Source organism: Myotis daubentonii, chromosome 15, assembly GCF_963259705.1.
Source record: "Myotis daubentonii chromosome 15, mMyoDau2.1, whole genome shotgun sequence".
Classification (NCBI taxonomy): domain Eukaryota; kingdom Metazoa; phylum Chordata; class Mammalia; order Chiroptera; family Vespertilionidae; genus Myotis; species Myotis daubentonii.
The window spans coordinates 32,024,092-32,095,273 of record NC_081854.1 but is presented as its reverse complement, the minus strand read 5'-3'; the positions used below and the strand labels follow the sequence as shown (position 1 = coordinate 32,095,273).

Below are 71,182 nucleotides of genomic sequence, written 5' to 3'. Positions count from 1 at the left end.
CAAATGCCGTGTGTGAAACCTGTATGGATCCCAATTTGGACAAAACAAATAGTTGTGAGATAATAGTGGAAAATTGAACACAGTCTGGGTACTAAATAATATAAAAATTTTTACTAATTTTAATAGATGTGATAGTGGTATCACCATGTCTTTAAAGCCCTTAGTGATACATATGGAAAAGTATTTATTATTAAATTAGTATGAAGTTTAGGTATGCTTTAGCCAAACCGGTTTGGCTCAGTGGATAGAGCGTCGGCCTGTGGACTGAAAGGTCCCAGGTTCGATTCCGGTCAAGGGCATGTACCTTGGTTGTGGGCACATCCCCAATAGGAGGTGTGCAGGAGGCAGCTGGTCGATGTTTCTCTCTCATCGATGTTTCTAACTCTCTATCCCTCTCCCTTCCTCTCTGTAAAAAATCAATAAAATATATTTTAAAAAAAAAGATTAGGTATGCTTTAAATGACTCCAGGAAAATAAAAAGGTGGCAAAATGAGGGTGGAGAGAGACGAAACAATAATGAAAAAATGTTGATAACTGTTGAAGTTAGGGGATGGGTACATGGAGGCTTATTATACTATATTTGTATATGTGTTTGAAATTTTCTGAAATATAAAGGGTTTTGTTTAAGAGAGAGAGAGAGAGAGAGAGAGAGAGAGAGAGAGAGAGAGAGAGAGCCCAGCCGGTGTGGTTCAGTGGTTGATCACTGGTTGAACATCAATATAAACCAGGAGGTCACGGTTCAATTCCTGGTCAGGGCACATGCCCAGGTTGATGTTTCTATCTCTTTCTCCCACTCCCTTCTTCTCTGAAATCAATAAAAATATATTTAAGAGAGAGAGAGCCCACTTGGACACTGTGTTCCTGGAAGCCAGGTGAGGTGCCCCATCCCCTGAGGAACTTGGCCTTGGTTTTTGGGTGAGGGTAGTGGGAAGTTGATGGTTGGGACCCCCTGAGTTCTGGGAGGAGAGTCAAGCTCAGGGGCCTCATCTTGCACCACCCACCTGGAAGCAGCTGCAACAACTGAAGAGGAGGGGGGCAGCCTTGAACCCACAGACCCAGGAAACTAAGCCAAGGCAGTAGCCCCACATCTGCCTGTGGTCACAACACCTGGAGCTTTGGGAAAAGGCAGGTGCTGGAGGTGGGGATCTGGAGAGAGAGAGAAGGAGAAGAAGGAGAAGGAGAAGGAGAAGAGGAAGAAGAAGAAGAAGAAGTAGTTAGGCACCTGAAACCTGTCCCCCAAAGCCCTCCCTTCTCAGCTCAAGACCCCTTGGTCTGCAGAGGAAGTAGAAGCCAAGTGATTAGCGCAATTCCACCCCTCCTCTCCACTCAGGGATGAACGGTTTGGAGAGCAACTTCCTGTGCATGATTCAACAAGAGTTCCAGTGTTGACTGGCTGCCTACCATGTGCCAGGGACGGTTCTAGGCACTGAGAATACAGCAACTGAATGAGCCATTAAAACCCCTTGCCCTGCATGGACATCAGGATCTGCATACAGAGGAGGAAAAATAACAGAGTAGGAGGCTATGGGGAGTGGGAGCTAAAACTGTAGACTAGGGAGACAAGGAGAGTTTCTTTGAGAATTGGCCTTGGAGGACACCCCTGAGGGGAGTGGGAAAATGTGGCTGTTAGAAGGAAGTGCTTGCTATGGGGGTTCTGGGTTCAGGGTGCAGCCCAAGGAGGGCACCAAAGGATTAGAGTTGTAGGCCAGCTCCCCCTACTGAAATGTCCTTCCTTCCCCCCACTTTTGCCCAGTTAACTCTTTCATAGCTCTGAGCAGTGTCTCTGCCAGTCTGGAACCCCACCCAGTGCACTGCAGACTGTTGTGGGTTCATCCATGTATCCATGTGATTGCTGCAGGGCTGTTTCTCCACTAGTGGGTGAGCCCTGCAAGACAGGGACTGGGTCTGCACTGCTGGCCATTATCCCCTCGTGGGCGGCCCGGAGCTCTGCGCAGGGCAGGAACGCCATGCTTCCTTGCAGAACGAATGGGGTTTGAATGTGCGAACAAAGAACTGACAAGTGCTCAGAAGGTTTCCGGGAAACAGGGGACCCGACACATTCCAAGTAGAGGAGCAGGTGCTACAGCCCATTCCCAAAGGAAGCCATCTGCCAAAATGCCAAACCAGAGGAGTTGCCCCGGGGAGCTGTAGGAGAGAGCGTCTCTGTGAGGCTGCTGTGCCCAGAAACGGGAGAGGCTGGTGTGCCTATGTGGCCTCACTCACTTATGCCCCTTCTCAGTTGCCAAAAAGTGGCAGCATAGATGATGAGAGGGCTGGTGGCTCTACTGGGGCCACAGAGGAGAGGGGACAAGAGGAAGAAAGGGCGGGTCCGGGCTGAGACAACACTGGCCAGCAGGTGTGGCTGCCCCCAGACACTCTAAGAGCCTGGAAGGACATGAGCGCAGGCCTGAGGCTCCGTGGGACCCACGTGCTGACTGAAGAGCATCCTGGCTCAGGATGGCCTTGAACAGAGCGCTTGGGAGCCCCAGCCATGGCAGTGTGGGGGGAGAGTAAGGGTCCCAGCACACTGGCCTCCTGACAGACCCTGTGTGGACCTTTCTGTGTGGCTCTGGAAGCACAAACCAATCACATGCGGCTTTGGAGGTATTTGGGCCCAGAGGGGCCGCACAAGGTGCCACAGAGGGACAGGGTTAAGAGGGACAAGATCTCTCCACTCACAACTCCCCAAACCCCACCAGCAGGTAATTCTCTATTGGAGGCAAGTCTCTGAAATTCAGTTCCATATTCAACAATCATTTATTGAGCAGAGTGGTAGGTTAAAGACGGCTGCAAATTCTTCATGCCTCACCCCATTGGCAGGCAAGGCCCATTTCCCCATCCTTGAACCTGTGGCCCTGTGACTTTATAACCAACAAAATACAACAGAGAAAACTACGCCTTAAGCCCTGCTGCTCTGCTTCCTCCATCCTAGAACACTTGCTCTCAGGAAGGCTCCCTCTTGGAATCTAACCACCATGCTGAGAGGTGCCCCGGCCAGGAAGAGAGCCCCCACTGAAAGTTCCCAGCCAGCACCCAGCCCCACCTGCCTGCCTTGTGTGTGAGTCAGGTGGGACATCCATCCCAGGCAAGTCCCCATCAGGTGACAGCAGCCCCAGCCAGTGTCATGAGTTACCCAAGAACCACTTGGCCAAGCCCAGGAAAACCACAGAATTGGGAGAAAATAGAAAATGGTTGTTGTTTTAAGCCACTCCAGTTTGGGATGTTTTGTTACACAGCAAGGTATAACTGAGACAAGTGCCTACTAAATGCCAAGCATAGACATGTTCTGAGTTATTGCTTTCTTTAATCTTTGTTTTAATTTAGAGTTGCAATTAGAATTATGAACTAATCCTAATGCCCCCAAAAGGCACAGAGCAGGAGAAAAGCTACTTACATATTCACCAACCACCTACCTATAACAATTTGCTATATTTGTTTGATTTTTTTCTCTTAAGTGATTTGTTGTTATAGATTTTCCAATGTCTGTGTGTACCCCTCCCCAGTCCCATTCTCTTCCCTCCCTCCCCATCCTGATGTGGGGGTTGATACTCCTGTTGTGTTTTTTGTGTGTGTTTTGCTGTATGCCTGTGCGTGCGCGCACACACACACACACACATACACACACACAGTCTGTAGCCTTGGTTAGTCACCATAGCCAGCTTGCCAGCAGTAGGCATTGGTGTCCCATTTTATAGACAAGGAAACTGAGTCTCAGAGAGGTGAAATGGCTTGGACCCAGGACTCGTGGCTAAAAAAGGGCAAACTGGCCTCTTTCACCAGGACCCATCAGTACAGTACCGATGGGGTGGAAGGTGGATTTTTTCTTTCTGGGGTAACTTTTGTGCACATGTGTATGCTCACACTTGTACAGGATTTTGGAAATGGGGGCCACAGGAATGGAATGATGTGACTCCTGGAATTTATTCAGTGGATGGGAGGATAGAGGAGAATGGCCCTATAGTGGTCCCTACTGGAGCTGGGTGATGGGTACATGAGGATTGGTTGTACCCTTCTCTCTTTACATATATGCTTGAAAATGCCCTAAGTAGCCCTAACCGGTTTGGCTCAGTGGATAGAGCGTCGGCCTGCGGACTCAAGTGTTCCGGGTTCGATTCCAGTCAAGGGCATGTACCTTGGTTGTGGGCACATCCCCAGTGGGGAGTGTACAGGAGGCAGCTGATTGATGTTTCTCTCTCATCGATGTTTCTACCTCCCTATCCCTCTCCCTTCCTCTCTGTAAAAAATCAATAAAATATATTTTTTTTATAAAAGAAAGAAAATGCCCTAAGTAAAAGTTAAAGAAATATAGCCCCCCCGCCCCATCCACACACAAAAAAACACAGTCCCTGGGGAGACAGGCCCCAGGAACAGAGGGGATTGGGGGGGTGTGGAGGGATAGGCTGGCTCCACAGGCAATCACTGTGGGCGTGTCTGCCTAAGAGAGTCACCTGAGAGCCACACACTCACCTTGCACCCTGGGGGAGGCTGAGAAGCCCCCTGAGGCTGATTCTGGCCCCCTGCTCAGTGCTCCCCAAAACCCAGAGCTCCTAGCCTTGCATAGAACATACTGCATTGTAGCAGCTCTGTTTTCCCTGGGGGCAAAGTGCTCAGCTTGGGGCAGCAATGATGAGCCTCTCACCTCTGGTCCCCTGTCCCAGCCTTGTCTGACACAAGTTGGTTTAATGAGCAGTGTTAACATGGGCTCTGGGGGCCGGGGACAGCATGTACCTGTGCTTGCTGGGTCATTGAATGTATCTCTGCCTCTGGGGAGCAGCCATTGGCCTGGAGTCCCCCCAACCTGGGTTGACACCTCAGCAAGCCACACAGGGGTTGTGAGACCTTAAGCAAGTCACTCAGGCTTTCTGAGTCTCAGCATTGCATCCCTAGAATGGGGTGCGGAGCACCAGCTCAGAGGTTGCAGTAAGGATCCAAAGTGAGAGCGATGCAAGTTCAGTGTAACTTTGAAAAAGCCGGACAAATCATAGCTAATGTTTGTTCTGAGCTAATTAGGCACCAGGCTCTGTTTTAGGTACTAACTTTGCATGGCTTTTGAGGTGGGTACATTATACCTCGCATTACAGATGAGGTGACTGAGGCCCCGGCTGGACTAGTGGGTGATAGAGCCTGGGTTTCCCCACGATGCTGCCCCTTCACTGTTGATGAGAGTCAGTGTGAGAACCGGGCCATCTCCCCCTACCTGCCCCCCTCCCCCCACCCCCCCACCCCCCCCCCCCCCCCCGGCCACACACACACAGTCAAAATCAGGGACGTCCATGTGTGAAAGACACAGGAAAAAATAGCCCGAGAAAGCGCAGGCCTTTGCACCCAGCAGAAAAAGCAGCATCTGCCAACAGATGGAAAGTCACAAGAATCGAAGGCTACTTCATCAAAATTAAAAACTTCAGAAGACACCATTAAGAGAATGAAAAGCCAAGCCACAGACGGAGAATGCATTCGCAAACCATGTATCTGACAAGGGACTGGATGCATAAAGAACTTAAAATTCAGTAATAATAACCCAATTACAAATTTAAATTTAAATAAAAAATTAAAGAAGATTAGCATAGACATTTTACCAAAGAAGATACACGAATGGTCAAGAAACACATGGAAAGAAGCTCACATCCTTGGTCCTTAGGGAAATGCTAATGAAAACCACAGGAAATGCCACTTCACATGCACACGAATGGCTGGAATCAAAAAAGGGAAAAAACCGAATTTCGGTGTGGCTGTGGAGAAATGCTTATGTGACTGCTGGGAGTGTAAAGCGACGCAGCCGCTTTGAAAAACAGTTCGTCCGATTCTTAAAAAGTTAATCGTTTATTTACCATATGTCCTAGCAATTCAACGTCTAGGTACCTACCCAAGAGAAATGAAAATATATCTGCATACAAAGACTTGAACATGAATGTTCCTAGCAGCTTTATTCACAGTCCTCAAAAGGTGGAAATGACTCAAATGCCCATCAGCTGATGAGTGGAGAAACAAATTGAGGTCCAACCATACTATGGGCTATCACTCAGCCATAAGAAGGAAGGATGCACCTCAAAACCGTATGCTCAGTGCAAGAAGCCAGACACAAAAGGACACAAAGGGCATGAGTCCATTTGTATGCAATGTCCAGGACAGGCAAATGGATAGAGACTGGAAGCAGATTGGTGGTTGCCAAGGGCTGGGGCTAGGAATGCGGAGGGATCTGTAAATTTACTAAAGATTATTGAATTGTGCACTTAGAACAGGTGAATTTTATGGTATGTAAGTTACATTTCATTAAAGCTGTAAAATAACAACAATAACAATGGCTGCCCTGGAAACACTTCCCAAGAGTGAGAGGCCACAAGAGTAAAGGGAGGAAGAGGCCCCTCCCCCAGGGACATGGGGGGCACTAGAATGACCAGGTGACCAGAAAATGCTGGAATAACCCCTGTAGCCAGGGCGGAGGCTCTTTGGGCTCCAGGGCATTTGAAAAGAAGGAGGGTGGATGACCCCAGCAGCGTGTGGGCTGGGTCTGCAGCAGAAAGAAAAGCCTGGAAACTTGGGGTGGGGAGGTGGGAGGACAAACCACCAGCAGAGAGTAGGCCTGAGGGCAAAGGTCCTAAAGAAGACCGGGCTGGAAGGGGGCAGAGACAAGAAGGAAGACAAAGAGTGGAAGCAACTTGAGAAGGAAGGAGATGGAAGTGGAGAAACCTGGGGAAAAGGAGCCATGCCCCAGCTGTCTGGGAACTCCCTCTGCCCCTCCCATGACGCAGATGAGGAGAGTCAAATTAACAGGCAGACTGGATGGCCCAGGGCCCTGAGAATTAGGGTCATGTGTGGGATCAGGAGTGAGGTCACATGATTCCCATCCCACACTTGTGACGGTGAAGAGCCATTCATTCATTCCTACTGAACATTTGCATAGTCAGATGCTGGCAGTTTGGGGAACTGACCAGCAAGACCCTGCTTCATGGAGTCTGCAGGCCCGCAGGGCAGAGAGCCTAGCATATATGATGGTAAGCATAATGGGGGTTGTAGAAGCAAAGGTCATGTGGGAGAGGCAGATGGCTGGGTTCAGGGACAAGGTGGCTCTGAAGGAAGGTGCAGGATGAGAGTGACAGCAGGGCAGTCCTGCCTGGAAAGTTTGAAGGAGGCCTGGGGAGGTGCTGAGAAGGTGAGGGCTCCAGGGTGTGGGCCAGGGCCGGAGGTCACAGGCAGCCAGACCAGTGGGCTTCTAGGATCCTGTTCAGGAATTTGGACTCTGTGACAATGGCTGGAGCTGGTCATTGAGGCGTTTTCAGCAGGGAGTGGCCAGACCAGAGAAAGGCATGCTGGAAAGCTGGCTCCACTGCCTCAGGACCTTGGCCTGGAGGGGGAGGGTGCTGCACCCGGAGGTGGCTGTGCCTGGCTCTGTGGGCTCTCCCAGGGCCTATCAGATTGTTCCAGAGAACAAAAACAGAAAAGGTTGCTCTGCAATAAGAATAATAGCTCTTTATGCCCTAATAAAGATGTTCAATATTTTCATTAAAAAGGGAGAAGAGCCCAGCCCATGTGGCTCAATGGTTGAGCATCGACCTATGAACCAGGAGGTCACGGTTCAATTCCTGGTCAGGGCACATGCCCAGGCTGCGGGCTCGATCCCCAGTGTGGGGAGTGTAGGAGGCAGCCAATCAATGATTCACTCTCATCATTGATGTTTCTATCTCTCCCTCTCCCTTCTTCTCTGAAATCAATAAGAATATATTAAAAATAATAATAAAGGAGAAGAACATGGCTGTGCCTTTGCTTATGATTCTACATAAAGTGTGTGGAGGGCTCCACCAGACACAGTGCTGCCAGCTGCCTGTAGGGGAGGCAGGGAGGGCTGGGACAGGCCCTGGGCGACTTTATCCCCTTGTCCCTTTTGAAACTGGAATCAGGAGAATGGATTACCCAGTCTAAAAGTTAAATTAAAAAAGAAGTCCATGGGTCCCCAAATATAGAGAAAGCTGCAAAACAGAAGCTAATAGAAGTTTACTTAAGACATTGAAATGTTATTTGTCGTTAAAGTCAGCCTTCACAATGTTTCCGTACCTTTGAAAACACATTGAGGTCTAGCTTCCTTCCCAAGCACTCCTCTGCCTATGCATGACCTGAGCACTCAAAACCGACGTTAAATTTAATAAGTTACTTACCAGCCAAATAATTTCAAATGAAAAATTATAAGAATTATTGTTTTAAGTGTTTCTAAACCATTGGTGCTTACTGGTGGGTTTGGGTGGGATTTTCATGTGTGCAGGGCTCTGGGGCGGGACCTCTGGAGGCAGGAAATTCAGAAGCCCCATCTGAGCTGGGGTTGAGGTGGGGGGTATGGAGAGATGGGGAGGAAGCAGTGGGATGTGTGGGGCAGGAGCAGTAAGAATGGCTCCCCGTCTGGGCCTCCTGAAGGCCGTGGGTAAGTTTACTTTGCTGAATTAATTTAGATTGTGCCAAATTCAGGGAAATAGCAGATCTTGGAACCATCTTGAAGACAAAAAGATTGGTCCTTTGTGAGCTGTACGGAAGTTGTTGCTTTTTTAAAAAAAAAAAAATACATTTTTATTGATTTCAGAGAGGAAGGGAGAGAGAGAAAAACATCAATGATGACAGAGAATCACGGATCGGCTGCCTCCTGCACCCACTACTGGGGATCTAGCCCACAACCCAGGCATGTGGCCTTGACCAGAACCGAACCTGGGAACCTTCAGTCCATAGGCTGATGTTCTATCCACTGAGCCAAACCAGCTAGGGCAAGTTGTTGCTTTTGATAGGCATTCTTGTTCACATACCGATGTGTTCTTATAAGGGCAGCACTGCCATTTATTAAAGAGCATGTTTGGGGCCCAGCCAGTGTCTCAGTGGTTGAGCATCGACCCACGAATCAAGAGGTTCTTGCTTTGATTCCTGTCAGGGCACATGCCCGGGTTTCAGGCGAGCAGGAGGCAGCTGATCCATGATTCTCCCTCATCAACGTTTCTATCTCTCTATCCCTCTCCCTTTCTCTCTCTAAATCAATAAAAAACATTTTTTTTTAAGAGAGCATATTTGGCGACCTCACCTGTCCACATCCCAAAGCCCTGTGCTAAAGACCACCCAGGGCTCAGAGGCAAGACCTAGTCCAAACCTCTGCATTTATTTTACATCTACTTGAATAAACCTGCCCCCCCCCCCCCAGCTTAGTAGAGTAATTTCAAAGGGGATCTGGATGGGCCTCCGGAACAGGAGGTCAGGAGAGATGGGGGCGGGGGGCAACTGCTCAGAGGTAGCTGGAAGCACTGGCTAATGAGGATACTGGTACTAGAGCAGAAGAAGGAAGACCTGTGAAAAGCAAACCCAGAACCCAGAAAGTGTGGCCACTGGGGACAGTGGTGGAGGGACAGTCCTCCATGCTTAATAGTACCTGAGGGCATTGCCATTCAATGGTCCAGCCTCATACCTAATGGCCCCCATTTGCCATAGAGAAAAATATATGCTGTTGTTAAATATTTTCCATATGAAACCATTAAAATATGTTTAATCATTGTGCCTAAAGGGGTAAATTCAGTTATCAGAAACCTTAAGTGAAATATATTTCTTCCCAAAGATTACAAATGGGTAAGTTTCTGCACATCTTTGGAAAGAGAGGGGAATTCCCAGACAATTCAGACCATCTACTCCGCAGGAGGCTGTGGATGAGAGGAGGCCTTGAGAGCTCTTTTTTTCAAGCCTTGCCTGGTTCAGCTGCCTGACTGGCAGCTTCAAAGTTAACCTTTTGCAAGGCATCAAAGCGGGTGCTGTGGGGTGCAGGGCCTGGGCACTGTGCCCGGGGACCAAGCACCCTTGGCATTCTTCTCAGAGCAGCTGGCTCACATCCCTCGACAATGTGGCCCTGGCCTCCCGTGGGCTTTGAATGAACGTACAGGGACAGCGCCAGCAGGGTTGAGCTGGGAGAGGGCTGAGGGTGCTCTCTAGACCCCCAAAGGACATCTTTTCCCTGGGGCTTTCTGTGAGGCCCTGCTCAGGGGGAGGCTGGCCTGGCAGACAACCATCTTCCCTCCATGGGCAGCCCACTCCCTCTGGGGCAGAAGAAGGGAGGAGGGGGAGGGTGTCAGGGTTGTTATGCAAGGGACCAGCCTCTCTGAACAGCCTGAGAATGACAGGAATGGAGCCAGAGGGACTCAGACACACTGTGGTTCTCCTGTTCTCAAGCATCATTCACTCAACTTTCCCTGGGCACCTGCCACAAGGCATCGACTGACCTGGCAAAGTCTAGGGTTGCACCATCCAACTAAAATCTAATCTGAGTCACAGGTGCCATTTATGATTTCCTAGGAGCCTTATTACAAAAGTAAAAAGAAACAGGCAAAATTCATTTAAATAAGTTTAAGTAATTCAAAAGTCATTCCAATATGTAATCAATGTAAAAATTGTGAATAAGATCGCTTACATTCTTTGTTTTTTATACTCAGTGTTCCAAAGCTGGTGTGCATTTTATACTTAGGGCACATCTTGAATCAGACCAGCCACATTTCAAGTCCCCAGGAGCCACATGTGGCTGTCAGCTGCCATATCAGACAGCATTGATCTAGAGATACAAAACCCAGTAACACCCATTCCCCTTACCGGAGGGGATCACTGCCTAGTATGGGGGTGGGCAAACATGTAAGCAGCCAATTATGTGCAAGTACATTGGAGCTAAGTAAGCACGACAGGGTTCCAGAGTGAGGTGGACTGTCTAGAGTTTCCCATATGGGCTCTGGAGACTGGGCTCCTGGGCCCTGCTTTGTCACTTGGTACCCCTGCATGGCGCCTGGTGAGCTGCAGATGCTGGCAAGCATTTAATGAATTGACCACAGGGAGATGCCTATCAGACTGGAAATTTGTAAGTGCTGGTCCTGGCCAGAGAGCTGAGAACTCTCTCCATGCTCATGGAGTGGAAGTGAAACTCCTGGGGGCAACCTGGCAACATCCGGGGAAGCTTGTGCTCTGCCACCCACTGATGGAGGCATCTCTAGCATCTTGGGTAAAAGTTCGAAGTTGGAAACGCTGTCTGTCAGAGAATGAATAGACAATCTGTGGCGTGTTATCATGACCTACTCATTCAATGGAAAACCACACAGCAGCCAATATAAAAGAACTAGATCTACGTGTATCCACCTGGGAAAACTCAAAAGCGTATTGAGTGGCAGAAAAGCAAAATTACATGGCATGACAGCGACCTGAACATTTGAAAAAAGACAAAGCAGTTTATAAATGTGCATAAACACTGTAGAACTCTGAGAGGGCTTCAGAGGAGTGGATGATTCTGGGAGAGGCGGAGAAAGGAAGTATGATCTCAACATTTTATCTCTTCGAAACTTCCGCAAATATGGCAAAAGGCTAATTTATGTTAAGTACATATTATGAGTGCATGTTAAGGTATTTTCTGTACTTTTCTACATTTGAGCTATTTCATAATGAAAACATCAAAACTCCTCTGAATTAAAAATAGGAATTAATAAACGGCCTTGAGAGTCACCTATCCTTTCTGTGCTGCAGTTTCCACATCTGAAATATGGGCTAATAATACCTATGTCATTGAGTTGACGTGGGGCAAAAATGTGGCTATTTTTTCATGACAAGTATCTGATAATAGAAGCCCTTAATCAATAATCGTCGTGAATATTTATTGAGTGCTTACTATGCGCTGGACATAAATGAACTGACTTAATGACAAGTACAAAAGGAAGGCATCCTTATCCCCATTTTACAGATGAAGAAACTGAGGCAGAGAGGGTAAGTTGCCCAGCAGTACCAGTTAGTAAATGGAGGACCCGGGATTTGAGCTCAGCCAGCCAGCCAGGTTCACAACTGGCATTTTGACCCCCTTCCGTATACTGCCTGGAATCAGTGCTATATCTCTTTCCTTTCCTGGAGACTGAAAATCATTTTTCAAGTCTGCAGTTGCAAACTACTCCCCAGCGCTCAGGGCCCAGTTTAGTCCTGGGAGAGGCAGGTGGTGCCTCCTCTGGCTGCAGACAACTTGCCATGGACAAGCCCATCGGGGAGACCAAAGTGCTACCAACTGACTTTAGGGGGGCCCCCCCATGCACCGAGTTCAATCAGCTTATTAAATGCTGCAGAGGCCTTGGCTACGAGCAGTCTCATCTTTACATCTCCCAGCTATAAAAATATCTAAGAGGGGGTTGGGGGGAGGCAGAGAAGGGGGAGTTCTGATTCTTAGATCTGCCTTCAGGTTGTCCTGGGACTGAGAGAGAACATCTCACCTCCCAGGAAGGCCTGGCAGCCTCAGCAGGGGACCAAAGGGGGTCACGGCTCCCTTGCAGCCTAAGACAAAACCGAATGCTCGGAAATTCCTTGGCAGCAGGCTCCACTGTCTGAGCAAATGAATTGTGCCACAGATGAATACCATGTTCCCCCGGGCACTGGCAGTCAACGGTGAGAAGAAAATGAACTTTCTTTTCTACATGCCATTTAATTTCAATATCTCATTTAATTTAAATTGGAGTGACTACACTGAACTGTGGGTTGCTGAGGGTGGGGGTCGGGTGGAAGGAAGCAGCTCTGCCACTTCTTTCTTTAGTATAAACTCTGTAATCTTGACTCATTAAAAAAAACCCAGGAGTGTTTACGACTTTTGCTATAAGAAAATAACGATACAGTTTTTAAAGTTCAGGAAAAGAGGTATAGAAAAGTGCTTGCCACACTGCTGGGCACACAGGTGATGTTAAATACCGATGAGAAGTCAAGTGGCAAGTACAAAAAGAGAGGGCCCTCCCCACGCCTCTGGAGGCAGCAGGGACCGGGCTGCTCTCCCTCCGAGTCCTGCGAGGGAGCCCCTGCAAGGCTCCCGGCAGCCCCCCTCTTACCTCTAGAAGAGATCAGTGGCCGCCTGGCATCTCAGCCCCTGGAGAGTCGCTCGCTCGCTCGTCTGGGGTGGCCATCTGGGCTGTGGCTGCTCCCTGTCCCCTGCTGGCCTGACTCTCTCCTGACTCTGCCCATTTGGACTAAATGCCTGCCCTTTGCAGAGAAGGGAAATTATCTTTAAGCTCAAGCCTTCCAATGGCCCCCGTGGCTTTCGAAGCTTACTCTGTGCCATTAATCCCTGGCTCATTCCCCCAGTTCTGGCCTTGAGGATAGAGGAACGGACCAACTGGAGCCCATGCAGAGGACGGAAACCACGTGGTAAAGGGAATCAAACCATGACAGGGGAGGAAGGAGGAAGGATGTGACCATTTCCAAAGGCTCTCCTGGGACTCCTGTGGGGCCGTAGTGGGGGAGTTTCAGGAAATGGTTTATATATAGCAGAGGGGGAAGTTTCTGGCAGTCAGAACTGGGGTGAGCTGCCTCAGGACCCTTGAGTTCTCTGAGTGGGGGTGTGTCAGGCATATGCCACCACACCTGGTTTATGGGGAGGGTTGACCTGGTGACTCTGAGAGCCTGGGAGGACTGTTTCCAGGCTCCAGGGTCATTTTGCACAGAGTCCCCTGGTGAGCAGGTGGCCTGTGGCCTGGGGAGGAAAAGCAGACCACTGTTCCCTGCAGTAGGACTGGTGCCCTCGTAATGGTGGTGGGACTGGGTATTGTGCTCAAATGCAGTCCACGCGAGATGGAAGGCAAGCAGCCCAGAGCAAGAGAGCAACCCTGATCCAGGCCTGGGGACTTCAAACCGCAACAGGCCAGACAGGCAGCCGCAAGTGAGCGCGTGGATAGTTTGGGTAGAGAGCTACGAGGTCTTCCCACAGGGCCCAGCACTGTGGTGGGAGGTGAGACCAGCCGGGCAGAGACTGGGATTTCCAGCAAGCGGACAAGAACCAAGTCAGCCATGGCAAGGGCGTCTGCTCAGACCTGTGAAGAGCACCGAATCTACTCATTCACAGCAGTTCTGGAAGGGGAGACGAGGCTCACCAAGGCAGGGGGTATACAGCCTCCTTTCCCAGCCCGTTCCCCCGGCTGCCACTTAGCTCCGGAGCCTTTTGGGGTTCAAATGAAAGCATCACGAAAAGGCTCAACTCTGACCCCCTCACAAGTAAAGAATGTGGTTGGAATTAAAGCCGGCAGTGGGCCCTGGAAGGCACAGGAAGTGGTGTTGGGCACAGGAGGTTGTGGGCTGGCCGAGTCCTACCCCCGCCCCATGCCTAGACACATCTCCGAGTGGGAGAAGCAGAGGCCTTTGGCTTCTGCAGCCTGGGTAGGATCAGACTAGAGAGGAGCGAACTTGGGGTGCTCCCCGCCAAGAGCCTGTGTGAGGACCGTCTTCACCCCAGTGCCCTCTGCCACTGTTGTGGGACAACCTTAGTGACTTTTTCTTCCTAGAGTGTCTTTAGGCTGCCAATGGCCGACCTTGGCCTCTACCCATTGACCACCACCGAGCCACAGCGGATATCCACCCGTTCTGTTAAAACAGCTGTTGTAGATGACAGGAGCTGGAGGCAGATTGGAACCAGGGCTCCTGCAGTAATTGAGGGAGTCCCAAGGCGCAGCTGGAAGCCAGGAGGGGAATGGTCGTGGTGGCATTTTCCCAGACTTGTCCTGACTTCTAGAATTGTCACCACATGCATCAAAGTACCCAGGACAGTCCCAGTGCCAGCCCAGCTCAGCTGCTCATCTCATCCTCTGCTTAGGGTGGAAAGGGTGCAGGTGAAGGCAGCCTGTCACATGGACAGGTACGCCTGACAGGACCATCTGACTCTAACCTCAGCCTCTTCCATCCTCAGCTGGGAGTCTAAGTCCGTCCCAGGAGCCCTGCCCCAGCAGCTTGGGGCTGAGTATTGAATATCACTGTAGGCCCGGTCAACCCCAGCTCAGCTTGTGATTGTGTGTACTTCCCGGCACCCTGAAGGGTTTTGCATCCTGCCCTCTGGGTTGGTAGGTGGCCAGGTCTGTCCCAGGAAAAGGCCCCATGGCGTCACCTTTTCTTTAGTTGACTGGGTAGGCTTTCCCTGCCTTGGCGCAATGGCAGGTCCTGGCTGAGGAAGGCTCAGTATGCCACCACAAAACCATGGTTCTCCTGGCCCTGCGAGCGGTGGGGCGGTTGATGTCAAGTCTTATCTCTCTGAGGGGTGGAGAGGCGAGCTGTGACGCAGTGGGATCCAACCAGTTGTCAGCCTGAGGTGCTCCTTCCCCAGTGACTCAGCAAACTGGCTACTCACAGCTGAACTGTCTGGGGTGCTGGGGAGGTCTTGCCCCAGCTGACAGCTCCCTGTGGAGAGGGGACAGTAAATGACAAGATTTATTCAGCTCCAGGCTTAGCTAGTGACCCTCAATCTCCTATCTAAATCAACCCAAAGACAATGAGGCAGACAGCCAGGCTCTGCTAGAAGGACATTTCCAAGTCCTTTCCCTGTGGTCTGTGGTCTCCTCTGGAGGATCTGGGGTGGGGCTGGGGTTCTGTTTGTGACAGGTGCCCCTGAGGTGGTTCAATAAGCGGGACCTAGCAAAGGCAGTTTCACAGGAGATACTAGGCAAGGTGGGAAGTGGGTGGGCGAGAGAGGGAGGGTAAGCTCTTAACCCTTTGCGGTCGTATGTCTGCTCTCAGCCACCACAGCAAGGAACCGTACGAATCTTAACTCCATTCATGTATCAGTTCATAATTTCTCTGACAGCTCTTAAGTGTCTAAGCGACCTTGTCACGAACCAAAACATTGCCCGGACAAATCGGAGATATCGAAACTCAATATAAACAAACGCGGTCGTTCCACACTCGCCATGCAAAACACCATGGCGAGTCAGTCGCCTTTTTTTTTTTTTTCAGTCGCCTTTTGAGAGTGAAGAAATCGACAAGCTTCGGAGATACTTGGCAGATTTTCAAATAAAGCTTTACAAATTACGTTTAACTGTAATTAGGCATTCTCGCTTGTTAAGATATTTCAAAATAATACTCCAAAATGGCAAAAAGAAAGTTACCGAAAGAAGTGTACTGCGAATCTGAAAGTAACAATGAAGAGTTTTATTTTGGCACCTTGAATACTGACTCTGATGTAGAAAGTGATAACGTTTGTAGTGATTCTACTAGTCACTACTAGTAGAATTAATAAAAAAGAATTAATAAATCTTGTTTATCCTTCATAATCTTGCATGTTATGTATCACTGCTCTTTCAATGGAAATTAATTCCGACCAGTACGACACCCATGTCCAAATTTAATACGACCGCAAAGGGTTAAATCCCCAGTGTTCTCTTATTACAGGGAGCCTCTTGGTCATCAGCAGAGATGAGGGACATCTATGCATAGGACCACCGTCCTTTTCCTGACTCACTGTAAAAATTTTGTCCCTTCCTAAATGCCCCTTCCTCTGCTCCATGGAGCCTGTGCAGGTAGCACTCACACATTCTTCCTCCATGCCAGACATGGGACACCCAGCCTGGTGTGTCCATCTCTGTGCCTCTACTGCCCCAAACACAGGGCTAAGTAATGGAAGGGCGGTGAGTCAGCTGGGTTAGAGGTTGCAGAGATGAGTGTGGGGAACCAGTTCTCAGCACCCAACTCCCAATCTTCCTGCAGGCTCAGGAAGGAATGGGGTCCACAGAAGAATGACCTAGGCCGTGCCCTGATGGGGCTTATCTCAATGGTGGGTATCTTGGAAAGCACATTAAGGAAGGGAGCCAAGGGACCCCTTGCTGAAAGCAGAAAAATACCGAGCTGGATCTTAACGTCCTTGGGGCCCTGGGCTTCTCCCCACCTATTTGCTCCACTAGTCCCCCAACCAAAACACACTCTCCTCCTTTCCGCTGCTGGCCTGCCTCAGTTTCCCTCTGCCCAGATGTGAATGGTAGCTTGGTGTGTGGCTGCATCTGGGGGTGCATGAGCTCACACTGATAACCACTCTCATACCATCCCTCCAGGATAATCCCATAATGCTTGGATGCACAGCACCTTCCTCCCCAGGGCTCCAGCTGTGAAGAGCCTGCTATAAAGGCACCCTGGGTCTCTGTGGAGTTTGAGGACTGCCTCTTAGCCCAGAAGTAATTTGGCAGAGAGCTTACCTGACCTCTGGGCAGCCATTTTATCAGCAGGATCTACAAATGGTTTTTGAGCTCCTCAGAAGGCGGTCAGTGAGTAAATCCCAGGAATTATAGGTGATTAGCAGAACAATTCCACTCCAGAAGGTCTAGCTCTGAACTGCAGGGCAGGACCAGGTAGAGGCCTGATGGTAGAGGCCGCAGGCCACATTGATAGTAATATTCCTGAAAGAGTGCAGGGGGAATCGTCCTAAGTAGGCTAAGAGAAACCCACAGCTAAGATCCTCAAAGCCAAAATTGTTACTATTTGCCTAGCTAGATATGAAAGCTGTTTGAAAAATGCCCTACCCAGCCATAGTCGGTTTGGCTCAGTGCATAGAGCATTGGCCTGTGGACTGAAGAGTCCTGGGTTTGATTCCAGTCAAGGGCACATGACTGGGTTGTGGGCTTAATCCAGTAGGGGGCGTGCAGGAGGCAGCTGATCAATGATTCTCTCATCATTGAAGTTTCTCTTTTCCCTATCCAGTATTCTTAGTTATGGAGGCTGCTCTTTCTTTGGATGTATTCTGACAATGTGTGAGTCAAGTGTGTGACATTGTCCCCGGGTATCCAGGACGCTTGGAATGTGCACATGCAGGGAATTCTGCTTCTTGACATTTTCTTCCCATTGAAAAACGGACTCTCACACAGCCAGTGTGGCTCGGTGGTTGAGCATTGACCCATGAACCAGGAGGTCACGATTCCATTCAGTAAGGGCACATACTGAAGTTTCTGAGCTTGATCCCCAGTAGAGGGCATGCAGGAGGCAGCTGATCAGTGATTCTCTCTCACCATTGATGTTTCTCTCTCTCTCTGAATTCAGTAAAGACATTAAAATAAACAAAAACTGAACTCTCAGGTTTTCAATTTGCTTCTTTTTTATGACATTAGTTGAGCACATTTTCATATGCTTATTGGCCATTTGGGTGTCTTCTTTTGGGAGGTGCCTGATCAATTTATTTTTAAATTGACCTGTAATTTTAAATATATTTTGATAGATTTTTTTTTTTTTAGGTATTGTGACTTTAATGTAGTACAATTTGTGTCTTGTTTTAAAATCTTTGCCAAGCCCTGGTTGGTTTGGCTCAGTGGATAGAGCATCAGCCCGTGGACTGAAAGGTCCCATGTTCGATTATGGTCAAGGGCACATGCCCATGTTACGGGATCAATCCCCAGTGCGGGGATGATTCTCTATCATCATTGATGTTTCTATTTTTCTCTCCCTTCCTCTCTGAAATCAATAAAAAAAAAATTTGCCAAGCCCAATGTCATGAATACATTCTCCTGTTATTTTCTGGAAGCTCTATCATTTTACTCTTCATATTTAGGCCAATAACCCATAAGATACCATTAATCATTATCAAAATGTCTAAAATTAAAAATACTAATAACAAAGTATTGGGTGAAGATATGGAGAAATTGGAGCTCTCACACTGTGGGGTAGGGTTTCCAACTGACAATATATTCTAAAAAATTGAACAAACACTCCTCAACAGGTTCATCTACACCAATAAAAGAGAAAAATGGTAATTGGCGCACGACGATACCCTTTTCATTGGCTAATCAGGGCTATATGCAAATTAACTGCCAACTATGATTGGCAGTTAACTGCCAACTAAGATTGGCAGTTAACTGCCAACAAGAGGGCGGTTAATTTGCATATGTAGGCACAATGCAGGGAGGCGAAAGGGAAAGCAGGAAGAAGCCCCCTGCCACTGACAGTGATCGGAAACCCAGGGGGGAGCTAAGAGCTGGGGGGCAGGGCAAAGGCGGCCCTGGGGCCGCCTTTTCCCTGCCCCCCAGCCATGATCGGAGAATCAGGCGCCTTTGCCGCCTTGGCCAGTGATAGCAGGAAGTAGGGGTGGAGCCAGCGATGGGAGCTGGACACGGTTGAAGCTGGCAGTCCCGGGAGCTAGGGGTCCCTTGCCTGGGCCTAAAGCGGAGCCCACGATCGCGGGGCCGCTGCAGCTGAGGGTCCCCGCTGCCCGAGCCGGACGCCTCAGCCAGAGGCGTTAGGCCTGGGCAGGGGCGGAGCCTGCAACCGCGGGGAGCTGGGGGTCCCCTGCCCAGGCCTGACACCTCTGCTGGAGGCCTCAGGCCTGGTCAAGGGGCCGATCCGGTGATTGGTGATCGGAGAGTGATGAGGGTCAACTCCTCTGGCCGAGGCATCAGGCCTGGGCCAGGGGTAGAGCCAGCAATCGGAGGGGTCTCGGGGTCCCCTGCCCAGGCCTGATGCCTGGGCCAGAGGCATCAGGCCTGGGCTGGGGGCAGAACCAGTGATGGGGGGAAATGAGGGTCCCCTGCCCAGGCCTGACACCTCTGTCAGAGGCGTCAGGCCTGGGCAAGGGGCCGATCCTGAGACTGGAGGGTGATGGGGGTCAACGCCTGAGGGCTCCCAGTATGTGAGAGGGGGCAGGCTGGGCTGAGGGACACTCTCCCCCCCCCCCAAACACACACACACCCAGTGCACGAATTTCGTGCACCGGGCCCCTAGTATATACATAAAACCCTAAAAGAACTGTCTATCTATGTGCATGAAAAAGCACATGCAAGAATGTTAACTATAGCAATATTGGTATCAGCCTTCCCAACTGAGCACAAAAGTCAGGAGACTTTGGCTAGAAATAAATGGTTTTATTCAAGTTCTTAGGGTTTGTAAATAATAAACACAAGTAGGTAATATCCAGAGTGTTCTGAAGAAAAACTGAGAGTTCTTATAGTAAAAAGTATGCTCTTAAGAATTTTTACTGATTTCAGAGAGGAAGGGAGAGAGAAACATCATTGATGAGAAAGAATCATTAATCAGCTGCCTCCTACTGGGAATCAAGCCCACAACTTGGGCATGTGCCCTGACCGGGAATCGAACTGTGACCTCCTGGTTCATGATCAACTACTGAGCCACACCAGCAGGGCCAGTCCTGCAAGCCCTTGGATTGGTCCAAGATGGTGATCCTCTAGATGACTGGTGTTCTGGACCTGTGACCATTCTTTCCTAAGTCCCTCAGGGGTAATCAGGGTTACCGATAGGACCTATTTATCTGAGGTTCAAAAGTTTAAATTCCAGGCTAGTTAAAGCAAGAGATGGTTCCTCTGCCTCAGTTACTTGATTTTAGTAATTCAGCAGCTTGACTATAGTGACTCCTCTTTATTTCTTACACTCATTATTCAACATCACAGGTTGGGAAGGCAATACAAACAAAAGCAAGAAATTTTTTCATTTACTCACTTATTCATTCAATAGATGTTCACTGAATGTTTACTATGAATAAGCACTTGTCTGGCCAATAGTATGTTCCAGAATTGTTAAAACATCGGCAGTTAAGAACTTTTGTCAGTGCAGGCCCAATACATTCTATTAAGTGAAGACCTTGTGGCCTTTTTGACATCACTGCAAGTAGGTGTTATCACCCTCATTTTTCAGACAAGACACGGGAGGTAATGCCCACAACCACAAAACTAGAAAGTGGCCAAGCTGGGCTTCACACCTGGCGCTCCGACTAATCACTACCGAACCTCCTCCTATTAGCCGCTACTGGGCACCACTGCAGCATCTGGAATTATCAAGCAAGAAATGAAGTACTGCTGGGGGCAACAGGAAGATTCTTTTTTGAGAACATCCAATCCTGAGAAATTACCGACTCTTCTTTAGTACTGAGGTAGGGAACCTGAGGACACTAAATCCGGCCCATCTTAGGTTTTCACTTCATCCTCAGTGCTTGGGGAGCATCAAGGGCCCTTGGCAAACTCAGCGAGTCTCCTACCTTGGGGCAGACACCCCATGAAGCCTGGCCCATAGAACTTGAACAGTATTTTGAAACTCAATTATTTACAGATTTACTGATGGTATCTGGAATGTTTCAGACAGCACTAAATATAGGATCGCTATTCTGCTTTACAAGACGGCACAAGTTCAAGCCAAAGGTTTCCTCCAGTCAAATCCCAGTGGATGCTCGGCCGACACTTGCGATATTCTAAAAGCAAAGACCAGTGAACACAATTCTTGCAGTTCTGGACTAGGTCTCACATTCTAAAGAGAAATCTCCAGATCACTGCAAGGAAATGTCCACCCCAAGAATTAATCCTGAAGGAAGACAAGGCTCCTTAGAATGACCATTTATTTCTAAGAAATACTAAACTTGATCAGATTTTGCATCCCCTTTCAGAATATCTTCAGCATTTTAAGGGGTGACAGTCAACATTATGAGAACAAACATATTTATCCTCTGGATTCTGAGGTATATGAAAATGAAGTTAAATGAACATATCACTTACCGGAGAGCTGGCAGGGGGAACACAAACTAACATTTGTGCCAGGCTATTGAACCGAAAAAAAATCCAATGCTTAAGAGACAGTGGGTTGATGGAAAGCTTTAACAAATGTCAATTAGTGAGCGGAAGTCTATTTTTAAATTCAGCTCTCTTCACTAAAATTGCTAAAAATGTCCACAGGGTATGGAGATTAATGCCCATGGCTATTTTCCACTTACCATGATGTCATAAAGTAGCTACTGTGTTAAGACAGATATTAATACTAAAAAAGGGCAGTTTTAGAAGCAAATATTTTTCTTTTGAAGGCAAAACAAAAAAGATAGGCGAGGAAAGGTGAGAATTACTATATGTGGGACAGATTTTCCAAGTACATCAATCAGAAAAATAAGTTATTAAATCAAACCTAAATTATACAGAACTTTTTACACTGATGAGACTTAACAAAATACCAGATCCCAGGGAAATTAACCTGATAATTCAAATTACTCAAGATTTCTAAGTAACCTAATTTTATTAGAACTAGCAAAACCAATTCCTTAGCAAGCACATTGCTTTTTTGTTATTTATGATGTAACTGCTTACTTTTCCATGTTTAGTATCCTGTTCTTAAATGCAACCATGATTAGAAACGGAAAATGACAATTTTTATATAATTAATTAATTAGTCCTACTCACCTCTTAATGAATGGATGTTATACAAGAGATAAAATTTTTCACCAGAATGATTTTAAGCATATGATGGCTCTAAGGGATGTCTCCATACACATACCCTCTCCTCTCTAAGCCCTACAGATTTAAGAAAAAATTACTTAAGAACATTTTGATGGACAAAGATGTCTCCAATGTACAAATATACTTTATGTTGCTCCTTTAAATCTTTTCTATACAAAGGCACAGTATGAATACATTTCATACTCAGATATAGGAACAGGTATTGTATCTTGGAAACGTTTTTGCTTTTTCACAAATAGGTCTGTTCCTTCTGAATACTTATATGCTTTCTTCTGAAAATCTATATCTGACTCAGCCATAGAAAGGATCTGGTTCCAGGTTAAAATCCGAACTAGAGGATAACACATGCTCCTGGGAAGCTGTTGGGAATTCCACAGAGGGAAAAATGAGGGAAAACAACCATGCTTAAAGACTATCTTTAAAATGCCCCCCAAACTAGTCTTAGGCACACCTTGATTCCAAGTAGCTCTGACCTTTAACTACAGATAGCACATACATTTAAATCGCAGGAACAGACAGGCTTTTCTGTGGTAAATGCTGGAGGTGACTCTTCTTCTTTTTTGAAAAAAACAAAAAAAACCAAACCCAAACCCATTTGGAACAAGACTGCCCATGGTGCTGGGCTCTAACGTGAGGACAGTGAGGAAGATAAAGTGCACTGATCCATCACCCTTTCATTTGTGTTTCCCACACAAAATAATGTCAGCTTCAAAAATTAAGGGTAAGAGGTATTTGAAGGAAGGGGAAGAGGGAATTTGGTGGATCAAAGCACATCTACTATAAGCAATGTCTGAAAATTTTTTCCTGTTTGTCAAGAGATAATAATGCTGTGTCCCCAAACCCTTTCCATAGACCATGCCAATTGTTACAAATTTCCTTCATGTAGTCAAAGAAAAAGACAGTAGGAAAGATAGGATTCTCTGAACTCTGCACAATCTATATATATAAAAGCCTAAGCAACCGAAAGATCGGTCGCTATGACAAGCATTGACCACCAGGAGGCAGATGCTCAATGGAGGAGCTGACCTCTGGTGGTCAGCACACTCCCACAGTGGGAGCGCCACTCACTCAGCTGACTGACGGGCGGCGGTGGCGGCAGGCGCAATAGGAGTGTCAGGGTGCTTGGCCCAGGCTCAGGCTCCTTCCCAGCCACCACTTTGCACCCTACTACATCCCTCGGGGGATGTCAGACTGCAAGTTTTGGCCCGATTCCCACAGGCCAGGCCTGGATGGGTGGGGATCGGGCCAAAACCAGCAGTAAAACATCCCCTGAGGAGTACCGGATTGCGAGAGGGTGCAGGCCAGGCTGAGGGACCCCATTGGTGCACAAATCCGTGCACTGGGCCTCTGGCAGTTCATATAAAAAAATGCAACAGTACTGTCAAATTTCCCCATCAACTTCCTATGATTGGAAGTTTAACTACAATAACTTCTATGTATGCACATTACAGACAAGCTCTGTAAAACTTGGGGAATCTAAGTTTTGTTTTGCTCCTGTTACTTTGAATACAAAAGAAATAATTATTTTTAAGACATAAATTAGAATCACTTAGAAAATCATGCAAGTTAGAGTTAGGACTGATTCTTGCCTTTTAAAAATAATCTTAGTACTGTTCCATTTTCCCTTTTTTGATTCCACAGGTTACAGGCTTTCTGGTTGATTGAGAGGCATTACACTGCGCTCCTATTGCCAACATGTTTGTTTTTACCCTCAGTGACGAAGGTTTCTCAGGCAACAGTGGCTTTATTCCCACTGTGTAGAGTTGCAGCTACATTAGCTCCACATCATGTGGGGCAGTGCTGTTCACAGCTGTAGCCTCCCAACACAGAACACCAACACATAGGTTCTCAGGCACCGGCTGGGCACCCGCCCAGTCCCAGGACTGGATGACATTGACTCAAACTGGACAAAAACTCACCAACACTCCCATACAGGTATAAGATATGGGTTTTTTTTTTTTTTTTTAAAAGCAGTCCATAGTCTTAAAAAGTATCCTCTCCAGATTATAAAAGGTTAAAACTGTTTAATAGGAACAATCTTGGACAAGCAGAAACAGCTTGATTGGGAGGATTATGGCAACGTATAACTGGGAAGAACTCCACAGGGATGGTCAGATTGGACAGTCCGTACCTCTTCTAGAGATTCTACATTAAAAAGACGACTGATGAAACATTCTGCCCTCTTTCAAGGCACACGCCACTTCTGAAAACTGTCAGCTTTCCACACAGGCAATGAGATATTTTATTTACATTTAAAAATAGCTTTTTTTCTTCAGCCTAGTGGAAATACCTAGAGACTAGTCATTGAAATCCCTCCCTAACATAGGTGCAGAACAGCTTTATTGATCTCTGGATTTGTCCAGTCATTCCGAATGTCGTCCAAGTGGTTGTCGAAATCGACGAGCGTTTCATAGGACCGGCTATCCAGGAGTGACGCTGAGATCCTCTGGGCCTCTGGCCAATCTTCACAGTAATCACTACGAGGTGAAACAGAAGAAATCAATCTCTTAATGAAAAAAAAAAAAAAATCTGGCTTTTCAATAGAGTAAACAAAAAACCATACACAGAGTGGTATAAAGAAGACAATAATGAGTACTAGCAAACATGTAACTGTACATAGCAACAATATAAAACGTGGTTAAAATGAGACACCCTCCAAATGACATGCTGACAAAGCTGGTGGTGGATGACTGATGCTTTCTGAGTGATTACCAGTAAACCAAACCACACGTCTGCAAAGAGGGTTTGGTTTATGGAGAGGTGTCCTGAGGTTTGGGGTGGGAAGACCCTGAGTAACACTCAGATTCTCTCTACTTCTCTGAAGCCCTATTGGCCTCAGTCCTCCAGGAGCCGAGGAACACACACGATTTCTGTATGAGGGCTGGGCGCTCCTCTGGAGAATAAGCTAACTGAAAAAAACACGGAGGTTGGGACCCGCTTTTCGGTGGATCTGGGTAGCTGGAACAGGCCCCAGCATACTCTGCACACAGTTCACCCTGAGGACACAGCACTCACTAGTGTGGGTCTCTGCACCGCCATTTGTTTTCATGGTGTTCGTACACATGGATCGTAGGTACCACGCAGTCCATCGTAAACTTAGTGTTGTCTACCTGCACACAAGACAAAGGACAGTTGTAACAGAGCTAACAAAAAGTCAAGGGCCAGCACCTTTCTGGAAGTCCTTAGCACCTCCTCGTGGCCCACAATCAGAAACCCTGCCTTACAGTGTGCAAACACTGCAAATGTGATGTGTGGAACCACACCATAGTGTGGCCTAAGGTAAACTGTGTGCTATTCAGGATAAATACCATTTCATTGTTTTCTCACAAAAGTAGAGCTTTTAAACATTTATTCTTCCCTCCCTGTTAGAATTATCTAAATTGAGATTATTTAAAAAGGCTCTGTTAGCTACCTATCTGACTCCGTCCTTCCTTCTTCTTTCCCTATAGGCTACGCTGGGTATTCTAACTGAATGGTTCTCACACTTGAGGGTGCATCAGAATCAACTGGAAGCATAGTAAAACACAGCTGCTGGGCCCCACCAATCTGCATTTCTAACAAGTTCCCAGCTGGTGCTGATACTGCCATCATGGGGGTCCCCCTTTGAGAAATGACTCCCCACTTCTGGAGACTTGTGTGCTGTGACTGCAAAAAAGGTGGCAATGGTCTGAAGTATCTGCAGAAAGACTGCTTATCCAGCAAAGCTCTAGGTTAGCAAGGAAATGCTCAGTAGCCATCCTGTAAATAGAAAACACAACAGGTAATGAAGTGACTTACCATGATGAGAGCTGTATCGCTGAAGCCCTCGGCAATTCTGGAGGCCACCTTCTCTGCAACCTGGTTTGGACTGCAAACGAAGAACCAGTGAGTTTACCACATTCTAGTTAATGCAACTCAACACTGTATACCTACAGCATAGTTCACAAGCAATGATAAAAGACCAGTGGTCCAGCTGCAATGACTTGTGCCGAGGACAGGGAATGCTGTGAGGGCAATGGGAGCCCAGAGCAAAGCAGGTTCTGTCTCGTCCCAACAGGAAGCCCTTGTGAAGGGGATCCTGAAAAGGCATCTTCTAAACAGAAAGTCTCCCTGGAACCCAGGGGAGAGCGCTACCCAAGGCACTTAGATGAACTGCTGCTCAACGCTCCAGGCTAGTGTCAAGCTCCAGGCTGGAAGCTTCCTGGGTCCACCTTTTCCATCTGCAAGCTCCCAAAGTGACTCTGTCCACCTCTTAGCTGCTGGCAATTGAGTTGCTTGCCTTTTCTTTTAAAGAAAATCTCTAAAATTCCCAAGCCATTCCAAGTCTTCACCATGCTCGTCACCTTTGAATTGCTGGCTATGGCCCTGCCCCATCCCGACCTTGATAAATGACAACTTTCTACCTTCAGTCAATAAAACGAATTACAGAGTGGCTCCACATCATCCTTGGCTTCCCCCATACACAAAGTTATTTTTCTATCCTATTTTAGGAAGAGGCCTCTTCCCACCCATGGTCCTATCCATTCTGACCTCCGCCTCCGGGTCTTATTTATATTCTCTCTGTTGCCCAGCCAGGGTGGCTCAGTGGTTGAGCATCTCAACCCATAAGCTAAGAGGTCACCGGTTCAATTCCCGGTCAATTGTGGGTACTATCTCTGGTAGGGGGCGTGTAGGGGGGAGCTGATCGATGTTTCTCTCATGGATGTTTCTATTTCTCTATCCCTCTCCTTTCCCCGCTCTCTAATATCAATAAAAACATATTTAAAAAATTTACATATATGTTCTCTTTGTTAAATCTGACAGGTCTGCTGTCAAATCTGAATAAGTCTTTTCCTATTTAGGATAAAAAAATATTTAACTGGTTCCCTCTAGCCACTGTCTAAACTCTCTCCTCCCTTTCAACCACATTTCTATTTTTAAAATTTTTTGTTAATTCTCACCAGAAGATATTTTTTCCCATTGATTTTTAGAGAGAGTGGAAGGGCGGAAGGATTTTTCGAGAGAGAGAGAGAAACATGGATGTGACGCCTGAGGATCAAACCTGCAACCCAGGTACGTGCCCTTGATTGGGAATGGAACCTGTGACCCTTCAGTGCATGGGCGAACACCCCAATCACTGAGCACACCACCCAGGGCTCGACCATATTTCTTAAGCTTCTTTGATAAGTTGATGATCTTGTCCCTCTTGCTCCATTTTCTCATACAAGTGTGCATTGTGGTTCTACTTCTTTACTTCTGCGGGCCAGCACCCTTGAAACCTACCAAACAATTGCCACACTTCCAAAGCCTCCTAGCGGAGCTTGACTTTTTCTAATTTCTTTGATTGAGGTTACCTTTCCCACTTTTCTTCACTCACTCAACAGGCACTATAGATTTTTTCCTTGCCTCTGTCTCCTTCATTCTCCATCATCCATTTTGTTCAGGGTATCTAGCCATGTTTTTGTTTTTTTAAAAAAATATTTTTATTGATTTCAGAGAGGAAAGGGAGAGAAACATTGATGAGAGAGAATTATTGATCGGCTGCCTCCTGCACGCCCCCTACTGGGGATCGAGCCCGAACCCCGGGCATGTGCCCTTGACTGGAATCGAACTCGGGACCCTTCAGTCCGCAGGCCGATGCTCTATCCAATGAGCCAAGCCGGCCAGAGCTAGCTATGAGTTTTTAAAATTGTTTCCTAACTGGTCTAAATTTCTAGGTTCTTCTTATCTGATACATTCTGAAAACGCTCTTTAGATCAATTTTCCTAAAATGAAACTTCCATGCTCCCCACCTCTGCTTGTAAGATAAAAGCCTACCTTTTTCAGCCTGGCAAATCCAGGCCTTTCTCACCATGGACCTAGCTACCGTTCCTACCCAAGGAACAAAGCTCTGTGAGTCTTTAATTTCAGGAAATGACTCATTTATTTACATATTCAGCAAAACTGTCTATGTATCACCTCCCTCACCCACACTGGTCCATTTGGAATGTCCTCTGATACCAATTTTGCTTGTTGAATTCTTTCCCATCTTTAATGCCTAGAAAATGCCATCCTTGCTGGGAGGTCTTGCCAAGTTGCCCCGTATGAGATCTATTTGTCCCGTCTCTAAACACTGTTTACTTCTAAAGGCTTTGACACGTAATTCTTGGTGTGCAGTTGTCTTTTTTTGCATCTTGTTTTCTCCACACAATAAGAATCTCAGCTTTTTGAACAGATACTGAGCTATATACAGAGTGTTCTCTAAAATGTATATACATTTAACAGTGATAGCTCAATTGATGTCCCTTTCTTTTATGATTTAACCCATTGGAATTAATAATTATTAAAAGTGTATATATATTTTTGGGACAGCCTGAATTTTAATGACCATAAAAATACATTGATTATTTTTAATTTATTTAAAAAAACACACTATATGCCCTGGCCGTTGTTGCTCAATGGTTGGAGGAACTCCCACACCCGAAGGGTCTTGGGTTTGATTCCTGGTTAAGGACAGGTACCTGGGTTTCAGGTTCAATCCCCAGCCCTGGTCGGGGTGCGTGCTGGAGACATCCAATCGATGTGTCTCTCTCACATTGATGTTTTTTTTCTCTCTCTCTGTCTCTGTCTCTTTCTCTCTCCCTCCCCCCCTTCCTCCCTTCCACTCTCTAAAAATCAATGAAAAAAAAAATCCTCTGGTGAGGATTAAAAAAAAAAACAATACACACTATACAATTACAATCCTTGCCTTGTGATTAAACTGAAAAAAGCAGAATCGTGTTTTATATCTTAACCTATTTTCACTTTCAAAACTGGGAATTTATAGTGATATGCTGATTATAAGTTTGCATTATGTTAAGAAAAATGAAAATCAAAAAACACACAAAAAATCAAAAAACAACATTGAGAAAGGAGCCTAGAGATTCTTGTCTCCCAGGGCAGCACAGAAAGCTCCCAAAGTAAAGGCAGTGCCTCACTGTACACAAGGGCCAAGTTCCCACAGCTCAGATGGGAAAAGAGATGCCCTGACTGCTCTGCATCGTTACCGGTCCCGACTCACACCTCACGTGCAAAGGGAAAAGAAGTTGGCATGTGCTAAGTCAGGGGTGGGCAAACTTTTTGACTCGAGGGCCACAATGGGTTCTTAAATTGGACCTGAGGGCTGGAACAAAAGCATGGATGGAGTGTTTGTGTGAACTAATATAAATTCAAAGTAAACATCATTACATAAAAGGGTACGGTCTTTTTTTTTTTTTTAGTTTTATTCATTTCAAATGGGCCGGATCCGGCCCGCGGGCCGTAGTTTGCCCATGGCTGTGCTAAGTGCATGATCCTCTAGGCAGTGGTCGGCAAACTCATTAGTCAACAGAGCCAAATATCAACAATACTTCTTCAAAATAGACTCGCCCAGGCCGAAAACCGACTTCTATGCATGGGCCACGAAGTTTCAATCGCACTGTACGCGCGCCCGCACGTGGTATTTGGTGAAAGAGCCACACTCAAGGGGCCAAAAAGCCGCATGTGGCTCGCGAGCCGCAGTTTGCCGACCATGGCTCTAGGGACTTGTAAGCATGTGCCATGAAGAAACTAATAAAACTATTATCCTAACATTTATGATTATCGTGTAGTTGGTGATTTTTATTGGGAACAAGAATCAAGAAACAGTCATTAAAAATAAGAACTACCATTTTAGATGCCCAAGAACTCAAATTTAAAATTTATTCTTTTGAAAGAAGTTTTAACCAGGTCATATCAACTACTGTTCCTGTGAAGAATCAGCTGCCACATCAAACTGCAGGGATCCTGGAGACTGGGACCACTTTTAAGCCCCTTCCCAACTAGCACAGAGCTAGGCATTTACTCCTAACTGAAATCTTACATTTTATATCTAAAAGCTTTTTACTGAGTATCTACCTTAGGCCAGGGCACAGTGCCTGGTACTGAAATTTATACATGAAATGCTGATTTTGAAACAAAACACCAGTAATTATGACATGATATGATGAGACGATGGAAAAACCTCAAGTTTAGGAAACGACTAAACAGTTACAAACATCTTACATTTCCTTTTTTAAATAATAAAACATTGAATGATCCTTTTTTGATAAAAGTAATCATAGGGCTAATAATAGTGCCAGCTCCTACTTTGAACCAAGCACGAAACTAAAATGCTGCTTGTTCCTTCACTATCCTTACAACCACTCACTGAGGTACAAGCTTTTAGCTCCATTTACAGATAGGACCACCAAGGTCAAGGAGGTGAATCAGTAAGTCACCTAGCATTTGAATCTAAGTCCCCTGGCTCCAAAGCTTATTCTGAGAGACAGTTAATCAGCTGACATTTCTAAAAGAAGAGCACATTTTTAGCTAGGTCTAGCTGAAGAGAGAAGGAAAGATTTTCAGGTAGATGCAAATAGTGCTGAAGAAGGAAGGTGGTATATCTCAGCTCCTAAGCTTCCAAGCATGTGGCCTTTGTGCGGGGACCGTCTCTGGCTGGAGCTTCTTCACCTGAGCATCCTTGTGAGGGTTACATAGGACAGTGCCAGTAAAGCCTCAGGTTGGGTACAGAGTTTGGGACTCCAGGTTAACTCCTAACACAATACCAGCATGTGGGAGGGATGGATGAAATCCTGAAGCAGAGCAGACTCACCAGAAAGAACTAAAGAGTTATTGGGTACACTTCTGCACTCCCTCCCCCTGCTAATGTTTAATCTTCTCTATGGATCTGAGAAATGGCTGGTTAGTAGGTACTTAAATATCAACACCAATGGGGGAATGCAAAACCTCCTGAGCACAGAGCAGGTGAAGGAACCAGGTATAAAACAGCATGAAAATGGTGCCTAAGATATTACTGGGTTGGGCTAAAAAAATAAGGTCTGAGGTCTGAATAGAGGCAGGAAGATGGAGAGGCCATGAGCCAAAGGAGGCATGTGGATGAGACCCTGTGCAGGTACACTAGGGATGATCACATAAGGCATGGATTTGGGGGTAGGCGTGGGGAATAAAGGCAGGGGAGGCATCTACAATCACCTGACAAGCCAAGTGCCCTTACCTCTTGCCTAGTCTCCTCTCCTTTCTTCAAGAATAGCTGTGGGTTGCCCTAGCCAGTTAGGCTCTGTGGATAGAGCGCCGGCCTGTGGACTGAAGGGTCCCAAGTTCGATTCCGGTCAAGGGCACATGTGGTTGTGGGCTCAATCCCCAGTGGGAGGCATGCAGGAGGCAGCCAATTAATGGCTCTCTCTCATCATTGGTGTTTCTCTCTCTCCCTTCCTCTCTGAAATCAATAATATATATATATATATATATATATATATATATGAATAGCTGTGGGAAAGAACTGCTTGGTTCAGGAAAACCCTCCTTCCAAGGACAGCTCTCTATTCCTTATACAATAAAGTTCAAAATATCTTAAAGATCTGAGTATGGCTTCACCCTACCTTTCCAGACTTCCTTGCTACCATTTCCTGTGTGTGTGCACCCCATGTCCCTGCCCCCTTTTCCAGCTGGTGTCTTCATCATGTTGTCCCCTCTTGGAATGCTGTCCCCTCATGGTCCCTACTTGACAAGATGCTGTCCACTCTTGAACGCCTAGTTCAAATGACTCCCTTTCCCGTGGGCTTCTCTGGTCATATCAACAGATGCAACTTCTCCTTGCTCCGGCTGTTACAACTCTCTGCACCACCCTCATGGCAACCGGCCTATTGTTTCGTGTTAGTCCTGTGTTGGCAATATCTTTCATATTCAACCCAGCAACCTGCAGGCAAGGGCAGAGTCTTTAGCTTTGCTCATCAGAGCTTGGCTGCTCAGGGCAGGCACTCTGTGCCAAGTCAAAGACCAAGCCTGACATGGCCCCATGAATAGGCTTTAGATCAGAGATGGGAATGCACTGAGTCATCAATACATGGAAGGGGGATAGAATAAAATGGAGAAGAGGCCCTAGAAGGAGGGAAGTTAGTAAGAGATGCAACTGAGGAGAATGAGTGGTGCTCTTGGGCTCAGAGAGTGCCTATGTGCTGTCATCCCAGGGGAGGCTTCAATAGTTGTTTTGAGCCTAGAGTTTCCCTTGTTACTCTGACTCCCTCAGAATCCCTACTGGACTCAGTCCTCCAAGGATAAGAGGGTTTAACTCTCTGAAGTGCATTTGTATCTCATCAGTGATAGCAATATTTGGTCACCAGCTTATTTTATTATTTCAAAAAATGCTATTGAGTCCAACCTCTTGCCTGTCCTGGTCAAGTGGACATAATTCCAGGAGTTTAGGTTTAAGGTCCTTCATTGCATCTCCCAACTGCCTGGACATTGGAGTCAGCCACTGTGAGAACAGTGAGTCAGTGCCTCCCATTATGTACTGTGCTCCTGGCTTCCCCTGTGGCCAGGCTCCTGGCTGGAGGAACTCAGGGGGGTGGTGTGTGTGTGTCAAGGCATGACTCCTTTGGGCTTCTTCTGGTGAGGACACCTCAGGTCGGCTGCTGGCCATGTCCTTCAACCAAAGGGCATTGCTCTTCTTGAGGATGACTACTCTTATCTTCCTTCTTCCCCCCTCTTTTTAAAAAAATATATTTTACTGATTTTTTACAGAGAGGAAGAGAGAGGGATAGAGAGCTAGGAACACTGATCAGCTGCTTCCTGCACACCTCCTACTGGGGATGTGCCCACAACCAAGGTACATGCCCTTCACCTGAATCGAACCTGGGACCTTTCAGTCCGCAGGCTGACGCTCTATCCACCGAGCCAAACCAGTTAGGGCCTTCCTTCCTTTTTTTTTTAAAAAATATATGTGATTTATTAATTTTAGAGAGAGCGGAAGGGAGGATATATTAGAAACATTGATCGGCTGCCTCCTGTAACCCACTATGGAGGATTAAGCCCACGACCCAGGCATGTGCCCTGACTGGGAATTGAATTTTTTTGTTAATCCTCAGTAAGGATATTTTTCCATTGATTTTTAGTGAGTGGAGGAAGGGAGCAAGTAAGTGGGGGGGGGGGGGGGGGGGGAGGGGGGGGATGGAGAGGGAGGGGGAAAGAGAGAGAAAGACACACATTGATGTGAGACACATTGATTTGTTGTCTTCCAACCAGGGCTAGGGGTGGAACCTGCAACCCAGATACGTGCCCTTGATTGGGAAAGAACCTGAGACCCTTTGGTGTGCAGGCTGATGCTCTAACCACTGGGAAACACCGGCCAGGCAGACTTCTTTTTTCTTAAATTATTTTTTCTATTACCACCTCTATATATAAAAGCCTAAGTGAACGAACGACTGAATGACCAGTTATGACATGCACTGACCATCAGGGAACAGACGCTCAATGCACAGGATTGGGCTGCCTCCTGTCTGGATTGGGCCAAAACTGGCTCTCCGACATCCCGAGGGGTCCCGGATTGCAAGAGGGTGCAGGCCAGGCCAAGCGACCTCACCGGTGAACAAATTTGTGCACTGGGCCTCTAGTTGACATATAATATTATATTGGATTCAGGTGTACAACATTGTGATTGGGCATTTATATAACTTATGAAGTGATCAACCAAGTACTCAGCTGACACCACACATCTTCTATACTAATAAAAGCATACTATTCTAATTAGACTGGACATCTTCCGGACATCCTTCCAGATGTCCTTCTGGACAAAGCACAGTAGCGGGGGCTGAGGCAGAGGCAGTTAGGGGTGATCAGGCTGGCAGGGGACAGCGGTTAGGGGCGACCAGGCCAGCAGGGGGGGGCGATCAGGCAGGCAGGCAGGTGAGCGGTTAGGTCCCGGATTGCGAGAGGGATCCTGGATTGGAACGGGTGCAGGCTGAGCTGAGGGACCCCCCCACCTCTGTGCATGAATTTTGTGCACTGGGCCTCTAGTCTATATATATAGAAGCCTAAGCAACTGAACGACTGGTCGTCATGACACATACTGACCACTAGGGGGCAGACGCTCAACATAGGAGCTGCGCCCTGGTGGTCAGTGTGCTCCCACAACCAAGCTCCCACAGCCAGCCAACCACCCATGGTCCCTCCCCCTGGACGGCTCCAATCACCAAGCCTAGGACCCCACCCATGCACAATTTGTGCGCTGGGCTTCTAGTACTTATTCTAATAGTGTGGACTTATATCCCCTATGCTGTACTTTACATCCCTGTGACTGTTTTTATAACTAGAAATTTGTACATCTTAATCCCTTCCCGAAGTGGACTTCTGTACTCAACTTTCCTCCCTGTCCTATCAGGCCCAGGAATGGTATTGGCTTTTGTCACCAGCTTTCAGTTACTGCACTATTCTCTTGTGAGGTTTCTTACATAACTCCCACACCTTTGGAAATAATCTGCTTATTAAATCAACCTTAAATTATCCTAATTTTAGTGTGTCATCTGTTTCTCTGTTGTGACTGATACCGAGGCAAAAATAAAGCAGAGTTCTCCATTTTGTTCCTAGGAGCTGAAACGAAGGAAGCAGCACACACTATATTTTCATCATAGTATCAGACCTTTAGAGCACCAAATTTAAAAGTTGTTTTATTCATCCCAAAAGAGAGCGGTATTCTTTCCTAATGCTCTGTCCTACATCATTCCTAGTTTGGGAATGGGAAGCAAGGCAGAGCTGAGTGGGGACAGCAATTGGAGGTCCATGACCATTGCTTTCATTGCATGAATTTTCTTCAAGCAAAATAAAGAAGATACAAAACAGAAACCCAAAGTTAATATAAATGTTTAGACTTTCTGTTGTTTAGAATTATCCACTCCACAGTTCCCCTCAAACACTAGAAACAAGCACAGAGGGCAGGGAGGGGTTTTGTTCTCACAGATTTCACATCTCGAGCCTATAGAAGAAGACCAAAAAGCACACCAGAGATGTCTTTGTCTGTCACATGATCATTCTTTCAGACCACAGAGAATTTTTGCATGAACATACCTGGCATCCTTTACTCGTTCATTAGCTTGATAATAACCAGCAATCACATAGCTATTATCTTTGCACCATGAATCAATCTGAAAGAGGAACAAAAATTGGGATGATAAATAATTTTCCCTTAAGTATCAAGTCTTAATAAACACAGGAGACCTCGCCTTTCCAAATGCTGAGACAAGACATCATATAAACCTGTATCCTTCTCCCCAGAAGGGCTACAATAAATGAAATGGGTGTTCATAGGAAAAAAGGTCATTCCAACCTGCTTTCCACAGGCCAGAGAGAGCATAGAAGAGCATGGGCCCCTCACTCTCATTGAGGTGGTATGTCTTCCCTGTAATGGCCAGAAGGGGTGGGGCTAGACATGAGGAATGACCTTCCCACCAAGTCCCTTCAGAAGGCCCCAATGTTGAGACATATTAAACAGGCGCAGTGCTGTGGGGAGGAGGGGTAGAGGAGACCATCTTTACCCACCTGTTCTTACAATATAAAGAACTGAGGCATTCTGGGCGTGAAAAATACTTAAGATCATTTAAATCAATCATTCACGGATAAGCAATCTAAAGCTCAGAGGTTCTAAGTTTGCATAACCTGGTAGGGCATCTAAGTCTCTTTTGAAAGCAAGCCTTTTTGTACTATACTTCAGTATTCCTAGCAACATACCATGAAAAACCCTTCATACTGGAATGTGGGGTAAACAGGTACACATGCACAGGTGGGCAGATGCAGGCAGGAATGCCCCTGTGCGGATGTGCACACACACTCAATTGCATATGGCATGCTTTTAAATGGGAGCATGGTGGCTGACTTTGAAAGTTATTTTGTCCGTTTTTAATGCCACTCTTCTCTCATCAGATTTAGCTTCCTGCAGGTCTAATGCTATTATTAAAAACAAAAGGTCATCCTGTTTTGCCATAATGGAATTTTAATAATACACTGCAATAAATTCTATTCTCAGTCTGCAGAAGAAGAACAAAAATTGATCCTCGCATTTTTCACAGCGAATTAACTGGTTAAAATGTTTTTCTTTTTCATTTTTTTGTTTAATATAGTTCTATGGCTCTTTTTCTTGAATTCTGGTTTGGACCTCAGTCTTCTTTATGACTAAAAGCAGACATTACAAGACGGTTACAGTTCAAGGTTCCCTGGCTCACAGGAGGATTAGAATAATTCTGGCCTCCTAAGAGCTCATGAATTACCATATTGGGTCAAAACCAAGGCTTATTGAACCAATTAGATATTTTGGCCATCCACCCAAAAGATTAGGGCCGTGTCTCCAAAATATTTATAATGGCTCTTTCACTGTAACTTTGCTGCAAATGACTCCAAAATTACCTATACAGTATTTTGTTCTTTCACCCCTAAAAAGAATGACTTCTAGAAACTTTCCATTGATGCTTATAGCAGCAATGTCTTTCATTAACACACACACACACACACACACCCCTCTATGTAGCACCAAAGGGTATAGTCGAGCTTTAAAATGTGGCATCTGACCCCTTCCCTGCACTCAGACCCATTAGTTACCCCTTTAATGTAGCCTTCCCAGGCTTTGTTTCTAATCAAAGACCACCCTCTTGAGTGTGTCCTCACCTCACTCAAAGTGATCTTTATCTCTGCCCACTTTGGTGTCCCTCCCCCTGCCCTCTGGTATGGGTTTGTCCTTATATCCCGCTTAAGAACTAGTGATGTGTCCCAAGTTTGGCTACTGTCTTAGTTTCCTATTGTCCTTGTAACAAGTTACACAAGTTTAGAGGATTAACACAGCACAGACTTATTATTTTATAGGTCAGAAGTCTACAACGGGTCAGCAGAACTGATTCTTTCTGCGGGCTCTACAGGAGAATGCTATCCTTTTCTAGCATCTCAAGGACATGCACATTCCTTAGCTAGTGGCTGCATCACTGTGACCTCTGCTTCTGTCATCACATCTTTGAGTGAATTTCTGCTTCCCTCTTCTAAGAACCCTTACACTGGATCCGTCAGATAATCCAGGATAATCTCCCCATCTCAAAACCCGGAATCTTCATCTGCCAAGTAACATATTCACGGGTTCTAGGGATTAGGATGTGGACATTACGGGAGGATATTTTTGGGCAGATCACAGCTACTTTAAAAAATATATATATTTTAAAAGTGATTTTAGAGAGAGGAAGAGAGGAGAAAAGAGAGATAGATACATTGATGGGAGAGAAACATCGATTGGCTGAGTCCTACATGGCCCCTACTGGGGGATCAAGCTGGCAACCGAGGCATGTGCCCTGACCAGGAATCGAACCAGTGACCTCTTGGTGCATGGGATGATGCTCAATCCACTGAGTCACACCAGCTACTTTTAATATAAGGATAAGATAGTTATTTGCTACTGGTGATGTCCTGACCATCCCCAGCAGCAGTTTTTAATGAGCAGTGTAAGCTGCTATTAGATCCCTTTCCTGGGTTGAAGGCAAGGGTACAGGACTCCTCAGCAAACACATTGCACACCTTGACTTACACTTTAGCTGACAAGGGCAAATTCCTGTATAAAAAACTTAAAGGGCCTACTCAAATTCCAGCATAAAAATAATGTCATGACCTCGAACTTCTAGTAGAACTCTCTGAATAGGCTATCCTAAAAAGTGAACCAGGTCACAAAGCTCTGCTTGGTTTTAGAAACTTTTAAATGATTTAAACAAGAATAACCAAGTTAACTGTATGCAGCTGTCCAGATATAGACAGAACTGGCCACCAATTGCGGAACGGAGAACACAAAGTGAGAAATGCAGGACTAAGGTCTTCCGTCCGCCACCAGAGCCCAGAGAGATAGGGCAAACAAGTTTTTCCCCTTTTTTAAAATCCTCACCTATGGACATGCTTAGGGAGGGGAAAGAAGGGGAGGGGGAGGGAGAAAGAGAAAGAAAGAAAGAAGGAAAGAAGGAAGGAAGGAAGGAAGGAAGGAAGGAAGGAAGGAAGGAAGGAAGGAAGGAAGGAAGGAAGGAAGGAACATTAACTGGTTGCCTTCTATAAGTGCCCCGACTGGAGACTAAACCTGCAACCCAGATATGTGCCCTGACCAGGAATCAAACCGGTGACCTTTTGGTGCCCAAGATGATTCTCAACCACTTGAGCCACTCTATCCTGGTAACAGGTTTTAATAAGAAGGGAAGAGTTTTCTTTGATAGTCTTAAAAATGGTACCGGATATTAGGTGAGAGTGAAGTAAAAGTCAGTGTGTGGAAGATGAACAGTGTGGGCAGGGTTGGGGTGGGGATGGGGCAGGGAGGGCCTCCAGAATTTGCAGAAAGCCCAACATAATGGCTCATTAATAAAAATCCTAGTGGATTTAAGCGGTAACTTGCTCAGTAAAGGCAACTTGCTTCCTCCCAAGTGGGGCAGGGTAAGGTAAAAGAGCCGAGAAGCAGTTTGACCTCTGATCTCAGTGAACCTGTTCCATTTCCTTTTTCCTTGCCTTGATGCTATGATTCCCTACTTCTGTCATGCATTTCGTGAATAATCAAAATGAAAATCAAAGTTCATATAACACCCTGAAACCTGATGTCAACTTAGTAAAACTGACTCTGAATAGAAGAGTCCCAATTCTGTATTTATTCATGCAGTTTCTTTTATTTTTCAGAGAGAAAGAAGGACACTTCAGCCTTGGCATGAGCCTGAGACCCTCTCTATTCAATGCAAGTTTTGGCTTATTCCAGTCCAGACACTAGAACTAAAGGCACTGGGTTCAACCCATTCATTCCCAATTAGATACAGTACAAAGTAGCTTTGCTTAGCAAACTTGCTAATATTTGCATATGTGAGGCACGTTACAATTTCAAAGCACTATCACCCACCTCTCATGTCTATAAAACAGACATAATGTAGGCAAGGCAGGGAACTGATAAAGAGAGCCACTCTGAGGAGGGCTTGCCACTTACAAGTTGAGGTTGGTTGTGGCAACAAGCAGGCCTTGGAAGCTAAACTTAGAAGGGTTGTTCGTTTCCTTGAGAAGAAAAGCTCTTTCTTAAGTGGGATGCTGAGTTTTCTATGGAATAGAAAGTAGCTGGCTCCGTAAAAGAAGAGGGTTGGAGGTAAATGGGATGGGACAGAGGGAGAAGTCAGAGGGAAGAACTGAAAGGAAGACCCAGGGCAAACATCTCCCTCTCCCAGGCTAGCACTTGCATGTTCTGGAAATAAACAAGGGGCAGAAGGAAACAGGGGGCTTAGGAAAGGGCTAGAGGACAGCAGCTCCTGCAAATGAGCCCAGAGAAGGCACACATGGAAGAAACAGAAAGAATCCAGGCCAGTTGGCAAATAGGAAAGTCATCTGAGCAGAATGTAATCAAAGGCTGCTCCACTGTACTAGGAAATCAGAGGGAAAAGGACAAAGAGGGCTTAGAGAAATAGCAGGTCTATGCTAATTTTCCTACTAACATTTTATGGGTTTTTGCTCTTAGACATAATTCTGTCACTACCTACATCAAAGGGTTATAAAGATAAATAAGGTAATAGGCATAAAAATAAAAAAATAAAAAGCACCCAGAAATGCAAGGATTTTTTTAAAATGGAAAATTATAATGAAAAACCTTTCAAAAGAATCTGATGTTGCCCTATGATGGGTTATATATCAAGTCAGCAGTTCCCAATTATAAAAAAATAATTACAATATGAAATTTTCTAAATAGAAAAAAACAACAACCCTGAGAATAAGGCCTCATTTATACAGTTTCATGGACTTAGGTGCTTTATTAAAATTCCATCAGTGTATTAGCCGATACACTAATAAACTATGGCTCCTTGCACTGAGATCTTTCATTGCCTTTAGGTTACAAAGTTTCTAAGTCAAAAGCTAAATGCTGTAAATTTAAATACCTTAACTGAAATACAAAATTTTTGGATGGACTCAGAAGGCAAAATTTTCCTTTATAACTTTACTCTGAAAGTTATTTAATTTGTACTTGATTGGCATCTTTTTCATATTTGTCAAATATTGAGGCTACGATTCGAAGTTTTTGTCAACATAAGTAAGAAAAGCCACCATAAACCACCACTGCTTGGTAAGTACAGAACTTCGGGTGTTTGTTTTTACTGTTGAAAAGTTGTTTCAGAGAATCTAGTTTGGACTTAAGTTTGCAGGATGGGAGACTCAAATATTGAAGGGGGAAGTGCTGAGAGTCTGGAGTGCAGAGTGTAATGACACAGGGTGAGAAAGGTTAGAACAGGACTTCTTTCCCTCTTAACAGTGGGCCCATCTTAAGAGTCAAGGTCTTCTCTGGGCATCTTTCTGACCAGGTAGGTGGTTTGGGAAGCAGCCCTGCTCCATGGGGAAATTCATGCAATGGTGACTCAAATGCAGTTGTTTATAGTTAGTATACATATTTCATTCTCTCAAGTGTTGCAATCATATCTTGTTATAGGAACATAACTCTTTTTTTTTTTTTTTGGAACATAACTCTTTAACTCTGTAAAGGTTACTTAAGAATGAGAATTAGTAATATTTTTATTACTAATTCCCAGTGAAGTTCAAGTCTGTCTTTATGTATTTCTGACAGGATTGTATATGGATTTAAAGCAATACTCCTTTTCCTCCTACCCCTCTGGCTACTCAATTACCCTGTAACTCCTGTTCCTCCATCCACCCTGAAAAAGCTATAGTTCCTCAGGCTTCTGTTCATAGCTCTCTTCATTCTACACACAGTCCTGGCCAACATGACCTGTTCTTACAGCTTCAAAAGTCATTGAGAAGCTATTGGTCCCAAATCTATGTCTCCAGCCCATCCATCTTCTGAGCTGCAGACGCATTCAACTTTAACACGAGGTTGTCTTCATGTTCTCTCAATGAAAGGCACCACTGTCCTCTCAATGCCTAACTCAGAAACTGAGGATTCCCCCTTGCTTCCTTTTCCCTATGTCCACATTGGATTAGTCACCAAGTCTTGTGGACTTTCCCTCCTGGCTCCCCCTGATCCTTGTCTGCATTCACACTGCACTCAGTTTAGGCCACCTCTCTGCATCTAGTCTTATCTTATATGTACTCCTGTCTCCAACATTCTCTCTTTTTTTAAAATATATTTTTATTGATTTCAGAGAGGGAGGGAGAGATAGAAACATCAATGATGAGAGAGAATCATTGATCAACTGCCTCCTGCATGCCCCCTACTGGGAACTGAGCCCGCAACCCGGTCATGTGCCCCTGACTGGAATAGAACCTAGGACCCTCCAGTCCACAGGTAGATGCTCTATCCACTGAGCCAAACCAGCTAGGGCCCCAAATTTCTCTTTGCTATAGGCTAACCGCTAGAACCATCACTCTAAAAGTCTGACCACGCAACCCACCTCCAGTGGATTCCCTGTCCTCATGATGGTGCCTGACCTTGATCTGCAAGGTCCTCTACAGTGATATCTGTCCACTGCTCACCTCTTAACCCTTGGCACCTTTTGCACATGCTGGTTCCCCTGCCTTGAATGTTCTCCCTCTACTCCCTGGGTTACTATGGCTGGTCCACTGGGCCACTACTTGTATGTCTCTTTCTTTGGGCAGCCTGCCTTTCCTACTCTGTAAGCTTCCGTTAGCTGACTTTTCTCTTGGACCCCTCACCACCTTCTTAACCTCACATGAAACTTATTCTTCAGCATTGTACTTGTCTGCTTGGCACAAATTCAACTGCTAAGCAGGTACTGTGTTTCATATATAGCTGTGATCCCCCCATCACAGGCCTGGTACTGTTGGAGAAATAAGTAATCCTACATTAATGCAATTGGTAAATCTAATTCTCTGCAAGTGAATACACTACACAACCAAGCAGCCTGCAATTCCCTTGATAACAGAATAATTAAGACAGCTGGTTGAAAAGACTTGTATTAAAATATATACACGTATATACCCCAGTGATGTTTTGGTATTAACAGTACATTTCTTCAGAAGCTAAAACGGTTGCTTTTATAAATACCATCTACTTCTTATCTATCTCCTGCTTAGAGATGATATTAAGAAATTCACACAATGACTCAGTTTAACAGGCACTGAAAGGCATGCCCGTGAGCATGCGCCAGGACCATTTGCCCAAAGGTACTTCCTGCTTACCAATTTACATGGGTGCCATAATCAGGCGAATTGTGAAATGGACTTATTTTACCTGGTGGGACATATAGATATCGGGTTTCTACCTATGCCTTCTCAAATTTAACTACTTTTTGCAAGAATTAAATATGATTTTAGTCATAGTTTATTATACTTAAAAGAAAAATACACAGTATTTCATTCAGCTCAGGTACTGAGGCAGGTCTGAGGCTAGTTTATTTCTCTCTAGCAGTGGTTCTCAACCTTCTGGCCCTTTAAATACAGTTCCTCATGTTGTGACCCAACCATAAAATTATTTTCGTTGCTGCTTCATAACTGTAATGTTGCTACTGTTATGAATTGTAATGTAAATATCTGATATGCAGGATGGTCTTAGGCGACCCCTGTGAAAGAGTCGTTCCACCGCCAAAGGGGTCGCGACCCACAGGTTGAGAACCGCTGCAAGGTTTTAACAACTCACAGGAATTTATAGCTGGTCTTCTTTCCCTTATTGATCACGATACCGCAAAAACTACTGCCTATAATTCAATTACCACCCAGTTTACACGTAGCCCAAGGTCTTCCCCACTACGCTTCAATAAAGCAGTCATCGTAAGAAGACACATAAAAGTGTGGTGGATAGAAGGTACCACTTCTCCCACTTTTTAATTTTACAAAGTCTTGAGCCCTTAAAACCGGGGCAGCAATGCTAGGTAAGTCACAAACGGGGAGAGATAAGTTCACCTTAACATTGCTCACACGCGCTCAAGGGGCGCAGTGCCTGTGATGCCAACGCCACCTCTTGCCAGCTCTCTAACGTGTCTGGGCTGTGGGATTGCGGAGTCCCAACATCAAGAGCCACAGCGTGTGTACCCCACGTCGGATGGGGAGCCAGCTCGGCGGAGGTGCGCTCGAACCCAACTCCAGCGTGCGGGTGTCAAGGCTTCAACCCTCCCCGCGACTCCAAATCCCAAACGGCAACGCCTTCGAACCATCACCCAGTTAACGACAGCGTGTTTCTAGAAAGGCTACTGTTTTGAGGAAATTCATGGATTACCCGTTGCCTACAGCGCCTTTAAGAACACCCACGACGGGGAGGGTGGCTCCTCGGGCCACCGCTACTACCAGCTGCCATCCGCGGGGCAGTTCCTAAGCGCCGGGCAAGGACCTCCGCGCGCTCGCGGTCCCCGCCTTCACCGTCACGGCGACCTCAGAGGGCGGGTTCCAGGCCCCGCCGGACGCCTGTCAGCCTCCGGCAGGGGCTGCGTGGCCATCTCCGAGGGGCGGCCAGGAGCCGTTCCCACGCTTACCAGGGTGAGGGCCACCTCCAGCATGGGGGCGAGGGCCAGGGTGCCATGGAACAAGGGAATACAGTCCACGAAGAGCGTGTGGTGGGCGCCCGGGCCGCCCAGGGGCAGGTGCTCCTTGCGCGGCTTCTGCTTCTCAGCCACCAGCAGTCCATTGACGGCGCAGTGCGGGTACTTGGCTCCATGAAGCACCATCTTGCAGTAGGCCTGGGTGGTCAGCTTCACCCCGGGCATGCTGAGCCCGGGATGGCCCCGGAGGCCCTGGGCGCCGGCTGGGGCCTGGATCCGCTGCCCGGCCGCGCGACGCCTCAGCGGGGAAGCGGGACGAGGCGGCAACTGCTTGGCGCGGCCCGGCCACTGGCGGAGGCCCCCCACAGGCCCACTCCCACTTTGGGCTGGGATTCCTTGGACATCGACTCCGGCACGAGGAAGTCGACAGGCGAGCCTCAGACTGTACTCCCGCAACTCGCCCGGCGCCGCCGGAAAGCGGTCCCTCAGCGCTCGCCGGAAAGCAGCCCAGCCCGGCGTTTTACGACGTTCGCGGCTTTTCCCCTCCTTCCTCTTCAGTGACCTCTAGCGCTGACGGGCGCGAGGTGGAGTCTTCCACGATCCCGTGGTGCTCTGCGGCACGGCCTCGCTCTCTTCCGGTCGCGAGCAACCGGGGTGTAGAGGGCGGTCGCGGCGGGCACGGTGGGCTGCGGCTGGTCGGCGGAGGCGGCAGGTGAGGCGAGCGGTGGCCGGTCCGCGCCGCCGGGAGGCTGGGGAGGGTCGGGGGCCGGAAGCCATCGGGCCTGAATGCGTGCGGCCCGGCGCCAGCAGGAAGCGGCGTTTGGCCCTCAGACCCGTTGACATTGAGGCTGGACTGCGGGGTTCCAGACTAAGGGCCCGCCGGGTCGAGGCCTATGTGCGGCTCCGAAGCCTCCCTTCGGCTCCCCCCGCCTTGCCCTGACCGCAGACTGGCTTCGGGCTCTGACCTTGGAGCGCCCGCTAGTCGAGGAAGCGGACGCGAGGGGCAGGTCGCCTGCTGGCCTTCCGGGAGCGGCCCGGGGCCCGCGTTGCAGCCTCTGTTCTGACCCCTTACATCTGATGTCTGCACGGTCTCCCCGGGTTTAACGGGGCTCGGGCAGAGACGCTCCGCTTCCCGGACTGGAAGGCGTCCAGCGTCCACCCACACGCGGCCTGGCAAGGGGGGGAAGAAGAGAAGCGATAGTGGAGGAAGTTCGGCTCTGACGTCATGCTTCTGTTTATTCGGCTCTAATTGGGGTATTTTCTGAATGTGTTGGGGAGCCTATTCATCGGCAACAGCCCCCCAAAAGGCCCAGTTTTAAAGGAATCGTAGGTAGGGGAGATAGGCCTGAGTCAGGAAGGGTCGAGTGAGGCGTGGGTCATCCAGGTCACCCGTTATCTGCAGGGATTGGAACTGAACCAGGACCGTGCTTGCAGCCTTTCTCCCGGGTTTCCCGTCCTAAACACTAAGTGGAATGCAGCGCATGCCTCCGTTCCTCGGAGCCATTCCTTACCTTTTCCCTCCAAACAATGCAGCCCACATGGCAGCACAGTGCTTTACTATTTCTAGCTTTTTCAGTGTCCTTACTATAATTCCCCTTGTTTTTTAAGGAAGCCAGTTTTCTGCTAATTGCCTGAATCTCGTATATATTATGGCATTTGGTTTATAATGAAGTTCCCTAAAGACGTGCTGGCTACCAAGAAAAACCTTGTCCTAGGTTATTTTGTGAATTCAGAGTCAGTAACGAAGGGATCATGTATGTTGGGGAGAAGAAAACAAAAGAATTGCACTGACTTTGAAAATGCACTGGGGCAAAAAGAAGAATCGTTCCTCGTGGGTGTTTGCCCTCATTCATAGAGAAGGTGTACGCTTTTATCTTTCAGAATGTTGACAACCAGAGTATTTAGCCTGATTGGCAAGCGAGCAATTTCCACCTCGGTGTGTGCACGAGCACACGGTAAGTTAACTTTACTTTTAAGTAGGCTGAGCTAATTTCATTTAGCTCTCGCTGTGCGTGAGGCCCTGTGCCGGGGTTTCAAACACAGATGGCTAAGATCCTGCTGTTGGATTTGAGGGGGGGGGGTGGAGGGGGGGGATAAATATTTTAACAGGGGATACAGAGTTCTATATTAAAGATTATTTATGAATCATTGAATACTAGTCCTGGGTCTTTGCTTCTACTGATATTTTCTCCTTTTTTCCTTTTCAAGTTCAAGTTCCACCCCTTTCAAGAGTTCCTTTTCACTGTACCTGGTTTTAATGACCTCCTCCCCCTCCAAAAAACTTCCAATCACTCACCTTTAATACTGTTTACGTTATTGGGGCATTGGAAGGGAAAGAGCTTGGGCTTCCTGCCTGAGCTGGGTTTAATCTCATTTTAGTTTTAGACTAGCTACTTAAGTTTAGGAATCTGTTTTCTTACCTGAAATATATGTAAAGAGCTTAGTTCAGTGGTCGGCACATAGCAAGTTCAGTTTTGCACTTATCAAGCATCTTCTTTGTGCCAGACACCGTCAGGCACTGAGAATAAAACCAATATGAAATGTGGACTCTTTCCACAAGAATGAATGTTTGCAGTCTGGAGAGGGACAGATACATGCAGACAGTGTTTCAGTAACAGATGGCCCTGAGGAGAAGGGTTTAGCCTGGCTTGGAGTTCAGAGGGAGCTTCTGGAGGAGAGGCTTGGCTTTGCTGAAAGACTAGCAGGTTTAACCTCACTTTCAAGAGGGGAATGGCATCCCAGGCAGAGGGAAAGGAAGCAAAAGGACAGAATGCGAGTCAGCATGGCAAGGTGTGTGACTGAGGGTCAATTGCAAGGCTTGAGTGATGGATGATGAACTTGGAAAGCAAGGTTTATGTATCTAGGGAATCAATAACTCGTAACTTCTATTAACTGAACTGCTTTATATGTGAATTTTTCTTGAAATTGTGTCCTTTAATTAGTGATACTGTTGTCTTAAATTTCTCTATATTCCTTATTGCCCAGGATAACACTATGGATACAGACTCTCAAACAGATCATTTTATTAAGAGTGTTATTGAAATGTCTGTTATTTAAACAAGTAAGTAATAAAGAAAAAATCATTGTTTCATACATACAGAAAGAAACACCTTCATTAAAAGCCTAAGAGGTCACTATGACAAAGATCACATTTTATTTCCATTTTGGTTTGCTGGTGGTTTTTTGTTTGTTGAGTTTGTTTGAGGTAGAATTTATGGGAAGTAAAATATGGATTTTGATAAGCTCACACAGTGTGTAGCGACGACTCCATCAGGACATACATCTCCATCACCCCCCAAATTCCTTCGTCTCTACCTTTGTTCATTCTGCTCCTTTATAAGAAGCCAACTTCTATCTCCTTATAGTGGTATTGGCTATGACTTACTCTTAGCTATTACTTTTGGTGAGGAAGTAAGATCAAATCAGTCCCTTCTTGGAAACCCTCCAGTGCCTTCTCATACCTAAAGGAAGATCTGAAGTTGGCCTTTCTGATCTCATTATATCTTACTCAAGTAAAGAGCCCAACCAGCCCTCCTTGTTTGCTCAGAGTCTCAGCGGTCAGTAGTACAGTATTTTTTTCCTCATACACATTAGGTTGGTCCCTCCTGCCTCAGCTCCTGAGTTGTGGGTGGCTGCCTCTAATCTCCCTCCATGCAAATGTTACTTTAGAATAGCCTTTCCTGAGCACCTGTTCTAAAGATGCTCTGTCGTACATCACCCTGCTTTGTTTTTCCTTAGAGCACTTACATACTGTGGGTTTGTATGTATGTGTGTATGAGAATTGTCTGTTGGTGCCTCTACAGCAGTGGTTCTCAACCTTGGCTGCACATTAGAATCACCTGGGAATCTTTTTAAAATCCTGATTTCTGGGCCTCATCCTCCGGAAATTCTGTTTCTTTGTTATGGGGTGGGGCCACAACATTAGTAACAAAGAAACAATTTCCGAGGATGAGGCCCAGAAATCAGGATTTTAAAAAGATTCCCAGGTGATTCTAATGTGCAGCCAAGGTTGAGAACCACTGCTCTAGAGTGCAAGTTTTTTGAGTCCAGGGACCGTGCCTGTCTTACTCATTGCTGCATCTCTAGCACACCGTAGGCAGATGGGGGAACTATAGTCCATTAGAGAAGTCAGGTCATTTACTCTTCTTCTTTTTTTGTTTTTTTTTGTTAATCCTCACCTGAGGATATTTTTCCATTGATTTTTAGGGAGAATGGAAGGGTAGGGGAGGACAGAGACAGAGAGAAACATTGATGTGGAGAGACATCGATTGGTTGCCTCCCACACACGTCCCCAGCCTGCAACCGAGGTATACTAGTATGCCCTTGACTGGAATTGACCCCAGGACTCTAGTCTGCAGGCTGACGCTCTATCCACTGAGCCAAACTGGCTAGGGCTTTCTCTCTTTTTTTTTAACCTCACCCAAGGATATTTTCCCATTGATTTTTTGTTTGTTTTGTTTTGTTTTGTTGTAGAGAGAGTGGAAGAGGGAGGGAAAGACAGAGAAACATCGATGTGAGAGAGGCACATCGATTGGTTGCCTCCTGCATGTGCCTGGCCTGGGCCTGGGCTGGGGAGAAGCCTACAGCCGTGATATGTGCGCTTGACCGGACTTGAACCCGGGACTCTTTGGTCGCAGGCCGATGCTCTATCCCCTGAGTCAAACCTTTTTTTCTCTTTTGAAAAGGAATGTTTAGTATGTTAATCTTTGCTTCTTGCCCCCCTCTATTTACTGGCCCCAAGTGCTAAAGAGCCTCTAGCTGGCCTGAGGTCACAAATTGGCCATTCTTGTTCTAGAAAATGCAGTATCATGCTTAGAGTGCTCCTAGGTGATGAGCATTTACGGTCGTGCCCCGCTTCACAACTGGGATACATTCTGGCAAATGTGTCGTTAGGCGATTTTACAAACCTGGATGTAGAGCCTACTCCGCACCTAGGCTGTGTGGCATAGCCCACTGCTCCTAGGCTGCAAGCCTGTGCACATGTCACTGAACAAAACCACACGAGATGGAGTGAAATGGAGAGAAAACGACGTAATCAAGAATGGTAAACTCGAGACGTATGAGGCTGCTGCCAGTGTAACATGGCATACTGTTAACAGATAACTTCTAAGTAGGAAGAGGACACTATAATAATAAAAAGTACAGTATAGTGAATACATAAACCAGTAACATAGTCATTTATTAAGTATTATATGTACTGTACATGTATACTTTTATATAAGACTGGAAGCACAGTAAGTTTACACCAGCATCACCACAACACACATAATAATGTGTGCCCTGACCGGGAATTAAACCATGAGCTCCTGGTTCATAGTTCGACGCTCAACCACTGAGCCACGCTGGCTGGGCACTAGGCGTATTTTTAATAATTCATGTGTAAGCTGAGTGCTAGTATACAGCCATTATTTTTAATTCACTCATTTTAATAGAATCTTAGAATTGTAAAATTGGGAAGTAATTCTAGCCATTTTCATATCAGATCCTTTTGGGTTAAGATTAAGTAAAAATATAAAAGTGGTCATTTGTGTGACAAAGATAAGTATCTAGAGAAATTATACTGCTTTGCTTTGGGTTGAATGTTTTGTTTTACTGTTAACATGATCTGGGAGATTTTAACCATTGGGACTAAGCGAATGGAAGGAAAGCGTTTTTGCAGGACTTCATGCCTCTAGATCAGTGGTTCTCAACCTTCCTAACGCCGCGACCCTTTAATACAGTTCCTCATGTTGTGCTGACCCCCAATGTCATTGTTACAAATTGAACATAATTAAAGCATAGTGATTAATCACAAAAACAATATGTAATTATATATGTGTTTTCCGATGGTCTTAGACGACCCCTGTGAAAGAGTCGTTCGACCCCCAAAGGGGTCGCGACGCACAGGTTGAGAACCGCTGCTCTAGATGAATTTGGAACACCTTGCAGATGTTTGATAGAATTGAAAAAACAGCTTTTAGCTGTAGGAAAACCCTAAGTAAAAACTAAAATATTCTTCTGTCTGAACTTTTCCCCATTTTAATTGAGTAATACATGGGTACATGCTTATTTTAAGGAACTAAAATTTCTTCCTATTTGAGCAGAAATACCCATTTCATCCTCTCCTCTTCTGATAACAACTTGAGTTTACTTTGCCAAGAGGTTTCTGTGTTTATATGAGTATATATACATGATTTACATTTTTAAAAAGAAAAATAAAACAACTCTGATATTGTTCTGTGACTTGATGAGTACATGATTGTTTTTTCCTTTTGAACACATGGATCTTCTCTCTCCTGTAGTGAGTTGTTTCCTGCTGTACATATATCCTCTTGATTCTCTTCCTTTGCTCTTTTTCTTTTCCAGAGTACTTATTTTCTAACATGCTTTGTAATTTACATGTCTATTATGTTTATTTGTTTCCCATTTTGAGCATGTAGTCACCAGTAGGTGGTATTCTATGCTTTGTTCACTAATGATTTCAGATGTCTAGAATCACACTTAGCATATAGCAGATACTCAGTAAACATTTGTTGAACAGGTGAATGAATGGCTCAGTGATACACATTTCTAAGGAGCTGGCTAATCTGTATTGGATACAGGTGTCGTTCCCCCCCCCCCCCCCCCCCATAACAAACAGTGAAGCAGTAACCATCTTTTCATATGTCTTTGTTTCTCAACTTTGAATACTTCTTTTTTGTTGTTATTTTTGTTAACACCCGAGGATATTTTTCCATTGATTGTTTTTTTTAAAAAGTTTATTATTATTGATTTCAGAGAGGAAGGGAGAGATAGAAACATCAATGATGAGAGAGAATCATTGATCAGTTGCCTCCTGCCCATCCCACACTGGGGATTGAGCCCGCAACCGTGGGATATGCCCTGACCGGGAATTGAACCAGGACCTCCTAGTTCATAGGTCGACGTTCAACCACTGAGCCACGCTGGCTGGGCTTCCATTGTCTTTTAGAGAGAGTGAATGAGAGAGGGAAAGACAGAAACATTGATGTGAGAAAAACACTTCTTTTATGAGTTTTAAATTGTTTTTGTTCTTCATTAGTTGGAGTCACTTGCAGAAGGGCCTTTCTTTAGTTCAGTGTCCATCTAAGGCAGGGGACCCTGGGAGCCTTTGTCTTACCTCTGCGTGACTATTCTTAGTTCCAAGAAGTGCTGCCTCTCTGAGCAGCTGCTCCTGGTAGGTTTCTGTGATGAAACCTGCTACTGTTAACTGTTTACCTACCATCCTCATTCGGCCGGCTGGGCCACACAGGACAATTCTACGTCCTGTTCCGTATGATAGTCCTTTAGCTATTTGAAACAGTGGTTGCAGCCCCTTAGGATGACAGGTTTTCAGAGTGTGCATACATGTACTTATTTTGGTTTTTAGAAAGTACCACCTGGTTTGTAACTGTGAATCTGTGAATTTTCAAATATTTATCCACTGTTTTTTTAGGGAGTGTTGTGAAGAGTGAAGACCTTTCTCTCCCGGCTTATGTTGATCGGCGTGACTATCCCTTGCCTGATGTGGCCCACGTCAAGAACCTCTCTGCCAGCCAGAAGGCTTTGAAGGAGAAGGAGAAGAACCCCTGGAATAGTCTATCAATTGATGAGAAAGTTGAATGTGGGTATTGAAGGGAAGTAAGGGACAGTGTGTGAGAGATCATTTCTACTCTGAGCACTGGCGTGCTGCCCAGAGACCAGCACACACCAAGGCTCGGTGTGTTGTGTTTCTGTGGTCTGCTGGCTGGGGACCTCATCTGGGGAGAAGCATGAACATGGATGCAGAACAGTTAAGTTTGGGTCAGTTAAGTCTGTAGCATGTGGATGCAGCATCTCTGCTTCTGCTGGGTGGGACTGGGTTTACTGTAAATGATTGACGTAAGGTCAGCAAAACATCAGGTAGGAAAGGGGAATGAAAATAACTAAATTGACCCTTATACTGTATTCTATGGAAGACTTTCAGTTTTTTTATTTCTTTAATTTTTATTGTTTATTTTGCCCAAAGCAAACTCCGTGCATTTTCTTACCTCCTTGACCCCTTATGTGCAGTGTGACAGTTTGTGTGTGTACATGCATGAGTGTATTACGGCCTCAGGCCTCTCGGTTGTATTTCTCAGCTCCATGTTCATCCTTCACTGTGTTGTGGGGAGAAATGGTGGAGCATTGTGGATGAGGGAGTGGTTGGTCTCTGTAGCTTGTTATGCCTGCAAATGGCTGTTCTTTATGCTCCCAGTGTATCGCATTAAATTCAACGAGAGCTTTGCTGAAATGAACAGGAGCACGAATGAATGGAAGACAGTTGTGGGTGCGGCCATGTTCTTCATCGGCTTCACTGCTCTCGTTCTGATCTGGGAGAAGCGCTTTGGTGAGTAAAGAGGAAACAAGAGGCTGTGTGCCTGGAAAGGTTCAGGTGAAAAGCCCCCAGCAACACAAGAGCTGGAGTTAGCCAGCACAGCTTCGTCTTTCAGTTCCCAGGAGTGGGCTGGGGTGGGGGAGCCTTCACATAAGGTAGGGTCCTCCAGTCTAGGTTCCATCCCAGGGTTGTTGATCAGGTTTGTGAAACTGGCTAAGCCAGAATCCCATTCAGGGTGAGCCATACCTGTATGGTAGTGAACTGCTTACCTACTTTGTACCGTACACCACATTTTCAGTAGATATTTGCTCACCAGTCAGTTATCAGGTGATGTAGTAAAAAAGAGAAGAAAACTTACCCATTAAAGGACTGTGTTAGCTGTTTAGGGACTGCATCTCAATAACGAGAATTCTGGGTCAGAAGACCTAACAGTTTCTGCTCAGTGTTGGGGCTGTCTACTCATCCTAGTGCTGCCTCTCCTGTGTTCTGTATGTCCAGGCACAATAGGTATTTTCCCATTCTGAGTAGATAACAATCTTGTACTTGTGGTTTGATTGTGGATAAATCTTTGATCCTCTCCCAAGTCACCTTGGCTCTGTTTATGCTCTGTGCTACTCTATAACCCTATTAGCTATGTCCTATAGAGAAAACATTCTGATTTTAGCTTAAGTGTTTAATTGCTAACTTACAAAGGAATAATTTGGAACTATCAAGACTTGTCAGTGCCCAGAATTCAAAACCAGTGCATTTGCATAGGCATTGGTGTTGAGTGGCAGATGACTTCACTGACCTGCTTGCCAGTATGTTGTAGCAGACCTAACCAACATAGCACATTACTTTAGAAACAGCTAGTCAAGATACTGTTGTCTGATGAAGTTGTTTTGGACTGTAGTGTATGGCCCCATCCCGCACACCTTTGAAGAGGAGTGGGTGGCCAAGCAGACCAAGAGGATGCTCGACATGAAGGTCAGCCCGATCCAGGGTTTCTCTGCCAAGTGGGACTACGACAAGAACGAGTGGAAGAAATAAGAACCTGCCATTCACACCTCACCTTGTTCTGTCATTTCCTTGCAGTTCTGCATATTCACTGGAAACTGCTCTGTTGCAGTCCCAATGCAAATAAACGCACAGTTTACTTGAAATCCTTGTGCTTGGTTTCTTGATGATAACTAAATGAAAGTGTCCGTTATTTGTAACACAAGAGGTTTCTCCCAAGTGTCTGAAGTAATATCTTTTGGGTGTAAATGAAACGGCAAAAGTAGATTGTATACAGGGACATCATGTAAAAACTAAAAATATAGACTCATCTGATGTGGGATGTTTTAATTTGGTTTATGATGAGATTTTTATGAGTAAAATCCCCTTATTGTAGCCAGATGGATAGAAGTCACTATGGCCACTTCCCTTTATATTTATCAATGTTGGCTGGGTGGGTGGACCATGTGCCTGGGAAGGGCAGGAGGTCTCAATGATAGACTCATTTCCCTTCGCCTACTTGTGGCTTGCTCAGTTCCCTGGCTACTCAGGCTTTGATCCAAAAAGCTACAACAAAGCCAATGCCAGACAAGGCAGTGATTTAAGGAGCATTATCGTGGCCCTTGGCAAGATTCCTGTAGGGTTCTCATCCCACTGTCATGCTCTGCCCTGTTCTAACCCTAGTTCCCTTTGCTGGTCCCAGGAGACCCTATATCAGTGGTTCTCAACCTTCCTAATGCTGCGACCCTTTAAAACAGTTCCTCATGTTGTGGTGACCCCCAATTTCATTGTTACAAATTGAACATAATTAAAGCATAGTGATTAATCACAAAAACAATATGTAATTATATATGTGTTTTCCGATGGTCTTAGGTGACCCCTGTGAAAGGGTCGTTCGATCCCCAAAGGGGTAGCGACCCACAGGTTGAGAACCGCTGCCCTATATGGAGAAGCAGAATAAATTCTGCAACACAAGCTACATGGGGAGAGCTGCAGAGAATCTGGTGCAAAGGGTCTCCCAGCAGTGTCAGTGTAGGAATGAGGCGAGGGTGGGAGGTGACCCTGGAGAAGCCCAGCTTTAAGTTGGACGGGAACTCTGTCCCTAGAACTTGCTTAAGGGAATGTCACAGGAGGAGGGCCTCAGGTAGTTAACCAGTTTAAAGTTAAGAGCAGGTTAAATATAGCCTGTGATTGTAGTGTCTTCTGGCTGCTTAGAAATGCCCTTGATCCCTGGTTCTCAAAGGGCCAGCTGATTCCCTGGGAGGCTCTCCTGCCTGGTGGGGAAAAAGAAATGTCTGGGAGCATGCGGGTCGGGCTGTGAGATGGCTTTGGCTACAAATCTTGGACCTCCTACTGAGTGATGCCATTTTCAGTTCCCTTCCAAGGTGAGTTGACCTGGCCCATCACCTGCTCTTAAATGACATTGGTGTTGTACCTTCCCTGGGCCAGGCACTCCCAACACCACCATCTTAGAACAACCCCTAGAGAAGGGGCTATTAGCCTGAATTACACTTTGGAACTGAACGGGCTGGAGACAGGGCTTTGCTTGAGTGGAAATGAGTAGGCGATAGAAATGGTGTTTGCAGGTCCTTCTGAGCCCCAAACTGTTTCTATCCTTGAAGAGCTCCAGTCTCCCTGAGCCCGAGACTTTCCGTGGAATAATCAGGCTCTCCTGGGTCTTCCCCTTACCTCATAGGAGTCTGCTCTCTTGAACTTGCTAAGAGGATTCCACTTGTACATCAGTTTCAGATTCTAAACTGTGACTTATCTCCCATTCTCTTTGTCTTTGTGAGTTTAGGCCTTAAAAAAAAAACAACCAAAAAACCCTTTAATGTCATTTTAGTGCAAATTTGGGAGGGGGTAGAGTTAATGCTAGGTTCAACCCACCTTCCTTAAGCTGGAGATCTACTTGACCATTTATTGATCATCTTTATGTCATAAGGATGTAATGGTGACCATGACCCTTGGGGCCCTCACCCTCATGGAGGACAAGTAAAGCATGGATAAAATAGTGGGGAGATTTAACAATGCTCCTTGGGGCTGAGGGGGCGGGGGATATTTGGGTAGGTGTGGGAACAATTTGAGTTTGGTTGGGAGAGACCTCACCGAGGAGGTAACACATGAGCTGAGACTTGAATGAGAAGGAGCCACTCACGCCAAAACTTGAGTGAAGATGGGTGACGGGTGGAGAGAGTTCCAAGCTCAGAAGGACACGAAGCCCCTAAGGCAGGACAGGTTTTTCAGGAATTGAGACATCAATGGGGCCTGATGTGGAGCACTGGGAGTGGAAGGATGTGGGGATGAGGGTGGAGAGTGCGGATGCCTGAGTATGGGGCCTCAGGCCTGGGAATGAGTTTGGGTTGAGGTCTCTTTTTTTGGCCTCTCTTTCCCTTATTTTTTACAATTTTGTTGGAGGTTGATTTTACAATTGAGCCTTTAGATAACAGGATATTTAGAAGGAACTGTGACTGAATTTGAGCAGCAGTTCACACGGCTCAATGGTAAATCTATTATGACTGTGGGACTTACTGAGTCCTCATTTTGGGATGAGGGCAAGAACATCTTTCGAATGAAGGATATTTGCATCTTATTTGGTGGGGCTGTAGACTTGTTTTGATGTATGGAGGTTCATAAATGTGTAGAGCAATGTGCATGGTCTCTGAGTAGCCTAAGAGACGGACTGTGCCAGGTAAGTTACTGTCTCACAGCTTCAAACCCACCCTTCCATACCTGCTGACAGATGTGGGCGCTGGGAGGCTGCAAACTGAATTTCAGCTTGGCCAGCTGGCTTGGCCTCTGTGACTAGGAGCCCTGAGGGAGCCTAGAAGGCTGGAGGAGAAAGGAGCTCTTCTTGTCTGCTTCCTGTGTCCTGTCTGTTTCTGTTTCCTGTCTGCTTTCTATTGGTGTCCTGTTTACTTCCTGTGAGTGCCACCCAGCAGGTGTGTTCACCCCAGCAATGGCAGTTCTCTCCGTAGCTGCAGCCGTTTGATGTTCAGTTGTGTCCACGCTGCAGGAGCAGCCTCAGCACACTTCTGTGAGAAGCCCAGGCGCTGGGGGAGAGCAGCACACAGCAAGGCCCAAGATGTTGAGGAGTGTCTGCATGAGCTCCTGCGCAGCTCAGAGGCCGCCAGACGGAGCTTTAAGAAGCCTGTGGTTTCCCGGGTCCCACGGGGTGTCGCAGAATGCTCTGAAAGGGAGGATGGTGAATTTTTTGGAAAAGAACAATTGAATAAATTGAACATCTATTTTTAATTTAGCTTTGATATTGGCGTTGAAGGGGGGAAAGCTGTTATTAGGTTAGGAGGTGTAGAAAGGGCCATCTTTTGAACTTCCTTACACAGAGGATTTTGCAGAAATTCAGGCAGACAGTCTATTGTGTCTAATTTCACTTCAAAACTGGAGTTTTACTCTAGATATGAGGAGTAACCAGTACTGTTCCTGCAGCTCTCAGACATGTTCAATACTGACTCAGTCCACAATATGGTACTTATATTTTTTATTTTTTTGAGGATCCTTTGTACTGCTTGCAATGTGGCTCTACTGATTGACATTCCCACCCGTGTGCAAGGGTTCCCTTTTCTCCACATCCCTGCCAGCACTTGTTACCTCTTACCTTTCTTATAATACCCATTCTAACAGGTGTGAGGTGATATCTCATCGTATTGTTAACTTTTATTTCCCTAATGATTAGTCATACTGAACATCTTTTCAGATACCTGTTGGCCTTTAGTATATATTTGTTGGAAACATGTTTGTTCACTTGAGATATGGTTAATTTGCGCTGGTGTCCTCATCAGCCTTGAGCCACAGTTCCTGTTCCAGAGCAGGGGCTCAGATGCCTTTTAAAGGGTTCTCTTTAGCTTGCAGGTATCTCATATCGTGCGATAGGACCTGCGTATTGGAGAGTTGGACCGGGTATTTCAGTGGGCTGCATTCTCAGTGTTGAACAGCAGAGGGTGTGCTGAGACCTAACCCATCCTGTTTGTAGAGAAGGGCATCCAGAAACCGGTACCAGGGCAGAGCGAGCAGGGGCTTTCCCCTGGAGCTTCCTCTAACCCATAGGGTGAGGCATGGATGGCACACTTGTCCACACACCTTCCTCTTTACGTGTCTCTACTCATAGCAGTGTTTCACCAATAGGCAAGGGATTCCCAGGGCAGCACTGGCCAAACCCATCACTCACCAGGCATTCACTGCGATTTCCTCTCCAGCTGCCTTTTCTCTGTCCTGCAGAATCATCAGGCCCACAGGGACATGCTCTGGAAACTTCATTTCACCACCAGGGATCTTTGCACGGCTCTGACTTGGCACAGTTACCAAAAGCAAAACATAATGTACGAGGGTGTGATGTAGGCTTACAACGCTGGAAAAAATGTTCCTGAGAGCCAGTTACAGGTAGCTACTGACACCACTGCACTCTAAGTCAAAGTGCACAGGACTTTATTTTTGAAGTAGGCCGGCAAGGGGTTAAGTGGACCGTCACCAACTCGGGCTGCCTGGGTCCTAGCCCCGGCTTACTGCCCTACGTGCATTATTTTTTTATTTGAGCTGTGAAGTCATTCTCCCATTTTATAGATTAAGGGAGGGGGCACAGAGAGGTTAAGTGTCTTGTCCACGGTCCACACAGCCAGTAAAGGCAGAGCTGGTATTCGAATCCCCACTGGCCTATGCCAGAGCCCAGTCAATGCCTGTTGTGTAACTGTTTTTGCTTGGGTACCTTGTGCAATTCCTGGCACATAGTAGGTGCTCAGCAAGTGTTCAGCGAATAAGCAAACATGCCCAAATCTTAAGGGGCTTTTCACAGTACTTCATCTTTTGCCCTAATAGCCACCTCACCCCCAAACCAAACCAAACCAAACCAAACCAAACTTCAACAACAAAACCAGCTAAACTCAGATGTCCACTGCTCTCAAACTGACCAGTTACTGAGCCCTTACTGCCTGCCCTGCCCTGCAGGCAGCACCTCATCCTGGGATGGGTGTTAGGCATCCCATTCCCTTCGTAACAGTAGTTGTGTGGTGCGAGTGCCAGATTCAGTCCATGCACCACCAGGGCCTGCGTCACAGAGAAGCGTGGAAAGCAGGATTATCATCTTTGGGGATTACAAACGCCTTTAAGGATCTAATGGACGCTCTGGCTGCTACTCTCAAAAATGCACTCATTGAGATCCAGCCCCAATTATTGCTAGTCGGAGGTAGGTCTGAGGATGAGGGTGACCAACTTGTCTTGGTTTTCCTGGGACATTCCCAGTTTTAGCACTCAAGCCCTGCATTCTTAGTGTTGCAATTTAGCTGATTGATTCTGCCGATTACTGAGGCAGAAAATAGCTCTAACTGGTATTTTTTGTAATTTATTTAAAAAATTTAAAAACTTTTTTTCAGTTATTAAATGCCAGTGATTCAAGATTATATTAGTTTTAAGTGCTTTGCCTAGTGGTTAGACATGTATATAACGTATGACGTGATTCCCCCTGCCCCCATGTCTAATACCCATTTGACAGCATACACAGTTATTACAATGCTATTGACACATCCGGGAAGCATCTCCCAGGACGGCCCCCACCTGTCCACATTTGAATCAGACATCTTCACTAAGGCTGCATGGAGCTGGCTGTCATATCCCAAGTGAACACGAGGTGGCATCCAGGCTCCGTGCCTGTCCTTGGACCCACAGAGGCTGGCTCTGCATTGATTTTTCTCTTTCAGACTCGCCTACTGAAAAGTTAGAAGGAGATTTTGTGCAATCTGGATTATGGGGCAATTGCCTGAATTGTTTTGCCATGCGTGTGATGTTCCTTTAAAAGTCTTGTGTCTGATTGTGAAAATCCATGGGAATTTTGTATTTTGCTCCATGACACTGCTGTATTTTTAAAAAATATGTTTTTATTGATTTGAGAGAGAGGAAGGAAGGAAGGAAGGAGAGAGAAACATCGATGTGAGATTGGCTGCCTCCTGCACAATCTGATGAGGAATCAAACTGACAACCTTTCAGTGCACGGGACGAGGTTCAACCAACTGAGCCACACTGGCCAGGGCTGTATTTGTGTTAATATAGAAATAATTATTCCCACACATTACAAATATAATTGACACCCTCTCCCCCCAGAAAATGCTTTTGCAGCCTCTTGGCACAGCACACATCAAAGGTCAATGTGCCTCCTCTGGCTTGAAAAGCTCAGAACGACATGATTGGGCTTCAGATTTACCCCTGGCCTACGCAGGGGGAGAAATGAGACTGACTGTCCCCTTTGTTCATTTCCTCATCGATGCTAAGCTTCTGCTCTGGGAAGGACAGGACCCCATCTTCAGAGATCTTCATCTGCTCAGTAAATTCCAGTTTACTTATGAACATGTGTCATAACCAAATTATCCACAAACTGCTTTCCACTCCCATGCTTCTGAGCTTGTGAGGATGAATGTTATGTAACAGAGCTAAAACCATCTAAGAGAGCATGTCGAAGACTCACTTTAGAGATGGGGAAATAGACACTCAGGGAGCAGTCTCTGAAGCAAGTCAAAGGGACCCGGGCTGAGGCCTTCCCTCTTCCTGCCTGTTTTTGCTGTCTGTCACTGGGGAACTGGCAAGATGCCCGAGCAAATCCTAAAACTCTGGCCAGACACAGCTGCAGCTCCCTACATGCCTGCTGGACTCACGCAGTCCCAGAGTTTATGCTCATGGACTCTCAGAACTGATGTTGCCGCTTCGTAACCCAGGGTCTGTCCAGGGCGATGGTGTGGTTCTCACGTTGATGACACTGGGTTTTAAGAGGAAAACAAAGTTTCCAGAGACCTCTTCAGGGTCCTTTTACTTTGACTCTGGCTCTCAGCTTAAAGTCGCTGAGTCCAGGCTCAGCCTCCTTGCCCTTCAGAGCACAGAGCGGCGCTCGAGCTGCCTTCGAGGCGTTGGCCCTCCCTGCTCCCCCAGCCCCGGCACCACCAGGAGGGAGGCTCGTTTTCTCCAGAGTGTCTAACAGCCTGGGCAGTCTGGGCCATGCTCTGGCCCTGGGCTCTGTGGACCTCTGGATGTCTATGGGGCGGCCTGGGGTGGGGACTGGTGTGTGTGTGTGTGTGTGTGTGTGTGTGTGTGTGTGTGTGTGTGTTTAATGTCTCAAAAGCCACAGGAATAAACAGAGCATGTTTTCTTGGGGCATCATTTTCTCTGAAAGTTTTGAAAAAAAAATTCTTGTTTATAAGTAAAACAAACATGGATATGTCATTGAATAGAATGAAAAGCTCACGTCAGTTTTAAAGATAAAACATATAACTTCAAAATGATTTGCATAGGGGCCAGCTTGAGCTACCCTTGAAGGAGAGAATCTCTGCTTAAAGCAACTTGAAGAATCAATCCATCAACAACACATATTTCTTTTTTGTGTGTGTGTGTTAAGCCTCATCCAAGGATATTTTTTCCATTGATTTTTAGACAGAGTGGAAGGAAGGGGAAGAGACAGAAAAACATCAATGTGAGAGAGACTCATTGATTGGTTGCCTCCCGCATGCCTCCCCACTGGGGTGGGGATCGAGCCTGCAACCGAGGTAGTGTCCTTGACTGGAATCAAACCCGGAACCCTTCAGTCCACGGGCCAGTGCTCTAACCACTGAAGCAAACTGGCTTAAGGCAACACACATTCTTGAGTACTTACTATGTGCAAGGCCCTGTACTGGACAGTAGGGGGGCAGGAAATGGGAGACACAGCTCCTGCTCATGAGGATCTCATGGTCTAGAGAGGAGTTTTAGCCTCATCTTCACCACCACCATCCTCCTCCTCACCATCATCATCATCATCATCATCATCACCACCATCCTCACCTTCTCCATCTTCATAAGCTCCAAGTCCCTGTGTCTGATTCGTTCCTCACTATAATCCTCGCTTCTAGGATATTGCCTGGCACAAATCAGGTACTTAATAAATATTTATGGAATCAATGCCTCCTCATCATTTAATCATGCTAACATTTATGTTGTACATTATCTCAATTACTGCTTACTATAATCCCAGGAGGTAGCAAGTATAGGTATCTGTTCCAGATGGGGACACAGAGAGGTTTGACAACTTCCAAAGGCTGTACCCCAGGAGTCAGGATCTACACCCCAGTCTTTCCAGCTGCGGAGCCTGGGCATTCCTCTCTGCACCATAGTGGCCTGAGGCTCTGGCACAGCCATCAGTTTGGACTTGAGCTCAAGGATGGCTTTGATTTAGCTTCTTTGTTGGCTACAGAGACAATTCAGTGTCCAGATAGTAGAGGGCACCAGCTGGAGTTGACCCATGTGTCCAGAAGTTGTGACCAGCAGGGGATTTAGGAAGCAATTTCACGCTTGGGGCTTCTTGGCCAGTGGCTGTGTTGGCTCCTGGTGCTGCCCAGGTGTTTCCACACATGTGATGGCCGTTCTGGGTGAGAGGGAGACTCATGGGTTTCCCCTTAGATCAAGTAGCCTGCTGGGGTCACCTGCCAAGCAGAATCGCAGGGCTGCCCTAAGGACTTTCCCAGCCATTAGGGCCACCACTTCCTCAAACCTCTCCGAGGCCACGTTGGAAAACACCAGGTTGGGATCCTCATGAGTCTGGGCTGCAGGGGCGACAGGCTGGAGAGACCTAGGAGCCATGCCAGTGCCTGGATTCACTGATAGGTCATAGCCGAGGATCAGAGTTGGATGGTAGACGAGTCCTGTTGCTATCACAACGAACTACCCCTAACTGGGAGGCCTAGAACAACAGAGATGTATTCTCTTTCAGTTCTGGAGACCAGAAGCCTGAAGTCAAGGTGTGGGAGGGCCATGGTCCCTTCGGAGGCTCTATGGGAGGATCTGTCCTTGCCTTTTCCAGTGCCCCCACCTGGCCTTCCCTGTGTCTGCACAATCCCCTCCTTTCTTTTAAGGAGACCTGACACTGGATTTAGGTCCCACCCTACTCCAGCATCTTAACTACATCAGCTAAGACCCCATTTCCAAATAAGGTCACCGCAGGAACCGGGGGTCAGACTTCAGTAACTTTAACGTATCTTTTTGGAGGACACAGTTTAACTCAAAACAGACGGCACTGCTGCCCCCAGGCCATCCCTACAGATGGCACCAGGCTTGCCAGGTCTCTGCCATGACTAGTCACAATAGAAGACCGGAGTACCTGAGCTTGAACTCGCTTATGGCAGTAGCCCTCTTCAAAGTGTAGGGGACATTTACTGCCCCTGCCATCCCGCCATGACCTTGAGCCCTCCTGGAGCATCCCAGTCCTCTGCCAGAGGATGGGCACATGGCCTGCTTGGTCTACTGGATCCAGGGCCTCCTGCTGAAGAGACTGGGGAAGTCCCCCTTTATACTGCCCGAGAGAGTGTGAGTCTGAACCCTGGGGGACCTGGGCGGAGTGAGTCTACCTGACGACGAAGCTAACAGTAAAGTGGAGCCAGAGATGGAGATTTGAGCTCTTTCATGCGGTGTGAGCCCCTGGATTCAGCCTTACCTGAGGCCAGTTATTCCTGACCTTTTGCCCTGGTGAGCCAATAAATTCCTTTTTTCTCCTTTATTTGCTCGTCAGATTAAACTGGATTAAAAAAAAATCTTAACTGGAAGAGCCCAACTGAAAAACAGAGGTTCAAAGGCTTGGAGTCCCCACCCGCTTTGAGAATCCAGCACACAGACTTCGGCATGCGATGGAGCCCGTTGGTTCAGTGGGTCTCTTTCATGGACCTTTTGGGTACCAAGAATCTCAGGCTAAAAAGTTCTTGGAAGCCCACACTGGAGCCTTCCAGGTTCTGAGATTAGGTGAGACAGAGCTGTGTATGGTGTCTCTCTCTTCTTCCCAGGCTCATCGGAGCATGAGCAGCGTGGAATCCGCACCATCATCTGCGCTGATCAGCCAGTGCTCCCTCCGCTCCTCTGACATCAGTCATTGTAGCACGCCCTTCCAGGAGAAAGTCCTCGAACACTGCTGGGAAGAGACTAGATGTGTGGGACCATACTGGGGAGTGGTCCGCTATACTGGGCGAAGCTGGGCCTGTAGATCCCTACAGTGTCTGAGGATATGCACTGTGGCATTGTTTAAATAGAGCCCTGCTGACCATGCTGAGTGAAATAAGCCAGTCGGAGAAAGATAAATATCACATGATCTCACTCATTTGTGGAATATAATGAACAACATAAACTGATGAACAAAAATAGAGCCAGAGAAAAAAAAACATTTTAGAATATAATAGAAGTAATCCTGTTATTTGCAGATTTTTAATATTTCCTACAACTTTTGTGATATTATATATTAGTACAGTTTTGGTAATATTAATATATTTAAAATCTTTTTTTCTTGAAATATTAATGTTTATTACATGTAATATTAATATATTTTATTGATTTTTCACAGAGAGAAGAGAGAGGGATAGAGAGTTAGAAACATCGATGAGAGAGAAACATCGATCAGCTGCCTCTTGCACACCTCCTACTGGGGATGTGCCCGCAACCAAGGTACATGCCCTTGGCCGGATTCTAACCCAAGACCTTTCAGTCCGCAGGCTGACGCTCTATCCACTGAGCCAAACCGGTCAGGGCTGATATTATTATATTTAAAATCTTTTTTGGGCCCTAACCGGTTGGCTCAATGGATAGAGCATTGGCCTGCGGACTCAAGGGTCCCAGGTTCGATTCCAGTCAAGGGCATGTGCCTTGGTTGCAGGCACATCCCCAGTGGGGAGTGTGCAGGAGGCAGCTGATCGATGTTTCTCTCTCATCGATGTTTCTAGCTTTCTATCCCTCTCCCTTCCTCTCTGTAAAAAATCAATAAAATATATTAAAAAAAATAAAATCTTTTTTGGGGGAAATACTAAAAAAATAAAATAAAAATAAAATAAAATATTTTTATTTTTATAAAAATGGTGTGGCTAAGTGGTTGAGCACCAGCCCATGAACTAGGAGGTCATGGTTCAATTCCTGGTCGGGGCACATGCCTGGGTTTTGGGGTCTTGGTCCCCAGTGAGGGGTGTGCAGGAGGCAGCCGATTGATGTTTCTATCTCTCTATCTCTCCCTTCCTCTCTCTAAAATCAATAAAAATATATTTTAAAAATAAAAATAAATTAGAAGGAAATGGAAAGAACCTGACTGTCAAGAGAGAAACAGAGTGCCTGGCCAGTGTGGCTCAATGGTTAAGCGTCCACCTGTGAACCAGAGGTCACGGTTTAATTCCTGGTCAGGGCATATGCCCAGGTTGTGAGCTCGATCCCCTGTGTGGGGTGTGCAGGAGGCAGCCAATCAATGATTCTCTCTCATCATTGATGTTTCTATCTCTCTAGCCCCCTCCTTCCCTCTCTGAAATCGATAAAAATATAAAAAAAAGAGAGAGAAATGGAGAAATGGACTGTGGTGTGGCCACACCATGGAACCACATCCAGCAGTTAATCAGGACACAGCAGACCTACCTGGATCAACCAGGCAGATCTTGGAACCATTCGGAGGAGGGAGAGGGGGGAGGTGCTGAGGACGTGGACCTCATGAAACCACGATGGAGAAATGTTAGACCAGGCAGTGATGTGCAGTCCTCAGGGACACCTTCATCTGTGGAAAAGGAGACGGCTGTGGGCATGTGGGATCATGCGACTTCAGGGCAGCGGCTGCCCTGGTTTGGGCGGGGGATCTGGAGGATCGCTTTCTGTGGTGTTTTAGTTCTTAACCAGGCTCTGAAGCAGACACAGAAAACCCCCACTCCAGGGTCTGCTCCAGCTGTCACCCCGAGTTTTCTGTGAAGCCTGGTCTCAGAGATACACATGCACACACACACACAATATGCACACATGCTCAAACACACATGCATACACAACACAACGCATGTGCACATGCATACAGGACCATGCACATGTGTGAATACATGCACATACGTATATGTACACATACCAATGTACACATATTAGTACACGTACACACACACACACTGAATACTGGCAGTTTTTTTAAAAATTAAATCTTTATTGTTCAGATTATTACATTTGTTCCTCTTTTTTCCCCCCATAACTCCCCTCCTCCCAGTTCCCGCCCCACCCTCCACCCTCACTCCCCACCCACTGTCCTCATCCATAGGTGCACAATTTTTGTCCAGTCTCTTCCCGCATCTCCCACACCCCTTTCCCCCCCAAGAATAGTCAGTCCATTCCCTTTCTATGTCCCTGATTCTATTATGATCACCAGATTATTTGTTCACTTGATTCTTAGATTCACTTGTTGATAGATGCATGTTTGTTGTTCATAATTTGTATCTGTACCTTTTTCTTCTTCTTCCTCTTCTTAAAGGATACCTTTCAGCATTTCATATAATACTGGTTTGGTGGTGATGAACTCCTTTAGCTTTTCCTTATCTGTGAAGCTCTTTATCCGACCTTCCGTTCTGAATGATAGCTTTGCTGGATAAAGTAATCTTGGTTGTAGGTTCTTGGTATTCATCACTTTGAATATTTCTTGCTATTCCCTTCTGGCCTGCAAAGTTTCTGTTGAGAAATCCACTGACAGTCGTATGGGTATTCCCTTGTAGGTAACTGAGTTTCTTTCTCTTGCTGCTTTTAAGATTCTCTCTTTGTCTTTTGCTCTTGGCATTTTAATTATGATGTGTCTTGGTGTGGTCCTCTTTGTTTTTTTTTTTTCTTTTTTTTTTTTACTTTATTAAATCTTTATCGTTCAGATTATTACATTTGTTCCTATTTTTTTCCCCCATAGCTCCCCTCCACCTAGTTCCCTCCCCACCCTCTGCCCTTACCCCCCCACTGTCCTCATCCATAGGTGCACGATTTTTGTCCAGTCTCTTCCCGCATCTCCCAAACCCCTTTCCCCCCAAAGAATAGTCAGTCCATTCCCTTTCTATGTCCCTGATTCTATTATAATCAACAGTTCATTCTGTTCATCAGATTATTTTTTCACTTGATTCTTATATTCACTTGATGATAGATGCATATTTGTTGTTCATAATTTGTATCTTTACCTTTTTCTTCTTCTTCCTCTTCTTAAAGGATACCTTTCAGCATTTCATAAAATACTGGTTTGGTGGTGATGAACTCCTTTATCTTTTCCTTATCTTTGAAGCTCTTTATCTGACCTTCAATTCTGAATGATAGCTTTGCTGGATAAAGTAATCTTGGTTGTAGGTTCTTGGCATTCATCACTTTGAATATTTCTTGCCACAACCTTCTGGCCTGCAAAGTTTCTGTTGAGAAATCAGCTGACAGTCGTATGGGTACTCCCTTGTAGGTAACTGATTGTTTTTCTCTTGCTGCTTTTAAGATTCTCTCTTTGTCTTTTGATCTTGGCATTTTAATTATGATGTGTCTTGGTGTGGTCCTCTTTGGATTCCTTTTGTTTGGGGTTCTATGCGCTTCCTGGAGTTGTAAGTCTATTTCTTTCACCAGGATGGTGTGGTCCTCTTTGGATTCCTTTTGTTTGGGGTTCTCTGCGCTTCCTGGACTTGTAAGTCTATTTCTTTCACCAGGTGGGGGAAGTTTTCTGTCATTATTTCTTCAAATAGGTTTTCAATATCTTGCTCTCTCTCATCTTTTGGCACCCCTATAATTCTGATGTTGGTACGCTTGAAGCTGTCCCAGAGGCTCCTTACACTATCTTAGTATTTTCGGATTCTTTTTTCATTTTGCTTTTCCAGTTGGATGTTTTTTGCTTCTTCGTATTTCAAATCTTTGACTTGATTCTTGCGCTCCTCTGGTCTGTTGTTGGGAGTCTGTATAGTATTCTTTATTTCAGTCAGTGTATGCTTAATTTCTAGTTGGTTCTTTATCATAACATCGAGAGTCTCATTAGATTTCTTGTAGATCTCATTAAGTTTATCGGCAGCTTCTAGACAGTTCTTGAGAGACCTTAAAAGTGTGGTTCCGAACTCTATATCTTCCATTGACAATTTTGTCCTGTTTCTTTGTCTCCGCATTTTTTTTATGCTTTCTTGGTGCACCCCCTAGTGGTCTTTGTGCACAGTCTTGTAGTTAAGCCTTGATTGTTGTAGTTAATACTGGGGGGATTTGACCTCCAGGCCAACTGGCTATGAGAGCCAGCTGTGTCTGCAGTGGGAAAACTTCTGTCCTCTGGGGAGGTGCTAATCTAGCCTTTGCCTGAGGCTATCTGGCAAATGACTCTGTGCAGGGCTTGGGCGGGGCGGGTCGTAGTGGATCAAACAGGGCGGGCAGAGTGAGCAGTTATGACTGCTCTCAGTTCCGTCCCTAGGTGCTCTGCCTCACAGAGTCCCAGCAACCGCTGCAAACCTCGGAGAGAAAGCTGCCTTCGAGTTCCGACCGAAGCCAGACAGTCCCGCTTCTCCCGTTTGAGTCTGGGTTCCTAGAGGCTCGTCGGGATCTGGAGCTCAGAGTCTGAAACTCCATCCCGATTGAAAACAACCCAACAACCACGCCCTCCGCCGCCAATACTGGCAGTTTTATTTAAGGCTCTAGACCCCACATGCTGGATCTACCCTAGGACTGCCCAGTTATGTGGGTCCATAAATTCCTTTCCCTTTGCTTAGAATAGGTGTTTTCCTGTTACTGGTGGCTGAAGACCCCTGACTTCAAAACACTTCATGGGGTTGCCCAGTTGGTGTGGCTCAGTGGTTGAGCATCGACCTATGAACCAGGAAGTCAGGGTTTGATTCCTGATCAGGGCACATGCCCGGCTGTGGGCTCAATCCCCAGTAGGGGGTGTGCAGGAGGCAGCTGATCAACGATTCGCTCTCATTATTGATGTTTCAATCTCTTTCTCTCCCTCTTCCTTCCTCTCTGAAATTAATTTAAAAAATATTAAAAAACACTACAAGGGGTCAAGTTGGGGACCTTGGACTCCTGGGGAACGTTTTAACCATGGATCTAGTCCACCCTCCCCCTAACACACAGGTGAAAAGCTCAGGTTCAGAGAGGTGAGCTGTACCGGTGTCAACAATGGCCTGCTACCACGTAAAAGCGTTTTCAACTTGAAGCAATCCCAGAAAACAAAGCCTGGAAACTCAGCCCCTGTCCCACACCACTGGCACAAAGGAGCCGGGGGTGGTGTTGGGATGCAGCTTCGCAGGGACCGTGTCCCTGCCCTGAGTCCAGGCTCTCCCTGCCCTTACTCCACACGGAGCCTGTTGTGGCCAGACTTACACTCATGGAGACAGAGCATTGGTCACTGGCCATGAAACCTTCAGGAGATTTTTCAAATAATAATATATAACCAGGGTCTGGAGTAGTTGAATGCTGAGCTATTTACGTTGCAAATGAATTATGTATTTTTGTCCATTTGCAGAGAACAGATCTCTCAGATGTTTACATAATAAAGATCCCCGCAGGTCTCAGAATCGGAGAAGCCAATGTTTGTTTCAGATGTCTGAGCAGCCTGAATTTTTCTTCCCTTGGGTTTGAAAAACACAGCCAATTGCTCTGAGTCCGGGTGGCTGTGGAGCGTCTCACAGGTTCTTATAAAGGAGGTCAGGTGGCCCTCGGAGCCAGCGGGTTGTGGCGGGGCCTTTGTCAGGGAGGGCCTGGCTTTGCTTTTATGTTGTCTTCCGGGAGCTGGAATCCTGAGGTTGTGTCTTGGGATACACAATGGAGCCCAGTGTCTTTGATGCAAAGATCAAGCACCAGAATATTGGCCAGTATTTTTCAGAGTATTTACCCACTGTTAGGGGCGGGATCTGTGCAGCTGGGCTTTTGTTTTTGCTTTAATTAAGATTGTGAAGTATTTCAGACACAAAATTGTATGCAGGATGATACAATGAACCCCATGGACCTGTTGTCATCTGGCTTAAGAAAAAAAAGCATTAACTGGGACCCCTTCTCTATCACCCCCTCAATTCTCAACCCCCCAGAGAAGTGACATTCTTCTCCACATAGGTGTTCTCCCTGCCCCTGCAGCTTCCTTCCAAAAGGTGTGGTTTTGGGAGTGAGTCTTCGCTTTTCCCAAGGACCCCTGTTCCAGCAGGGTTCAGAGTGGTCTTTGAGGCCCATGGGCACCTGGGACAGTGAGTGGTCCAATCCTGGTTCTGCTCACCGCCCCATTCCCCACCCCACCCCCAGTCCCCTGCCTGACCCAGGTCAGCTGGGTCAGCTCCTGGTGCCTCTGCAGTTTCCTCATCTAAACCCCAGGGTCACGGGAGGGGGAGGGAAAGTGGGGGAGGGAGGGCTGTTGGGAGCATGGGATGGATGGGCTTGCTCCCCGCTCTGGTGGTAAACATTCGTAGTGTTATTATCGTGCAACCTCCAGACACATTCGGGCACCATTGCTCATGGAAAGGAAGGAGGGGGAGCTGCTTCCACCTTGTTCTCGGGGTGCAGCGGGGCTTGTCCCATGGCCTTAGCTGGCCCATCCTAGCATCTTCGAAAACAGACAGCATTAGTCTCCTTCCCTAAAATAAAAAAGCAAAAGAAAGGGGTTTCTTCATATGCTGTTTAGCAACCCGGGGAGGGGAAAACAATCAGAGACGTGGAAACAGCTCTGGGTGGGGGGGGGTTGGCTGTGCTGGGAGCTGGCTCTTCCCTGTGGTGAGCCCACAGAGCCCCAGCCGATGCTGCAGAGGCTGCACGCCCGGGAAAAGGGGAACAGGAAAGGCATGGCGGGTTGCACAACTCCTAGCCCAGATTGGGGCCGGACGACCACAGGCGTTGGCACAGGAAGTGACCCCTCAGCCTGGACTCACGAGCCCCTTTGTGCAGGGTGGGCACCTTGGGGTCCATTCTTCACACACACCACACCATGGAGGCATCCGCAGGGTGGGTGCCCACCTTTAAACCCCAGGGTCAGATAGGTGGGCAGAGGGTGCGGACCCCTTGGTCTGGGCTTGCAGCTCTCTGGTAAATCCTCTCCCAGGAAGGCCTTAGAACCATCTAGTAGGATATTTTCTTATCACTCAGCATCCTTCACATTTCTTGCTTCTTAATATCCACTCCTATGACTACCTTGGAGTATATGTAATTTATTTCTAAAAACTATCTAAGTAAGTCTATTAGAGAAAGTTTAAAGAAAGAAAACAAAATTTACCCAGTATCTCACATTCCAAACACTATAGTTATTGTAATTTTGGTCTATTTCCTTCCAGACTTTTCCCCCTAATGCATATATTTGCATATGATATAGAGTGTAGACATAAGTGGGGAGCCAGCTCTTACCCAACATAATTTCATGAGCATTTTTCCATGCTGGTTTTGTTTTCATACTTATTCCTCATCAGCCTGGGGTGTTTGGGCAGTTATTTGAGTTGTAAGTTTTTGAGAAGCACTTTACCCCTGGCTGGTGTGGCTCAATTGGTTGGAATGCCATCCTGTGCTCTGGAAAGTGGCGGGTTTGATTTCCGGTCAGGGCACATACCTAGGTTTTGGGTTCAATCTCCAGTCTGATCTGTTTAGGAGGCAGCTGATCAATGTTTCTCTCTCTTTCTCCCTCTCCGTTCCTCCCTCTCTGAAATAAATTAAAAATTATTAAAAAAAAGAAAGCACTTTAGTGTGTAAAAAAACCAAGCATATATAACAGTAGAGAGAGTAGTAAAAGGAATTTATGTGCTCTCATCATTCACTTTCAACAACTATAGGCATGTGCTTCACGTGCCCTGGACTTTAAAGAACATTGTGCTAGTACATGCATAACATATAGGTTATCATTATAGCTATTTTTATTATTTATTTATTTATTTATTTTTTTAAATATATTTTATTGATTTTTTACAGAGAGGAAGGGAGAGAGATAGAGAGTTAGAAACATCGATGAGAGAGAAACATCGATCAGCTGCCTCCTGCACATCTCCTACTGGGGATATGCCCGCAACCCAGGTACATGCCCTTGACCGGAATCGAACCTGGGACCTTTCAGTCCGCAGGCCGATGCTCTATCCACTGAGCCAAACCGGTTTCGGCATTATTATAGCTATTTTTAAATGCTCAGTTCAGTGGCGGTAAGCCCGTTCACATTGTTCTGCAATCATCATCACCATCATCTCCAAAACATTTTCATCATCCCAAACTGAAACTCCGTACCCATTAAACATGAACTCCCCTTCCTCCCTCCCCAGCCCCTGGTAACCTCTGTTCTACTTTTTGTCTCCATGAATTTGACTATTTAGGTGCCTCATATAAGTGAGATAATATTTGACCTTTTGAGTCTGGCTTCTTTCACTTATCATGATGTTTCCCCAGATTCATCCATGGTGTAGCATGGGTTAGAATTTCTTTTCTATGTCTGAATAATATTCCATTGTATGTATAAACCAAATTTTGTTTACCCTTTCATTTTTTGATGGACATTTAGGTTGTTTGACCCTGGTTTATTTAAGCAAATTCCAGAGATCATCTTGTTTCATTTATAAATGCTCTTGGAGATGAGGACTTAGAAAACTGTATATCATAGCAATACCACGATTCCATGCAGACAACTTAACAGTGATGCCTTTATATCATCTATGTCCAGTCAGTATTCAGATTTCTCTGATTTTTCTGTGAACTGTTCCTTAAGTTGGTTTGCTTGAATCAGGATCCAAAAAAGGTCATGGCCGGTGTGGCTCAGTTAGTTGAGCATCGTCTCCTGCACTGAAGGGTTGTTGGTTCAATCCTCAGTCAGGGCACATACCTGGGTTTTGGGTTCAATCCCTGGTCGGCGTGCATGTGTGAGACAACCGATTGATCACATCAATGTTTCTTTCTCCCCCTCTCCCTTCATTTCTCTCTAAAATCAATAAAAACATTTTTTTAAAAAAGGTCAACCTGTCTTTTAGGTCTCCCTTTCCTTCTACTTTCTCTCTTGC

General features: G+C 46.3%; 2 protein-coding genes across 2 annotated transcripts; one reads left to right on the top strand and one right to left on the bottom strand.

The window, feature by feature from the left end:
- Positions 1 to 23,987: 23,987 nt before the first annotated feature.
- EMC8 (ER membrane protein complex subunit 8) lies at positions 23,988 to 43,628 on the bottom strand. The gene is made up of 5 exons (XM_059667151.1): positions 43,148 to 43,628; positions 34,809 to 34,885; positions 25,752 to 25,821; positions 24,990 to 25,084; positions 23,988 to 24,451 (listed from the first exon to the last, which is right to left on the bottom strand). Exons 1-5 carry the CDS (start codon positions 43,376 to 43,378, stop codon positions 24,292 to 24,294), a joined length of 633 nt encoding a protein of 210 aa, XP_059523134.1. The 5' UTR covers positions 43,379 to 43,628; the 3' UTR covers positions 23,988 to 24,291.
- A 103-nt stretch (positions 43,629 to 43,731) lies between these two features.
- LOC132217114 (cytochrome c oxidase subunit 4 isoform 1, mitochondrial) lies at positions 43,732 to 52,627 on the top strand. Its single transcript, XM_059667152.1, has 5 exons — positions 43,732 to 43,865; positions 45,035 to 45,108; positions 50,586 to 50,753; positions 51,366 to 51,497; positions 52,378 to 52,627. The coding sequence occupies exons 2-5, from the start codon at positions 45,036 to 45,038 to the stop codon at positions 52,512 to 52,514; spliced, it is 510 nt and encodes a 169-aa protein (XP_059523135.1). The 5' UTR covers positions 43,732 to 43,865; position 45,035; the 3' UTR covers positions 52,515 to 52,627.
- The last annotated feature ends 18,555 nt before the right edge of the window (positions 52,628 to 71,182 follow it).

Excerpts from the sequence above, each read along its gene's own strand:
- EMC8 (XM_059667151.1), bottom strand. The coding sequence starts at position 43,378 with ATGCCCGGGGTGAAGCTGACCACCCAGGCCTACTGCAAGATGGTGCTT. Across the intron at positions 34,886-43,147 it reads TGGAGGTGGCCCTCACCCTG|ATTGATTCATGGTGCAAAGA; the intron begins GTAAGCGTGGGA and ends TTCCTCTTTCAG. Across the intron at positions 24,452-24,989 it reads CGGTGCAGAGACCCACACTA|TGATTACTGTGAAGATTGGC; the intron begins GTGAGTGCTGTG and ends TTCACCTCGTAG.
- LOC132217114 (XM_059667152.1), top strand. The coding sequence starts at position 45,036 with ATGTTGACAACCAGAGTATTTAGCCTGATTGGCAAGCGAGCAATTTCC. Across the intron at positions 45,109-50,585 it reads GGTGTGTGCACGAGCACACG|GGAGTGTTGTGAAGAGTGAA; the intron begins GTAAGTTAACTT and ends CTGTTTTTTTAG. Across the intron at positions 50,754-51,365 it reads AATTGATGAGAAAGTTGAAT|TGTATCGCATTAAATTCAAC; the intron begins GTGGGTATTGAA and ends TTATGCTCCCAG.